Source organism: Hetaerina americana, unplaced genomic scaffold (genome assembly GCF_022747635.1).
Source record: "Hetaerina americana unplaced genomic scaffold, ioHetAmer1.1.p SCAF_4, whole genome shotgun sequence".
NCBI classification, from domain to species: Eukaryota; Metazoa; Arthropoda; class Insecta; order Odonata; family Calopterygidae; genus Hetaerina; species Hetaerina americana.
Genome location: NW_027286985.1, coordinates 54,749,243 through 54,821,331, shown reverse-complemented (window position 1 = coordinate 54,821,331; position 72,089 = coordinate 54,749,243). Strand labels below are relative to the sequence as shown.

The 72,089-nt window shown below is 36.6% G+C and overlaps 2 protein-coding genes across 3 annotated transcripts; both read left to right on the top strand.

The window, feature by feature from the left end:
- Positions 1-11,541: 11,541 nt before the first annotated feature.
- LOC139692385 (zinc finger protein 341-like) lies at positions 11,542-35,982 on the top strand. The gene is made up of 15 exons (XM_071590549.1): positions 11,542-11,584; positions 12,101-12,208; positions 12,291-12,395; positions 12,476-12,600; positions 17,233-17,319; positions 18,354-18,521; positions 19,314-19,694; positions 22,352-22,507; positions 24,939-25,028; positions 25,111-25,251; positions 25,663-25,931; positions 26,323-26,540; positions 29,134-29,361; positions 30,865-31,022; positions 33,174-35,982. Exons 1-15 carry the CDS (start codon positions 11,554-11,556, stop codon positions 33,750-33,752), a joined length of 2,844 nt encoding a protein of 947 aa, XP_071446650.1. The 5' UTR covers positions 11,542-11,553; the 3' UTR covers positions 33,753-35,982.
- A 6,387-nt stretch (positions 35,983-42,369) lies between these two features.
- Positions 42,370-65,387, top strand: LOC139691904 (uncharacterized). 2 transcript variants are annotated; one of them, XM_071589841.1, is made up of 10 exons: positions 42,370-42,440; positions 42,750-44,045; positions 44,171-44,434; positions 50,788-50,868; positions 52,636-52,751; positions 58,135-58,225; positions 59,098-59,276; positions 62,635-62,745; positions 63,284-63,433; positions 63,714-65,387. In XM_071589841.1, exons 2-10 carry the CDS (start codon positions 42,804-42,806, stop codon positions 64,330-64,332), a joined length of 2,853 nt encoding a protein of 950 aa, XP_071445942.1. In that variant the 5' UTR covers positions 42,370-42,440; positions 42,750-42,803; the 3' UTR covers positions 64,333-65,387. The 2 variants fall into 2 exon arrangements, with proteins under 2 accessions (XP_071445942.1, XP_071445941.1); XM_071589840.1 differs by having other exon boundaries at positions 42,426-42,553.
- Positions 65,388-72,089: the final 6,702 nt, after the last annotated feature.

The following is a 72,089-nucleotide window of genomic DNA, read 5'->3' as shown; positions in this document are numbered from 1 at the left end:
GCAAGGTGAGGCTTCCTTGACCGAAGATAGTTATTCGCGAAATTTTCATTGTGCAAGCATTAACCAATGTAATATTTTTACTGACACTGTAATGCCAGATCCCCGGATACTGACTTTTCAAGAAAACTGCGTAATTAGATTGAGTAAGGAGGATCTCGCAATTCTCCCTTATTAGCTTACTTTGATTCCGAAATACCGCAATATTGCACGAGCTGGATAAACTGGTGTGAATAGGATAGGAATATGGACAGATATCTATGCCATTCCGGAAACAATTTCGCCAGTACTCATCTGGGAGCAATACGTATTCCTTGTCATTTGCAGAGACCCCGAGGTAAGTCGAGTCGGGTCAAAGGATGACCGCTCGCTTATGGTTCGAGTCAACCGAAGGGAAGGCGTGCGCCTTATACACCTGGAAAACCGATCCTCGCCGATATAACGGAAATGCCACCAATAATGTGAGGCTCTTCCCTTGTCTTACGATGCGTGCGTGGGCGGATTTGTAGACCGAGAGAAGGTCGCTCCCGTACTGGGCGAATTCCGTATCTGGCCGCAGCTTAGAGCGAGCATTTCTAATGATCTCTCTGAGTTGGTCAAGGGGTAGGGTGGAAGGAGTCAGTTTATTAAGCTCGGCCAACATTACTGTATTGCGTATGTAATTGAGATCGCTTAAGAGCCCCGATATGTGACGCGAAATAGCCGAAAAAACTAGATGAAGGATATGAAATAAATTATCTTGATAGCGGCTCTCGGAGAGAGAGTGGGTAACCGAAGCGCTTGTTGTGTAAATTTTATTTTGCAGAAGGCGTAGGATTTTCTCAGTTTGGGAAAGCATTTCATCGTGCCTCTTTAGGGTGCTACTTACATTTTCCAAAAAGGTGAATCTAGCATTGTTTAAAATTTGGGTGTTTTCTGCGACTCGAGATATTTGTTTCTGGAGCTCAACTATTTGATCGTCCGTGGCCGTTCCCGCTAAATAGTGCAGACCATATCCCAACAGATTTAGCATGCCTCTTGTCGCTTTTTTTGGAATCCCTATTGGTAGTAAGAGTGTGATAACCGAGTTGAAGCATTCGCTAAGCCAGTGGTCGGACGGGAATCCGGGAGTACCGGATCGGAATCAAATTTCCGCAGCAGCCTTGGGTCAATATTCCGCCCCGGGGTTGGCGGCCGCTCCATCTCCTCGGAGTCGATTTCTCTTGTGTAGATATATGCCTCGTCTTGGCTCCCTCTGCATGGCACTGGTTGAGGTGCACTCCGGAATGTCCCCAGGTCTATCTCGCAGCCCGGAGTGGGTGGTCGTTCGGGAGTCTTGGGGACGTCCCAGTCGAACTTGGAAGTCGGGATAGACGGCCGCTCGGATAGCATTGTGGTCTGGTGACGGTTCAAGTTGCCAGGAGTGGTAAACTGTAGTGGCTCCAGGGACGGTGACTGGTGGTGTGGGTGCCGTCCTCTTGCTGCCATTCTGGAATATTCTTTGGCTATGGTACTCTTCCGGGAAGGGCCCGTAGGTTATAATCATGGGTTTTGGGGATAGGTGGGGGCGGGCTTGCGTTGGAAGGGTTAGAGGGTGGTGTTTCCAGTGAAGGCTCCGTTGGTGTCGTTTTTTCGGCCGGGTTATGTGAACCTCCGGCATCGTTGTTTAGAAGCACTGGGGGTAAGGGGAACTGCTCTTCGCCGACGAAAAAGTCTGGCGGGAAATTAGGTTCGGGGTCGGGTGGCAAGGGTAGTAGGTTCCTGAGATGAGCTGTGACCAGGCGGCTATTTTGGGTATTCTGAAGGTCGAAGGTAACCGGACTTCTAATTTTGATTACTTTATAGGGTCCTATCCAGCGGGACACTAGTTTCCGCGCCTGACCTTGTCGGAGATTCATGTTACGCAGGAGGACTAATTGCCCGGTGGCAATGGTAGGAAGTGTTAAGCCTCGATTGTATTTCATGTGTTCCCTTCTTGTATTCTCTCTGTTAAATTCAGCCGCTTGTGCGTGCGCTAATTGCAATCTATGTTGAATAACATTCTCATAAGGAGGATCTTCGGCATATGATTTTTTAACAGGCGTTAAAATCGAGTCCCATGGCATCTCTAATTCTCGCCCGTGCATGAGGTATGCGGGAGTGAATCCCGTGATTCTATGCTTGCTGTTTCGGTACACAAATAAAGCAAAGCCAAGCTGCTCGTCCCAATCTGAATGGTCCTGTGACACATAATACGAGATAACATTAGCAAATGATTGATGGGCACGTTCCAGGCGTCCGTTGGCCCCAGGATTATGAGGAGAGGTGAAAATAGATTTGATTTGAAGTTTTTTGCATATGTTTTTCATGAGTTCAGATGTAAAGTTAGCTCCCCTGTCCGTTAATATTTGTTTAGGCACTCCATGTCGGCAAATAAACTTTTCTACAAAAATTTCCGCGATCGTCTGAGCCGACTGATTGGGTATCGCGAAAGCTTCACGGTATCGCGTAAAGAAATCTTGACAAGTTAGAATGTATCTGTTGCCTCGAGCTGACGTAGTTAGAGGCCCCACTATGTCCAAGGCAACCTTCTCTAATGGGTAAGAGGCTTCCGTGACTGGTTGAATGGGGATTTTTTGCGGTTGCATCTTTCGTTTTTTACATGCCAGACATTGCTTTATATACTTTACTATATCCGTATAACATCCATCCCAATTGAAGTATCGCTGCACGATTTCTAAGGTTTTATCGATTCCGAGGTGCCCGCCGAGCGGATTGTCGTGGCATTGTTTTAAAATGTAAGCTCGCATGCTCCTGGGGGCACAAATGGTAAATCGGGTTCCCGGTTCCTCCGTGTGAACTTTGTAAAGAACGTCATTCTCATCATAAAACAAATTCGGATAGTGCTTCCTCGCCTGCTCGTGCAAGAGTTTCAGATCTGGGCAAATTAATTGTTCCCTTGAAATTTTATCCTTATCCCACGCGGGTTGATGGGATTCTCCCAACGTATTTACTGTACTGTTACTAGGCGTTAACCTAGACAGGGCATCTACATGGGTTATGCTCTTGCCTGGCTTGTGGATAATTTCAAACGCGTACTCACTCAGTTCCATTATCCATCTTGCCATTCTCGGCTTCGGTTCTGAGAGAGTTAACAGCCATTTTAGAGGCTTATGATCGGTGTGAAGGATGAATTGTCTCCCTAGCAAATAAATGCGAAACTTCTTCACCATCTCTACTACGGCTAAACATTCAAGTTCTGTGGCAGAATAAGATTTTTCGGCTTTATGCAACTGTCTACTTGCACATGCAATAGGATGTTCGCCATCCTCAAAAATTTGGGAGAGTATCCCACCGATGGCTTGTTGGGAAGCGTCCGTCGCAAGGAGGAAAGGTTTGGAAAATTCGGGAAATTTAAGAATAGGTTGGGTCGTAAGACACAACCTCAAGTGTTCGAATGCGTGTTGTTGATCCTCACCCCAGAAAAACACTGCATCTTTTTTCAATAATGGAGTGAGAGCACTGGACTTTTTTGCGAAATTTGGAATGAATTTCCTGTAATATCCGACTAATCCTAGAAAGGATTGTAATTCTGGCACGCTCGTTGGGGGCGAAAAATGCTTTATGACTCCTACTTTGTCTTCATCGGGCTGTAATCCATCTGCGGTAATTAAATGGCCCAAAAATTTGACTTTTTCTTGAAAGAATTGGCATTTCTGGGGTTTGAGTCTTAGGTTTGCTGTCCTTAGCCGACGAAATACTTCCCGAAGACCTGCCACATGTCCTTCAGGAGTGGAATCGTAACGGAGGATATCATCTAGATAGCATACGCAACCACGGTATATCAATCCGTCCAGAATTGTGGTCATTAACCGCATGAAAGTAGACGGAGCGTTCGTCAACCCAAAGCTCATTCTATTACATTCAAAATGTCCATCTGGTGTGCTAAAGGCTGTGTATTCCTTGCTCTTGTCGTCTACCTCGACCTGCCAATAGCCGCTGCAAAGATCCATGGTAGAAAAATATTTCGCGCCCCCTAGCTGGTCAAACGTTTCTTCTATATTTGGCATCGGAAATACTTCCTTTTTTGTGACATTGTTCAATGCGCGGTAATCTATACACGGGCGGTATTGTGTCGGGATTCCGTCTCTACCCTTTATTTTAACCAAAATAATTGGTGCCGACCAGGGGCTCGTCGAAGGTGATATCACTCCTTGCTGTAACATGTCTTTAATTGCATTGTCTAATACGGATCTCTGTGAATGAGGGACACGATATGGTCGCTTATTGATTGGCGTGGAAAGGCCTATGTCTATGGTGTGTTTTACTACGCTGGTGCAGCCCAGGGGAACGCCGCCGTGCACAAAAATATCTCTGAATTCTTCTAATAGGTCACGTAACGGCTCTCGGGCGTCTTCTGGTACGTTATTTAGGCTGAATTGAACCATGAATTCCCCTTTTTCTATATCGTTCGGCCATATTTCTGCCTCCTCTGCGACAATTATTTCGTTCACGTAGGAGGCCTTTTCTACGTGCACCCCGGCTGTCGAAAATTCCAAACCCTTCGGAAAGATTTTCTCGCTTTTGTGCATGTTACCCAGTAATATCGGAAGTGTTCCATCGTCCATTACTTTTGCCACTACCGGAATTACGATTACGTCTGTTATGTCCGGTACTTGAAAATTATCTAAGAAAACCTCCTTTCCGGCTAAATTAGTATTCCTTGCTGTTGTTAGAACGTATGATAACGGAGGAATCTTTAATTTTTCCTCTATACGGACCACTTCTGATCCCCTTTCCTCTTGGGTCAAAAAGTAAACAGGCTCCACAATTAGTGGTACTGTGCAGTCTTTGTCTATCTCCTCATCGCTCGTTCTCCCAAAGCTAATCTCCCTGGAACCAAAATCGGGCGTAGAGTTATTTTTATCATTGAAAGAGACTACGGTCTGCCCCAAGTCATCGTCATTGCCCAAAAATTCAAAACGTTTCGCAATTGACGGCACGGCCCAATCATCGCCTGTCTCTCTCTCGTCGCATTTTCCCTCTAAGCGAGTCTCCTCTGAACCGAATACGGACTTAGAATGTTTTTCTGTAGGAAGAGAGACTACGGTCTGCCCCAAGTCATCGTCATTGCCCAAAAATTCAAAACGTTTCGCAACTGACGGCACGGCCCAATCATCGCCTGTCTCTCTCTCGTCGCATTTTCCCTCTAAGCGAGTCTCCTCTGAACCGAATACGGACTTAGAATGTTTTTCTGTAGGAAGAGAGACTACGGTCTGCCCCAAGTCATCGTCATTGCCCAAAAATTCAAAACGTTTCGCAATTGACGGCACGGCCCAATCATCGCCTGTCTCTCTCTCGTCGCATTTTCCCTCTAAGCGAGTCTCCTCTGAACCGAATACGGACTTAGAATGTTTTTCTGTAGGAAGAGAGACTACGGTCTGCCCCAAGTCATCGTCATTGCCCAAAAATTCAAAACGTTTCGCAACTGACGGCACGGCCCAATCATCGCCTGTCTCTCTCTCGTCGCATTTTCCCTCTAAGCGAGTCTCCTCTGAACCGAATACGGACTTAGAATGTTTTTCTGTAGGAAGAGAGACTACGGTCTGCCCCAAGTCATCGTCATTGCCCAAAAATTCAAAACGTTTCGCAACTGACGGCACGGCCCAATCATCGCCTGTCTCTCTCTCGTCGCATTTTCCCTCTACTCTTCTTGAGGTGTGAGATTCTCCTGAAGAATATGTTGATCTCGTATTTAACTGGTCATTTCCAGGCTCATTGTCACCAAAGGAGATAAGATCTACGTCGGCTGCCGCGGAAGGTCTGGATTCTAATTTTACTTCGTGGTTTTCATTCACCTTCATGGTCTCGTGCGTTAAGGATATGCTACTACCATATTTTTTCATAAAATCTAGCCCGATGATTCCCTCGTACGGAGTTACTCCGAGATCTGCTATTAATGTGTCGTGAGGGTACTGGATTCTGTCCATAACAAATTTTACGCAACTTTGGCCGATTATTGATAGTGCGTGACCGGAAGCACTCCTTACTGGGCGATCGTAGGGTGATATTTCCAACTCGCCAAACGGGAATACCTTCTGATGAATTATTGTGACGGCAGCACCGGTATCCACGAGGAACCAATAGCTTTTGCCCAGTACCTCCACTCGAACCATGATCCCGCTCGCGGGAGAAATGGCCAAAATTACTTCGTCCCCGACCCCTGGGTCGGGGCCGATCCATTTCCCTGACTGGAATTATTGGATTTAGTAGGGCATTCTAGAGGGCGGTGACCCGATTGCTTGCAAAGACCGCAACATAACAGAGGACAATTCCTGGAGGGATGGCCAGTTTCTCCACAGTTGAAGCAATTTCTTTGGTTTGATCTACAATAACGAGCTATGTGGCCCACTCGTCCACAGGAGTAACATTTTCTGTCCGCGTTTGTGACATCGCTACCGCGAGACCATCCTGTGCTGGGAGCGGTGATGGGAGCAGGAGGCTTGCTGGTAGCGGAGCACCGTAGGGAATTGATTTGGTTGGGGCAAGAACAACGACTCGGTTCCCTAAATTCTGTCTGAGATGAATTTTTAATTGTCATCGAAGAGAACCATGGCGGCGCTGCATTATCTTGCGGAATTTGGAGAGAATTGATCATAGATTTACTGGCATAATTCCTAACGTTAGATTCCTCACTTAGTGCAAATTCTTCTGCTTCCAAGATACACTTAGGATTTCGTACCAACACAAAACGTCCTATTTCTTCCCGTAATCCCAGCAAAAATTGCGACAAAAGCCGATTTTCTATCATTGCTCGTGTTCCTTCCAAATTAGGATCCTTGAGTGTTCCCTGCAATTGGCGAGCTATTTTCCTAAGCCTTGTGGCATAGGCCGACACGCCCTCGAGAGGCTGCTGCACGCAGTTGGTGAATGTACGCTCCAATAACAGAGGTGATACCCGAGACGAAAACCTTCGCGTAAGATAAGTTGAGAAATTTTCGAAATTATCAAGGACATGGGGATTGGCGGCAACAAAATCTGCGGCAGATCCATTGAGACGCAAACGAGCGATGCAAAGTGTCTGAGATTCACTCCACGAACAAAGATGACTAGTGAGTTTTACGCATTCTAAAAATTTTTCCACGGAAACATCGTCTTCTCCGCTAAAACAAGGCACGAAGTAAACGTGCGCACCTAAGGCTGGCGGGTGAGGAGTGACTATTGCCTCGTTACAAGAGCCATTTGCGGATGGAGTTATTGTATTTACGCAAGGGTCCATTTCAATTAAAGTTTGATTTACTCGGGGGGACGCTTCCACAGGAGACATAGACGGAAATGGGGGAAACTGCTCAGCCAGGCCATGGCAAGAAATTATATAACGTATAGCACAAAATAAATAATAAAGAGATAACCAATCAAGGCTTCACACAATAGGTTAAGGCAATATATGAATACTTTGAACAAGTGCTATTGACCGCTCTCGATTAAAGGATTTAATGGCTGTTCAAATGAAAAGGTTTCGGAGCTAAACTTACACCGTCAACCCCACACCTGACACCAGTTGATGTCGCAGCGCTCCGAATCCGCGACAACAAGGGTTGAGGGTATTAATTAAATAACAAGAGCGGTCTTCGGTACGGGTATTTTTATGTGCGTAACAGAAGGTTTGACAGTATGGCGGTACACAGCTCATGAGACAATGCCGCGAGAGAGTAGGAAGTGAAGGGAAGACTTGGGTAGGTACTTACAGGAGGACAAGAGGATTGACCGGGCTGAAGGGTGACCAGAGGCGTCGTCGGCGTCGAGTCGTCGGAAGGAACCGGCCGGGGGATGGGATGTAGACCGGTAACTCGAGCGAGCTGGTCTGAAGGTATCGGTGAGGAAGGGACCGAACCCTTACGTAGCGAGGCTGGTCCGGGGAAGCGGGGATAGGGAGCGGGCGTGGACCGAATTCCGAGCGGAGCACGGCTGGTCCGAGGTTATGGGCGATCAGGATCACACTGGCGGGCCACCCGTCTGCCGAGGATGGTCACCCTTTTATCGGAGCTCAGGGTACAAAGGGTAGTCTCTCTTGTGACGCACGGCAGGGCCGGGGGAATCACTCGTGACTCCGCTCCTGACTCACAACGTTCTCCCGGTATCAGTCCCCGGACTGATTAGCCGGTGGTCGCGGCGGTGGTTTCCAAGAGTTTGATTGTGCTGACGCATAACCCTTGCAACAGTATAGTATTCATTTTTAATCAGAGCAGTAGAATTATGTACGATTATCAATATTCAAGTGTTACCTTTGATTTTGGAATGATATTTAACAATAAGTATTTTCCTAATTGCTCAAGGGAAGCATTGGAAGTTATATGCAAGATGAAACAGAAAAAGCTTTTTTGCCCATGCATTTTCTTCCCTCATTTATGATGATATGCTGTTTGGTAGAAAAGCAGTTCTTAATCACCCATTACTGAGGTCAGTTGTCTCTTTGCAATTATAAACTGTGTAGTTCCAGTGAAAGGCTATAATAAAACTGGGTGCTGGGTGACAGATGAGGTGAGAACAGCCAGCAATGAATTTAGGAAATTATGTGCATTTAAAAAAGGGCAAGATAATCCAGGCTTAATACTACTACCAAAGCTATAAAGAATGCTATAAGTCTACTGCTTGATGCAAGGAAATCATATTATGAAAAAGTCATCAGCCAATCTGAGACTATCACTAAAACATCATGGTAAGTAGTCAATGATTTAACCAGGGTAAAGGTACACAAGAAAGGAAATTTAACATTAAGAAATAGGGTGGTGGTCAATCAATCCAATACAAAACAAGTAGAAGAGTTTGCAATTAATTACGTCAATAATGTGCCTCTGAATTATCAAAATGGAATAATGAGTAACCATAGCTTTGATGCACAGTTTTGCCGGCACGTGACATCCTCAATGTTCCTCTTCCTTGCAACAGAGGATGAGGTCTTGAAGTGAATCATGAGCCTTAAAAGTAAACCATCAGTTGGAATCTACGATATCCCAACTAAGATTATAAAAAAAAATGCTCCAAAGCAGTAAGCAAAGCTTTAACATTTATAATAAACGAGTCCTTCCCAAATGGCGAGTTTCCAGACTCTGAAAATTGCAATGATAAAACTACCATAAAAAGGGGGATTAGGATGATATTAACAATTACTGACTAATGTCCTTATTGACTGATTTTTCTATAATCTCTGAGCCCTTAATTAGAGACAGGAATATGATACATCATTAAAAATAAAATTGTAAGTATGGACCAATTTGGATTCCAAGAAGGGAAAAGGTGCCAATGATGCTCATGCAAGTTTTCTAAAAAAGATAATGACTTACTGGGACTTGAAGGAATGCTCTGTAATTGTATTCAATGATCTTTCATATGCATTTGATACTGTGAACCTTGATATTCTAAGTAAATGTGAATGTTATGGAATCACTCATGAATGGCTTAAATCATATTTAAAAAACAGAAAACAAATGGTTGAGGTTTCTAGCATTTGGGTCAACAGCATAATGATAAACCGTTCATCACCCATAGAGACAATAAGTGTTGTGGTACCACATGGGAGTCATTCTTGGGACTTTATTATTTCTACCATGTATAAATGATTTTCCTAGATACATTTAGAATAACAACATAGGTCTGTAGGCTGATGATACAACTCTGGCAATGAGCCACAAGAACCTCAACTTGTGGCAAGCTAAGTTTGATTGCTCTTGAAAAACATTCAACATTAACAAACTACTTGTGAATGTACTAAAACCAATAATATTCAATTTAAAAAAAGAATGGAAATGCCTCAGTTAGACCTCTGCTTAAAAGGCCAACCCAAACAAATGGTACACAGGAGCAAGTTTTTTCTATTGATGAATTCTTTAACTGGTGAATCCATACCAATGGCCTTGGTTCTAATTTGGCAAAAAGTGGATTTATTCTATGAAATCTTGCAAACATTGTAGACTTCAATCTAGTAAAAATGGTTTAATGGAGCAACTTTCAGTCACATACGTATGAGCTACGGCATTAATTTCTGAGGAGCATCACCTGGCTTCCATAGTTTTTATTTCGCAAAAAATTGTATTCAGCAAAAATACCGCCATTGCAAACCTTGTTTTATAAAATTGAAAATTATAACTTTACCTTGCCTACATATTAATTGCTGAAGTATGTACGTTAAGGGTAATATGAAACAATAAATTACAAATGCTCAAGTACACAGGCAAAATACTCGACAATGTTTTGATGCACATTTATTCTGCCACTCCCCTACTATGTTATCAGAATCCCTTTCATGTAGCCACCAAAATTTTCAACTGTCTCCCACCATGCATAAAATCTGCTCCTTCTAGGGGTAAATTTAAGAGACATCTCAAGCATTTTCTGATAGATGAATGCCATTATAGTGTGAAAGTTTCTGGAGTCTTCGGTGCACAGAAAGCGGATTGTTCTCCGACTTGGGCTTTATTTTACTTGGTTAAGTTCAGGGACCAATTTATTTCATTTAGCCATGCCAATAGGGTAACTGATAACCACACCTATTAGAGCCAAGGTTAAGGACTGCTGGGGACAGGCATGACTAATTTTGGGAAGATATGAAACAGGAAAACTTGCCAAGGCGCTTATGAATTTAAATCAGAAATAAACTTGGGAAATTTTTTCCCAGGATTTTAATTACCTGTCGGCATTTGGAAAATGTCACCTCATTAATTATCAACTATTTCATTCACTAAAGTTCCAAACTGGAGTACTGATGCAATGAGTAAATTGTAATACTTTAAAGGAAATTGTTAACAATGTGGCCTAAGCACTTAACCGCATATAAAATCAGTACATTAAGGGTAGGCTTAAGTATCAACAAATTGCAAGAATAATGGTGCAATTTTGGGATAAATTCGTTAATTTGATAACACTAGGTTTAAGACCAGCAATGCCATTAAATATATAAGCATTGATGAAATAAAAGTTTACGTTAACATTTTCAATTGGCCTAAGATTATGTTTCCAAGAAAACATGAAGAAAAATAGGATTTCATTTGAATATTAATTTTGGGATTCTCATACTGCGATTTTAATATATGCATTGAAAGGTTAAGTAAGAAGATCCATGCTATATTTTATCTGAAACAAAAATTAAATCTTTTTTTTTAACGATTAATATATTTAGTACCATAGCTTATCGCCCAATTTAATGTAAAGAAAATCCGTGAAAGCCAAACGTAATCAGTGCATCCTGTAAACTTCCGGTAGCCTGTCACTTCTAAGATCCTCCAAATAATTAGTGAATTGTACCCATTTCGAGACAAGTGGAGAATAAACAGTCAATGCCGTACCGGGATGAATACATTGTAGATGTTTAGCTTGCGAAATCAATGCAGATATGATCAACATTTTCAGCATGAAAATGACATATATAAGAGCTAAGCGCATTACTTTTCTGTAACGAAACAGTTAATCAACACATATTATCAGGATCATTATCTTCTTTGTGCACAACTTGAAGAACGTTCATTTCTGAGCTGTATTGCACATTTGATCTTAGCGCGATCTCACGGTACAACCTGCAACTAAAAAACCCTTCATTTCACCATGGCGAGCTCAATTTTTGATACACTGACAGGTAAATTATGCTTTTACAGCTGACTCTTTGGTGTCTGCAGGCTAAGTTCAATTTCATTGTTTTTCTAATAGCGTAATAGCTTCTATAAATACTACTTGAGCCGTCGCTTTTCCATCTAGTATCTAGAACTTGTTATTTACCATTCGCGATACTATTCCTCCCTTTGATTGAAAGAGATTCTACTCCTTAACGTTCTGATTTAGGATTTACATTACTTTTCATATTACATTCCTATGCTAGAATTCCATGATCGTATGCATTTTACATGATTGGTTAGATTCTGTTGTTAGAGAACTTAAAATACTTGGTGGGGTGAGACAGTGGCTGGAAAAGCCTAGGAGATCCAATGTTGCCATATTATTTAAATTTGTGTTTACCTTCACCCTTTTTCAAAACTTTTGTTTCGTTAATTATTCTTGGCATCAGAGCTGTGTAAATAGTGTTTTTGAGTAAAATGAATCATCGGCGATAGTTATCAATATTCTGTTGTTCGATTGTACTTTTTTTATTTAATAGGGGTGTCCATCGATAGCCAAACTGCATTGACAGTGCAATCATTGCTGGATCAAAATCCAGGTGCAATCGGACTCTCTGCGGATTCTTCCATTGTTACCGAATCAGAAAGTAAGTGTTAGACATTTATTTATGGGAACAAAGTAATGTATGTCAATTTACTTTATAACGCCTCTCTTTTTTCTGTGATCAGCGCCCATAACTTTAGACGAAGAAGATGTTTTTCAATGCGGAAAATGTAAAAAACAGTTCATATCATTGCCTATGTTTCTTTGCCACAAAAAGGAAAGCTCTTGCCGTAAGTACAAATGTTAATGGAAAATTCAAATCGTTTTATTTAGCTCATCGGGCATATTCTAATTTAAATTATTCTTCCAGTGGCCCACAAATCTCTTATTTATCAAAATGGAATGGATGTTATGGATGATTCGGCTATTGTCAGTGTTGCAGGAAATAGCGCGCATTCCCCCACATCTGAAGCATTTGATGTTACCCAACTGGAGGTAAATATGTTTGTATATTTTTTATCGCAAAATATCCGTGAAATATGTTATTGATGCAGTATTTGAAATATCAGGCGAGGCGACAAACTATTTAGTCCCGTTGCCGTTTCTTAATCTAGGTAGAGGCCCTTCATTTAATGCATCAGACTCATTATTTGAGAGCCCCTTCCATATTCTCTGTGTCAATTGCTTCAATAGTGTTTGTGGTTGATGTAAAATCCCTGTCGATACTAGCATAACTTGTGTATGTCATTCATTTGGTAGCCCCTATCCCAAGTAGCAAGATCTCCAACTGGAAAATCAGTTTCAGGAACTAAGGGGATTATTACAAACTAGAGAGTGTAGCACTTTGTCAGGCAGAGTTGAATGATGCCCGACTTTGTAACTCTGCATGCTGTTATTAAGAGTTATGGTGCTGGAGCCTCACCACCGACCTCAGGGGTCAGAGTTTCATCAGTAACCAGAAGCTTATATAAAAATTATTGCATTCATACGGTCCAAAATGATATTAGCACCAGCCAGTGATTAGCCGTTCAATTGGTAGACGAAATGGCACACAAAAACTTTAAGAGAAAGAGGTATATGTATATTCATTAGGTTAAAAATGAATAACGTGGCAACTAATTCCAAATTCACATGTGTGAAATTGTTGATTAACGGACGCGATGGAGAAGAGTAAAATGTGATGACTTCTTAGACGAGAAAATATAGACTAAAATTTATTTTAGACGAAAGGACCAAATAAGATAAATTGAGCTATAATCCTGCTGCATTAATTGTCCCTTATATGGCTCATGATATGAATCCATTCAAACTAAAATTCATGAATTTTGGCCATTACAATAATGGATTTGTGAGCTGGTGCATTGTCTTGATGAAGCAACACTTTCTTCTTAGCCAAATGCGGCTGCTTTTGCTTGATTTCTTCACTCAAACATTGCAATAAGTTTGCATAATACTCGCCATTGATAATTTTTCAAGATAGTCAATGAAAATTATCCCATGTGCATCCCAAAAAAGGGACACCATGACCTTGCCTGCAGATGAAACAGTCTTCACCTTCTTTTGAGTCGGTTCTCCCATTTCAATCCTTTGTTTTGATTGTACTTTGTGTCTGGTGTGAAGTAATGGACCCATTTTTCATCCATAGTTATGAAACTGTGCAAAAATTCTGCTTTGTTGCTGTAAAACTTTGCTAAACACTCAATTGAATCATCTTTGCAACAATGGTTTTGCTCGAGTGTGAGCAATCACGGAACCCATCTTGCATACAGCTTTCTCATGTCCAAATTTTCGGTTAATATGCGATGTACCGCAGTTTTTGGAATGCCTACTATGTCTGCTAGCTCGTGCACTTTCAGTCGACGATCATCCAGTGTCACTGTGTGGATTTTCTTCACTGTTTCTGGAGGTGTCACCTTATTTGGTTGACCAATGCGATGCTCATCTCGACAGCTCATAGCCTCGTATCCCATATTTAACTGTCGTAAACAAAGGAGCTGACTCACCCAGAGTAGAATCCAGTTCAGCTTTTATATTGGTTGGGCTGAGGCTATTCTAATGAAAGTATTGTATCACATGACGGCAGCGAATTTACTCCATTTTCACAAATTCACTGTAAACGTTCACTATTGATGACTGCCAAACAAATACTAAACAGCATGGCATCTTCAAGCTTGAAAAAACACATGCTTTAAAGATTGAACACTTTCTAATATGGTGATATTTTTCAAAAAACTACCACCATCTCTAGGTCTGGCTGGGTACTTTTGGGCCTTCTCATGTAACTCCGACCCTGTAGCGTGGTATCACTGCATCCGAAACTTGTTGTAATCACTTTGGATGGTGTGACTCACTCCCTGAACGATAACACCGACCTACAGTGTCACTCTGCGTTTCGTAATTGCTCCGGGCCGTGAGACTCTTCATACAGTGTCATACCGTGGACAGGTGAACTCTACCAGTAGGGTGCAGTTCATAATAGCCCCCTTAAATGCTCATCCATTTATCTATTTTTGTCGGTCATGTCACTAGTCTTCCTTTTCTAGTTTTGACAGGAATTTGGAGCCACCAAATCTAAGGCCATCACATCGCAAATCCTAAACTATGTATACCAATTGCCTCCAGCAAAGTTGCATCAGACATTATCTCTGTGGTTAGTTTAAAAAAAATACTCTTCATGGGGCAATGTATGAGAAATTAAACTCCTAACTTGGGTCTTCAAAGTACGGAAAGCTTATTGAATGTGGTCACGTCCTATTACTTAGCTGAGTATGTTACTGCAAAATTCAGCAGTATGTGTATGGCTAAGGAGATTGCTTGTTGAAAGTAAGGAATATTGTTGTTTGCTGTGAATTTTCTAAACAAAATGAAGCAATGATCATGGTCTGAACAAGCTCTCATCAGGTGCTATAGTAGGATTTACATTGTACGAGGGTCATCCGGAAAGTAGTACCCGTTCGTGCCGCATGAAGTGCTGACGACGCGAGTAGCCGCTGGACGAGGTCAGATAGCTTCAGTGGCTTGTCTGCCTTCTCTGAGCCAAGTTGCGTGACGCTAGCATTGCCTGTGTTGTTTCTGTGATTGTTTACAATGTTTAAAAAAATTGAGAACGCCGCCAGTTGTGAAGTGAGGGCAGTGATTAAATTCCTCAATGCAAGAAACGTTCGCCCATGTGATATTCATCGCCAATTAAAGGAGGTGTATGGAGACAATGTAATGGACGAGTCGTCTGTTCGGCGCTGGTGTCGCAACTTCAACATGGGGAGGGGGAACACACACGACGATGAGCGTTCGGGGAGACCGTCTGTCATTACAGACCAACTGGTGAGCTCAGTTGACGAATTCGTGAGGAACGATCGGCGCGTCACAATTGATGACATCTGTGAGCATTTTCCCAATGTTTCTCGAACAATTGTTCATGAAATTGTTAAACACCATCTGCATTATGCAAAAATTTGTGCAAGATGGGTCCCTCGCGTATCTCAATGAGCTGGCGGCGAAGGACTATGCAGCAGGAATACAGAAACTTGTCACACGTTATGACAAATGCCTTAATTTGCTTGGAGATTATGTTGAGAAGTAGTTTAAAGTATCCTCTTTCAAATAAAATTTTTTATGTTTGTTAATATTTACTTTTGTGTCTTTATTTCACGAACGGGTACTACTTTCCGGATGACCCTCGTAACTAGGATTATCCAGAACTCTTCCTGGGATTCCTCTCCAATCCCAGTGACCATCCCTTGCCACTTACCGTATCACCTCAGACAGGGTAGTGGAGTGGAATTTATAAGTACCCTAATATGACTCCTCGTGCCTTTAGCAGTTGTAATAAAATGATGGACTGATGCCAAACGAAAAAATGCCTCCTGCATAAATTTGTCACTAACCCATGATATGAAATTGAACTATTATGGGAAACCTAAGTTTTGGGTGAGATTCTTTTTATAAAAATATACTTTTTTTTACTGCCTACATTTTACTTACAACTTGTCTAAGTCTTACAGCTTGTGATTTTACAACCAAAGATAATAATACTCTCATCTAATTGTAGTAAGGTATGACACCAATAGCTCTTATCACCATCAGAGTCATTGGTACCGAGTGATTTTTTTTTAGGTACCAGGCCTTTCAGGGAAACCACTAGAGGCTTTCGGAAAGGAATTTTCCCTCCCTACCCTGATGCGTGAATTTCACATGCCATTGAGCTTTATAGTAGGCTAATTGTCAATTCTAATTTACTCCTGTGGCTCTTTATGTTATATCCCTCTTCAATTGACCTAAATATTCATCCCCTGGTCTTCTTCCTGAGACCTCTTCATCTGTTTTTCCTTCTATTATGTTTGTAATAAATTCCAACATAATGAAAATAGTATCCATCTTTGAATATAAAATAATGTGATTGCATTCCTTCCCTGGATCAGATGTACTCTGCAGTTTGTTTCAGTGAAACGGGTGACCTGCTGGAAGTATGAAATGGGAGTGTTGGCACATTGATCTCTTACAGCTGTCAGATATACATGGAAATGAACATTGTGAATACTGAAGGGTCCTTGTTCATGGCAATTTTTTGTGATTGTGCTGTATCTGTAAGGAAATTGTTTGTGGAACTACATAAAAGATGAGCCGGATAAATGTTTGTCATTATAAATATATTCTCTTATTGTATGAATTTATTGTAACAGTGATGATTTACTTCTTAATATCGAGAGAGTAATGGTGGCTGTAGTGGGTGTGATGAATGGAAGAGTAAGTGCATGCAGGTGCATCAAAGGTGCACTTCTTTCAGTATTATGTTGCTTATTTTCATGATGAAAAATGCCCGAAGGTCTTTGAAAATCTTTTTTATGGATGGTCAGGGTAGGTGGTTTTGTTGTTGCACATTTCCTGCAGTGCTTTCTACACATATATTAGCCTTTGGCATTGAATGTAATAATTCTGAAATGCTAATGAATGGATTTTTAATTTTATGCTTGAACTTCAGTTGATTCTTCAAATGTTATTAAATATGTGTATTTTCAAATAAAATTTCCCAAATTTTGGCATATTTGATTCTATTCATGGGTGTAATCCTGTTTAAAATAATGAGGGAAAGTGAAGTAGTACTAATACCTTATTTTTCATGTTTTGCAGGTTGGGCAGCCAATTATACTTGAAGAAGCAGACATGTTATCCTTCAGCATTGATCAAAACTCTTTACAACTTTCATCTTCATCACAGGTTGGAATTCATTACATTAGACTTAAAAGTTTGATGTCCAGTTTTATCTGTGTTCATTTATAATCCTTTTCCCTTAATTATATGGTTAAAAATTATCTTTTTTGATATTAGTTTGCATGCATGCAAGCCATTTCGAAAGTGGAATTGTTATTAGAATGTGAGTTCAGCATGGTCAGCTTCTTGATTACTGTGAAACATCAGGCATTATTTCATGACATAAATGAATGTTAGATGTGTCTCCCATGGTTCTTGGAATTTTCTCTAATGAAGTTGAATTTTTGAGCTAAAAATACATGACTATATGACCTTTTGTGGAGAAAATGGCTATCCGTTTGTCAAACCTTTTTGGTGGTGAAAGTTTAGGTTTGAATATACTTGACTCTGATGGTGAAGGTTAGGATATCAACTAGAAGATCAACTAATATATAAGAGCCTCAGAGTAAGTACAGTTATTCCTATATGTTTTCAAATAATGGGGAATATTGTTGAGCTTTAGCAAATCTTATGTTCAGGCATGTGTTTAGTAGAAAAATGAATGTATCAGCATTTAACATATTATGTATTGCAATTTAATGAATCATGTTACTTGTATCTTCATTATGCTCACCCGATTGATCCCAGATTATTCTAATTTCTTATCGACTACTTATTTATTGTTTACAAAACCGAAGTTGTTCATAAAGAGAGACTTGTCATCCAAAATATCAGTTCATACTTGATTATTTGGTTGATGAGCTTTGGGTCCTAAGATCAAGTATGGGTGTCGTCTCTCGTCAGTTCTAACTAAATCCAAGCCATATTTTTAGTACCATAACTTTCCATGTGGCAGCTTGTCGCTTATGGCAAAAAAATGCACCCTTTTCTGATTATGAAAATGAAACCTGAAGTAGAATTGAATCAGGTGAACTCTTCCCTGCACCTATCAAACACACATTTGGGTTGAAGACTGTGGCTTGGTTTATTTATTAGTGTTTGTTCAGTAAGAGATGATTGACACAAACACTCATGTTTTTCTCATTAAAATTTACTTTCAGGCACTGCCTTCACTCTCCAGTGCAATGCAGGGGTCTTTCCTAGATACTTCCAGCAGAGAAACAGCTTATGGTGATCTGAAAACTCCAACATGCATTGGTGATGTTAAGAGTCCAAGTAGTGGATTTAATATGAACATAGGTGGACAACCTATTTTTGTAACTACTCAGGTAACCTTCTCTTTATAAATTAGTAATGATTTAATATGTGGGTTATTTTTTAAGGTGTGTTATAAGACTAAAGTGATGATTGCTCAGTTGTGAGGTTGAGAAATCCAATTTTTATGAAAATGGGATTTCTCAACTGCAAAACTGAGAGGTTTCTGCAAATCTTTTTAATATTTATTTCTTCTCATGTTATGTCATATTATAGAATCAACAAAAGAACATTACCAATATTGGATTGTGTGTGATGTACTAAATCTGAGAACCACTGGGACAAATATGTCGTGACAGAGTGAAATGACATAATTGTAAAATGGTTTCGTTGACATGAAAATTTTACATTACCATTTCCTAAAATAGAAGCAATTCCATTGAGTCACTATGCTTTTAAATATCATCAATTTCCAATATATTTTATACAATCGCTTGAAGTGATATCATAGCATATAGAAAAATTATGATAATTTGAAAGCAGAAAAATATTGCATAGAAGAATCTGCCGAAAGAATATTTTTTATCAAGATAAAGGAGGTCTCGCTGATCAAAAGTAAAAATCAATAATCAGTAGGATTCCTGGAACATGTGCTTCCCATGGTCACCACAGGGTTAAAAAAAATGCATTTAAATTTGAGTTTGAATGAAAGAAGAAGTAATTTCACTTTGCCATTAGGGTTTAAACAGATTGACTTAATGGAATGTGTTCTTAATTTAAATTAAACTGTAATATTGCACTTATCCCTTATTGTGTGTGGCACAATTTATTTTACCTTAGTAACATCTTAAGACATTTCTTTTCAGCTTCAAGGAGACATTCCATCCCCAACTGGTGGTTTTGTTGTGACCACCACTGGACCACTTCTCCCTGACACACAAGTGCAAGCAGCTTTACCCACAGACGTGGGGATTGGACCTGCCCTTCCAGGAATAGACTCTATTCCAACTTCGAAAAGACTGGTTTTGTCTGAGGCCAATATTAAGGAAAACGACCTGCTGAATGACACCCTCCAGGCATTGACTGACGAAGGAGGAGGTGGACCGGGTGGTGAGGAGGTGGTGGGGTTGGTGCAAGACAGCACAGAGGTTGTGAGGTTAGGATTTCTCACAGTGGCATCAACTTGTACTGCAGCAACCTGTGGGCCTCCTCTGCCCCCTCCCATACCTCCAGCCAATAAAAAGAAGGTTAGCTGGGAAATAATTGTATAAATCCTTCCCTTTAATACTATATGTAATTGTATAAGTCATGTACCCTGTGTTTGAAGATGATCAAGAGGGATAGGATGATAAAGTCAGAAAAAATCTTTAAAAAGGTAATTAAATAATTCATATCAGATGCCATTACTTGAATTGAAGTAATTTAAAGGTGACTATTTGGAAAATATGAAAATGCTCAATTTTAATAATTTGTTGATGGGGAAATGATTTCATTTCATCAATTTTTCCTACAAATGAGCAAAGCCATGGTGTTCGAGGATTAAGACATAATAAGTTTAATTTGACATGCACCAAAGGAAGTACTGAAAATCACCAATAGAATTTTATTATAAAGTGCCTACAAATAACTAGGTAAAGGTCACAGAGGAAGAGACTAGTGTAGTAATGATAACATTAATAGAAGGGGATAAAGACAATAATCAGTATGTCTTTACGTAATATAGGGATTTTAAGTTGGCATTCAACAGAGTACTGGGGGAAAAACTGATGCTATTGTTGCTGAGTATAGGTGTAGGTTGGAGGGATAGATAAGTTACTCAGAGCATGTTCATCAATCAGATAGCACAAGTATGGTCAGTGATAGGTAAGTGAGAAAGGGTTGACTGTTATCAAAGGGGTTTGGCTGAGAATATAAGTTAGTGGAGAGGTGATTTAAGTAATTTATGTTTGCAGATAATGAAGCAGTTGTTAGTTAGAGAGATAGGCATATGGGGCTGTTATGATGAGTGAACCAAAGTCCTCCCTCTTCTGCCTTCCATCATTAATGCTACACCTCCTACCCTACATTTCCTATGTCAATCCTACAACCCCCTTTCATTGTCCAGTGAGTCATAGATGCCTCAAATACATTGAATGTGATTATGCTTCAAGGTAGTTAACCATGTCATGCGGTGTTTATGAACATTGAAATTCGAGGATACTCCAAAGTTTTTATTTGATTAAGAAGAGCATTAGAGAAGATTTGTAGAAGAAGAAAGATAGTGTCAGACTGCCGAAAGAATGGCAAAAAATGAGAAGAACTGAGGAAGAAAAGGCAGTTGGGCAAACAAGAGAAGGTTCAAATGTTCAGGTGTACTAGTATGAAATGCAAATTTTTTTTTTTTAAATTGGAAGAATGATAAAAAGAGCTTTATTCAAAGTATTCTCCATTGCTAGTTAGACATTTCCCATCTTTCGGACAATTTGTGGATACCTCGTTAGTAAAAATCTTTCTCTTTTACCGCAAATAATTCAGCGAGCCATTTTTTCACATCTTCATATGAAATAAAGCACTGCTTGATGCAAGCAAGTGGTAATCAGATGGAGCCAAGTCTGGTGAGCCTGGGGTAGAACTTCCCAGCTGAGTGCTTCCAATAGACCACATCCTTCTGGTCCCACCAAACACAAAGCATTGTCTTTCTGCCAAAACAATTTGGTTTTGTGGTTAATCCGGATGTGGGTCTACCCATGTTTTTTCGTCTAGGGATCCTCAAAATGAATCCACTTTTCATCCCCAGTAATGATACGATGCAAAAACGATTTCCTATTGTATCATGCGAGCAAAATGTTCTCATGTGTTTTAGCGCCTCTCCATCTGCCTGTCGTTCAACTCATGGTTGTAGTTTTTAGGGGAGGCGACTGACAGCTGAGGTCATTTGCCCGATTAGGGATCGACAGGAAAGGATGAAGGGTGGAGAGAAACCCGGCATCGGCATTAGCCTACTCTAAATGAAAGGCGCCAAGGGGTTCACAGCTTAACGTCCCATCGGATGGATGGCGTACTTACTCCCAAATGCTCTCGACAAAGCACCTCTAGTAGGGATCAGGATACCACTGAAAAATATCTTCTGCTTACAGGATTCAAACCTGGGTTCTCTGGGTGAGGGAAGCCAGTACGTTAGCCACCACACTATCTTGATCCCCTCGTTCAGCTCATTTGGTACCCATCTGCCAGTCTTCTGAATCTTTTCCATCTCTCGTAGGTGATTGGAAAAGCTCGCTGACTAACAGTCAATTGCTCTGCATGTTGTACTTATGTTTGTGAATCATCTTTGTCCAACAATGCTTGCAATTCAGCATTTTCGTACAATTTTTGGCAGTTTTCTCTGTTCCCTGTCGGAAACATCCAAGTCACCATTTTTAAAACGCTGAAACCATCGTTCACAGGAAAAATGCTCACCAGAAGCTTCTCAAAGTAATCGTTATGATTCAGCAGCAGTTTTCTCCAAATGAAAGAAAAAAAGTAATGCTGTCCATTAATGCTCTTACTGTGGTATAAATTTTGACATATTGAACACAGCAGCACAACAAACATTATGCAAACGTTTTTTCAATATATCACTTATTCACGTCTAACACTTGTTGATGGCATAACAAAATGGTAAAGTGTCAAATATTTATACCACAAACTGCATTGGTGTGCCTGACATCTGCATTTCATACTTTTACGCCTGGTATCTGCATAGCAGGGGTTATAGACTGTCAAAAGTCTGCCTATCCAAAATTAGAATTTAATTTCTTTCTTTAAATTAATTGAACAATATCTGTTGTTGCTGGATGTGCTTAATTTTAGTCAGAAAAAAATAGAAAATAGTATTACTGTTAAAAGAGGTAAAATATAATTATCTTACTTATATTTTTCACAGCACAAGTGTGATGTGTGTGGGAAGACCTTTGCCAAAAATTTTGATTTCCAGCAGCATATGCGCAGCCATACAGGTGAACGTCCATTCCAATGTGTTGTTTGTGGCAGAGCTTTTTCTCAAAAGTCAAACGTGAAGAAGCACATGCTAACTCACAGGGTAAGGAATCAATCCTTTCATGTTTTTTATTAAGTGATTCTGGGAGTTTTTGTTTCAAGTATGTGGAGATTTTAACTGAGCTGTCTTTTATTTTATTGCCACCAAAATAGTTAAATAGCAGAACCTCCTATGGCCTGGAGGGTAGATCATAAAAAGACAAGACATTATGCAATTTGATATCCAAGCTGTTGTTGAGTGAATGGAATGAATAAGCTTATGTTTTGTCTTAAATTAGTATATATCTACTGTGTTATAACATTTAGATTATTTTAACGCCACTGAATTTCATTTCTACCATTTTAATTGTAGGTTTGTGTGCCCGCATTGGCAAAATAAATATTAACCCTTCTAATATTAATGAGAGGATAAAAAATCTGTGGAAATCATATCTATAATTACTCAATTCTTAAATGCATTAATATTATTTGGTAAGCTACCATTTAAGATAGGTTTTTTTGTGAACACTAAACATCAAAACATTTATTAGCCTCTCATAACAAAAAGTAAGACAGCTGACACAATTTTAAAGCCTTCTTCGATTACGCATACTCATTCAATCCATTTATTCCATCCAAAATATGTATGCATTTCCTTCCAGGGCTCTAACCTAACATTCTCCCTTGTAACATAGTCTTCAAAATCCCATTGCCAATAAAAATGATCTGCATCCACATTTTTTGCCTCATTTGGATTCCTCCTGGCAATTCCCTCTCCTTCCCTACCATACCCAGAACTCCTTCCTTTTGTATTTTCCTTTCCGTCCAGTTTACTTCCTCCATCCTTTTCTACGCCTATATCTGGAAAGCCTCCGATATATACCTATTATCTTTCGTCAATGGTCAAGTTTTCATGACTTACAAAACCACATATCATATCATAGAACTGTGCACCATATCCAGATTGTCTCTAATTTTTTTAACATTCTTATTCAGCATCCCGCTCATGAAGTGTCTTCTTGTGATGAGCTTCTTTGCCTTATTCAATTCTTCTGATGTGCCTACTACTTTGACCATCTTGTTCCAAAGCACTTCCAAAATATGTAAACTTTGACCTGTTCTAGTTTTTTTCTTCCTATTTTAATATTTGACATAGCATTCTTGCTTCTTCCAAACCTCATAAAATTTGTTTTGTGTGCATCAATTCTCATCCCACACCATCACACTGATTGTTAAATACACTTGGCAGTGGTTGCAACCTCTTTGCTGATGGGCAAACTGAAGCTTGATCATCTGCAAATGACACTGATTTTATGCACATCCCCTCCTCTTTTCATGCCTACCTCCATCCTTCCCAGGTGCCCCTCACCATTACCTCTGCATATTTATTGAAATTAACAGGTGATGATGGAATTTCCTCTGTTACCCCTCTTCATAGCACTACCCATCCAGACACACACACACATTTTTCACATGCATCTGAGCAGTCGGAGTACAGGTTTCAGATTAGGCACCTATCCTTCCAATCTAATCCTATATTCCTTGATACATTCTTTGTCTTCTCAAATACTCCTATCAAGCTCCTTCTGCAATTCCATGGAATAAACAAATATGTTCTGATTGCATTCTATGTTCATCTCTATGACTTTATTACTGCTATTTCACCTGCCTCTCGTCTTTGTGAACCCAAACTGATTATACTCAGTTATCACTTGCCATCCTCTTCATCCTTTTGTTGAAGTACCATCTTTGCTGTGTGAAATCATTCATATTGTTGAATTGTCCTCATGCATAAAGCAGCCTTTTCCATTTTGGAAAATTATCTGACCTGAAAATGATCGGGCTAGTCTTCTGCCGAAATTTCTCCCTCATAAATGTTACCAATTAATTCATAAAAACTATACCTTTCATATTCTTTGCAGAGATGTTATCTATCCCCATAGCCTTATGTATTTCAGTTGCATTTATGCCCTTTCTATCTTGCAATCAAGTATGTGCTTAGTAGGAGCTCAACTTCCCTCGTCTAAGTCATTTTATTTCTGTCTAATCTTCCTGGCCCAAAATCCTTATCACACAGATCATCTGCATGTTCTTTTTATCTCTGTGGAATCTTTCCAGGGTCTAATAATAATTTAATAGAGATTTCACAAATGTATACTACATTTTAATGAGTCCAATAGTTAAATATTGGTGATAAGAATGGTTTGGAGTATGAATTCGTAAAGCAGTGGCAGACGAGACTTTTACATTAGTGATATCTCTGTGGATAGTAGGAAGTATTGTTGAGGAGATTATGATGTCATCCACTAAATTTATTATTCTTTTGTGTTGTTTTCGTGGTCATTTAAGTTTTCATTTGCATGACTTGACTTTTTTTGTATTTTGCATCAGGTTGATTATTTATTGGTGAAAAATATCCAGTGCTATATAGTGAAGATTTACTCAGGGTTGAATTATATTTCAAGGAATGACCTTGACCCTTAATGTATTTACAGGTTTGGCCAAGTGGGTTAACAAATACCCTACCTAGTGAGCCCATCCAAGTTATATCATTGGAAAGTAGTGAAGAAGATAAAAAAGAACTGGTATGTGTTCTATTAAATCATTGATCTCACATCATCATTGCAGTATGTTACATATTTTATTTAGATTTTTTTTTACTTCTAGGTGCTTGATCGAAATCAGAGCAAAGATGGTGATAATGTTCAAGTTGTAATTGATAGTTCCTATGTGTGCCAATATTGCAACCGTGCCTTCCGATCGTATCTCGAGCTCAAGTCCCACATGAAGGATCATTCAAACGAGAAGGTATGATTGTATTACAATTTCTTATCCTTTTACAGAGTGATTTATGTTATTTGATTCTGAATTTTCTTGTGCATTGTTTATCTCATGACTAACAAGTGCTCATTCAGTGTACATACTATTTAGTTAACGTGAATGTCAAATTTCTTATTGTCATCAAAATATTTGCAATATCATTTTACAAATGTAAGTTCTTCTATGTTACTCATTTCAATGGGCCATAATAAATTGATGCCACTAATGCCTTCTTTTATTTCATATTTCTGAAAATCAGTAGGTCTACTGATTATGTATAAATAAAATTATGTGGTCTGTTAAAAATCAATTTCTTATTTTGGCTAAAATATACTCGGTCTGAAAGTTATAATTTTATATTTCGCTTGTAAAGTTGACTAAAAAGGGATATTTTTTCAGATGTTCAAATGTATACAACGCAAATGTGGCAAGACTTTTGCTGACTTAGATGAATTCCTTCTTCACACCAAAAGCCATAGTTCAGAAGAAGTAAGGTACAGGTGCCATGTTTGCTGTCGAATATTTAAATCTCTTAGTGAACTCGGCACACACCAGTATTCACACTTTCCATCAAACAACCCCGATTCATCACCTGATTCAAATGCCGCATTGTGCAGTGGAAATGATGCCGGGAATAATGTGATATCCAGCTCAAAAGGAAATTTAAGGTAGTGAATAGTTGCAGAATTAGAAAATATTTCATGGACTGTATTTTACATGTGCAATAATTTGGTAAAGAATTAAAAATTCTCAGAAATCATATTATTCATTTCCGCGGTTCAACCATTTCTGAGATTTCAAAAAGTCTATCAAGTGTATTACTCCATTTGTGTTAAAATTTCATGACTGTTGAAAAATTTCATTTTTTGGCATTTGTTATTCATATTGGAAATCCTAGATCCTTGGGATATTAGGGCTTGTTGGGCGTGTTAAAAAATTAGTGATCCCTGGATTCAGTATTTGAACATATATTCATCTTTTAAGATTTTCTTCATATATAAACATTAATTTGAACATGAGTTAATAGGGAAAATCCTTAAATCAACAATATTCCTGCAGGCAATACAGATGTGGAAAGTGCAGAAGCTATTTTGCTACTCCTGAGGCACTGGAACATCATAATGAAGTAGCCACCCATCACCATCCCTGTCCTCACTGCAAACGTATTTTTCATTGTGAGAGGTATTTAAGACGTCATCTAGTTACTCATGGTACTGCAAGGATCCTTGCCCCATCCGTAAACGATCCAGATTCCAGCTGTCCTCCACTTATTTTAGGTGAGTTGTGAAAATGTTTAAGTAGCACATTAATCCTTTTGGGCTCATCACCCCTGTGTTGTTAATATAAATAATTAATGTAATATGAAAACCTCAAGTTCATATTGAGCAAATTGGTGATTTTTCTGTTTGTATTCATTTGAATCATTGTCGTCAATGTCTCCAATTTTTATTCTTGAACCTGGAGTTCAAGAAAATCAATCACAAGTGAAGGTTATGATCCCTGTTTTGTGATGGTTTTCTTATGCAGTGGAACCTCATGCGCCTTGCATTGCAAGTATTTTGCATAACAAGCAAAAATATTTTGATTCACCCAATGAGTTAATTTTTGCATGATGAGTGACTAGGAGAGGAGAATTCTCAGAATGATTGCATACTTGCCACTTCAGTTTGTGTTTAGCACTCGTCTTTAGCATCTTAGTGTTGCTTGGTAGCATATTTATAAATTTGTGTTCAGATGTATTATTTGCGATTATTTTTACGAGCAAAGTTTCATAATATTTTGTGCTTAGTTTGAAAAATGTCCTTGAATAAAAGGTCCCAAAAAGACAGCTTTTAGAGAATAAAAATAACTATAAATGAAAATTAAAATCATTGAAAAGCAAGAAAAAAGTGTGAGTATCCTCAAGAACAAGATTAATGAAATAGATACTTCAAAAGAATAGCTATGCAAAGACTACATATTCTAAATGATGTTGAAAGGTTGCTTCTCATATGGATAAAGGAGAGAAATCGCAATGCGACACTATTAAGGAGAAAATCGTTGGCAAGGAGACAAAAGCAATTTTTGCCAACCATGTTAAGAAGATGCCAGGATGATCAATGCCCTTAGTATTTAAGGAAGGCTGTGCATGGTCAAGAAGTGGAAGAGAGTAGTAGTATTTAGGGGAGGCGACCGACAGCTGAGGTCATTTCCGCCATAGGGGATGGATAGGAAAGGATGAAAGGTGAAGAGAAACCTGGTGTCGGCATTAGCCTACTCTTTACGAAAGGTGCCAAGGGGTCTGCAGTTTAACATCCCATCCGACGGATGTCATACTTACACGAAGTGCCTCCACAAAGCACCTTAAGTAGGGATCGAGATACCTCTGAAAAATATTCAACACCACTGGGATTTGAACCCAGGCCCTCTGGGTGAGTTGAAGAGAAGAACCGGCATCCACTACATTGTGAAGCATGGTGAAGCAGCAAGCTATGACTCAAAGGCAGTGGAGAACTTCATCAATGAATGCAAGAAGCTCATAGATTCTTAGGGTTACCTGCCATAGCAGCTTTTTGATTGTGACGTGATATCTCTTCTGGCAGAAGATGCTAAATCCACCCATATACATGTAACAGCAGAAGAGAATGCATTACTTGGCCACAAGCCAATGGAAAGCCATCTCATGCTGCTATTTTGTGCCTATGCAAGTGGTGTTTTAAAGATTAAACCCCTGCTTGTTTACCATTCAGGAACTCCACGAGCACAAAGAAGTGTGAAGTCCAGAAGAGTAAGCTAAAGGTGAAGTGGAAGTCATGGGAAACTGTTGCATCATACTGTGCATGCAAAGTATTACTCTAATAACGCAGGCTCTGCACACTAGAAATTTATTTTATGATAATGTTGAGTAACATTTTCGCAACATTTTGAAGCATAGACAAAAGCAATTCCCCTAGAAAGCTGTCTAGTAAAAAGAATTGGGCATTTATCATGAATAACAAACTAATTACTTTGAATCGTTTTTGTATTAACAAATGGAATTCACATTCCAGGTTAATTCATTCCACATTAGAAGAAAAGGTAATGATAATTCACAGTCCTATACAATGTAGATATAATTTTCCTTGAATAAACCTTGTATATATTTTATTTTTCTGCATGGAATGCATCATACTTTACATTAAATGGTATGAGAAAAATTATTTTGCTTAACATGCATTTTGGGTTACAAGAAAGTTTCCGAAACAAATGATGCTTGTTGCGAGGTTCCTATGAAGTTTCCTTCATTCTCGCGAGTTTTATGGTTATAAATTTTGATGTATTCCATACTCTGATATAATGCTAAAAATAAATTGTTTATTAAAATTAATGTTAATGAGGAGAATTTTTTTTTGTTGCTGGTAGAAGGGTATTCTAAAATTATGTACCAGTCTATGTAGAAATCTTATATTAATTAAGGTTTCACCTTCAATATTGAGTGCAATTACATTGAAAATGTTGAAAAAACTAGGAAGGAATTGACTGAAACTTTAAATTATATTATAATTAGACACAAACTAGGAAGTTCAGTGGAGTATAGAAAGAAAATTCAATGTAAGATCAATCTTTGATTCAAGTTTGTTGCACCAGCTTTAGTGAGCCAACTATGCAATGATGAGTGAACAAAAATTGTTAGTGTTCAGTTTTTCAAATTACCTCTTTTTGAACTTCTCATTAATAGTAACATCATAAGTTTTCACTATGTGTTAATTTCCAAACCTGACACTCAAGCAGGTGATGTTCATTAACTTCATCATCAGTTAATCTTAAAATCCTTAGAGATGAAATAAATTGATTTTTTGTGATATGAGTTCATTATTTGTTCCACAGATAACTTCTTTGTTTTATTTCCAGGGCCATATGAGTGTGACATATGCTCCAAAACATTCCGAACTGAGCGATATCTTGCCAACCATAGACTGATCCACTATGAGAATAGACCTCATTCATGTCCTCAGTGTTCAGCTTCATTTAATAGGAGAGACAAATTAATGAGACATCAGCTTATTCATGAACCTGTAAAACGCTACAAATGTCCATTCCGTCATTTATTGGATTGCAAAAAGGAATTTAACAGGCAAGGTGAGAATTTAAACTATGATTGGCATGCAAAATGTTTTTATTAGTCAGTTTAGGATAAATATATTTCTTTATTCTGTCCATATTGGTACATAGAGGAACATGTCATTCAACCAAAGGTTTAAATAAATTATACTCACCAAGTTATTATTTGAATTGCTTGACTTTACTATACCAAAAAATTATAAATGATAAAATTCTTCCCTAATTGACTGACAAAATATACCTATGCTTATTTGGTACGGGAAGCCATCTAGGTTGGTTTTATAATTGGAATCATTCAGCACTCTGTTACTCCTGATGCTCTTTTTATATAATATGGATGTGCTACTTGCAGTGATCTTGGGTTCTTTTTCACTCTGGAGATATTTTTGCATATTCAAAGAAGAGGTGACTGATTGCAAAGAAAGATTTTTTTCCTTCCTTTTTATATAGTTTAAAAGGATAGAAATACTTCCATGTAACTAAATACTTCTGAATTGAACAAGTGTTTAAAATTAAATAAACCATACTCTTGTTAGCAGCCTAGGGACCCAGCAATCTGAATGTACTAACCAGAGAAACATGCAAACCAGGGTTGACCTATGTAACTAGTTGCAATTGTATTGTGGGTAGTATAATTTATGGGTAGTCATTTGTGACTTAAAAATGCATTAGTTCATTGCTTAAACTATGCAAACTTCAATGGCAAAACATTATTTCATTTAGTTAATGTTATGAAATATATATAATGCCTCTTGAATAAAGACTTCGTCAATTCTTACATTACTGTTACTTTACGAATTAATACGTTTATAACTTGAGATAATGTACAGTTCGTGGCAAAAATTATGGAAGTAAAGTTCAAATTATGGCAACATCCAACATATTTACCAGATTTGACCCCCAGTGGCTTTTTTTATTTCCAAACTTGAAAAAAAATAGCTCAGAGGAAAGCAGTTCATGTCAAACAAGTAATCATTGCCTACACAAATGCCAGTTTTGAGGGCCTTCTGAAATTCTACCTTTTGGATGGCTTAAAAAAGTTGGAGAATGCTGGGGAAAGTGTATTGAACTAAAAGAAGATATTGTTGAAAAGTAAATTATATCTACTCAAAACAATGTTATTCTATTTTTTCCCAAGGACTAATTGAGTGACTCACCCAGTTATTGTTTAGAATGTTTTGGGGTTGGATCAAATCCTAACCTTTGTTAAATCACAATCCCATTTTCATTGTATCCCAAGCTCTCCTTTTTCATTGGTAAACCAATACTGATCCCTTTTTATGCAATTAATGTTATAACTTTAACAAAATGTTGACTCCATAATTAGTTTTTTAACACAAAATTTATTTGTAAGTAATAAAATAAAAATGGAAGTGGTCACCTTTAATTCAGTTTTAATCAATTTTGTTAACTTTTAGATTCTTTGTTTTAGTATGTTATTGTGTGCTTCTCTTCACTGCTTTCTTTTTCCTGTTTGCAAGAAGTTCAATTTTGGAGTACGAATGTTTTCTTTTTTTTCAGACAAGCTCAAACTGCACATTTCCACTCACAATTCAGTGAAAAAATTTAGCTGTACAAATTGCTCCAAAACATTCCAAAAGCAAAATCTTTTTGATAACCATAAAAAATCCTGTGTAATCAAGACAGAAGAAAGTCAGCCAGCCTGTAATGATGCAGAAGTAAGTTCATATTTGTAATCTAGTGTCACGTAAGGATTTTAATGTTTTTATCAAATGATTGACTAAATACTTCCTGTCAACAAAAGGCTTTTGCCTCTGCTATTACTTGAACATTATCTCAATTGATTACTTAGGTATCTGGGTGATGGTAGTAAACCGGGGAAACAATATTCTACAAATAAATAACACAGTTTCAAGCTAACATGGTTGAAATTCTTCATGATGAAGGAAGACACTTTACTTTTCCACCTCATCTGGTCATGATGACCAAATGAGGTGGAAATGGTATACTATAATGAAATTAAGGTAGTAATAATAATACTTTGTGGGAAAGCAAAGTGTCTTCTTTCATTATATTTAACGAGTTAAGATATTGCCAAAATTCACATTTACTGACCCTGAGTCTACATAAATATTTTCGATTCAGACAACTCTCCATAAAAATTAATGCTATCAAAACCTCAATTTTTCATTCCTGAAACCAGGCAGTTATGTAAAATCTTACAGCCCCACGTAGTTGTCAGGTCAATTTTATTGCAATATTCCTCATGTTTTCTTTCATGGCTATTAATTTCATTCCACTTAGTTTATGTATGCAGTCATTTTTATTAGTGTTTTCCTAAGAAATTGATTTTAAAAGAGTCTGTCGATCGATTTTTAAAAAAATTATCATCAGACTAGTCATCTGGCTGTCTTGTGACCTGAACTGCAGAAGAACAATGTGCTTTTGTTTTATTGTGGGATCTGTTTTTTGTACATGCTACCAAAAGCACCACCACTGTTTGTTAACCTTATTACATGTTATATTATTTTATCATTGATTACTGTTGCTTTAAAATGGTTGCTATAAAAAAAATATTGAATATCAACCCCTAGTCGGGAGTTTTGCAAGAAGTATATAGTATTTTTGTTGGAAACATTATGTAAGAAGAGTAACTGAAGCTGCATTAAGAATGCTTGTGGTTACAGTCACAATGTTTTTTCATTACCTAGATATAATGAGTTTTTCACAGTTTAGATCAATACTCCATTGAATAGATTCTCTGATGATAATGTGTAAAGGATGCCTGACTAATCGTTTTGTTGGTAAAAATTACATTTAATGAATAAGTATTAATAATATAAAAGTAAAAGTTTAGTTTTCACTGAAACCATGAGAAAATAAAATAGAAATTGGCTTATTTCCCAGGGATAGTTTGATGTTACATACAATGAGTTCTTGAATATAAATTTTGGTCTTTCATTGATTGATTAATATTTTGGTCAATTTACCATCGAAAAAAAATTATATTTATATATTTGAAGAAAATACAAAATTAGTGCATGGAAATTGAAAGTGTCACCATATATATGATATATGGTAAACTAAAAAAGTGTTTAAATTGGGATGTAATATTGCATGCTAGTTATCACCAAAAATATAGATGTGAGTATCATTATGCATTCCTAATACAAATTATACAAGCATTATAGATTGGAAAGGATTTGTTTTTTAAATTTTTTGCATCCACTAAGGTTCCATCAAAAAGTTGTATAACTGCCCTAAAAATTAAAATTCATTATTCTTGGCTTTATTGCAGGATACTAATAATAAAAAATGGTCAGGACAGACTTTTTTCATGAAAATGTTCATTGAAGTTAGTCAATGCATGCTCTTCGAACAAGTATCAGCTTTACCACCTACACAAAGGGAGATTATGCAACAGTACAGGAATAAATGTTATTTTTGAAAATTTTCTTTATTAATTGTGATTTTTTTCAAAACAGCATATTCATTTGATATTATTTAATCCAAATTGGTGTTGCCTATATAGGTGATGATTTATTGCTATCAATTGTCATTCACAGAATAGATGTCACATATTTCCAAAAAATCAAGACCCGCGAAAAAGTGTTTCCTTGTGTTTTTATCTTGAAGCTTTTTTTATTCCTTTGATCATCAGAATCCTTTAAAGACATTAAATCCAAGCCTAAGATGTTGTATGTCCACCATTTGCTTTTAACACATGACCCATTATTGCCTTAAATCATACCCTTCCCAAAAGACTCAAAGCCTGAAAAAATATACTAGTTTGACTAATGTGAGATTGTTAAGCACGTAATGTGTTTTCATGCTTTTTTCTTATGCTGTTCTCCTTTTGTTTAATCCAGCTAATTTTCATGAGTGAGTCATCTGGGGTCATGAAACGTGAGATTGAAGTCAAACCAGAATTGGAATCCCTGGGTTTAAATTATGAAGATGGCTCTCAGAAGAAAGTAGAAATTATCAGTGGAAAAGGTAGGGGAAGAAGGAAGAGGACTGCTCTGTCACGTTCTGGAGCTTTGTATCCACCAAGGAAGAAAGCTAAGGGTGGAAAGCGTGAAATGATTTCAGAGAGTGGAATGTCAAAATTGTTTGGTAGTGGCAGTGAAGGGCAAGACCCGTTAGATAATACTGAGGACATGATTGAAGAGGATGGTGTTCCAACTCTTGAGATCATAGTTGTTCCTGTGCCATCAGATGAAGGGACTGTTGGAGTGGTGGGTCCTTACAAAATAGATTTCCCAAGTGGCAGTGAGTATTCGGAGGATAAAACTGACCAAATTACTCTGTGGCCAGATACTGAAGATCCCTTGCCCCACTCACCAAGCCCTCCACCTTCCAAAAAGAATGCATTTTCCAATCAAAATAAATCCTTGACCGTATTTAAGGTTGTCAATTCCTCTTCTTACTTGCCTTTAGGCAGCTGAGACATAAGAAATACCTCTCACAACCTGGAAATGTACTCCAAAGATTTATTTAGAATGCTGCATGAAGTGGAAGAAAACCAGTGAAAAATATATTTAACCTTCCCTATGAGCATGAAGGGACTCAAGTGCTTGGTGCTAATCAAATTCAAAGCTCCACAGAAGATGGGACACTTAATTTTTACGATAAACTTGCAGACATCTCTTCCTATAAGTTGTTAGTGTGCACAGAAAAGTGTGAAAGAGGATAAATGTTTGTGATTGACTGCCATGCAAGATTGTAATTTAATTTTTTTATAATGTATGTGGTTGATAACTGGAATCTTAATTTTATACTGTTGATTTTTGATAGACTTTTTAATGTTATTGTCTTTTTACCAAATGTGCCATATTAGTCTGAACATGAATTTGCTTATAAAGCTCTGTAGATTATTCTAAATGCTATAAATGAAAATGCATTGGCTTCATATGAGTCATTTTTACATTTCCTATCATTAATGAAATCCAGTGCATTTCAGCACTGCAGTTTTACCAAAACTAATATTCTCCAATTAAAAAGTTACTGCTGTGATTGGTATTCTCTCCTCAAAAAATCAGATTTTCCTGCTTCATATTAGTCATATTTAATTAACTCAAGTTTCTTTCTGCCTATTAAGAAGGTTCTTGGGCACTGACTGAAAATAATGTCACCTTTTTTGTATTTGCAGCATTAATACATTAAATAAATATTCCATTACTTCTCATTGGTGGTTAGTGTCTTCTCCTAAGTGCTGAGACAATAACCTTTTCCACTCATAGTAATTTTAAAAAGTTGGTTTCAGAAAAAACAGAACAGTTTTCAGAAAAGAGTTCATTAAAAATTTGCAACATGTAGCAAGAAAACCTGGAGACCTATTTTATTGGCAATTAATTACTATTGTTTTCTTTTGTGTAAGATGTATGTTGTGTGATTTTTTCTTTGGAAATACAAGAAAGATATTTCAGGTTACTCCTATTGGTTTATGTCATTGTTAATACATTCATTGTATTTTCAAATTTTAATTCATAACATTTAAAGTAACGGAAGTGCTTTGTATTTTTTACTTCTATTCTTTCAAAGGGTTGTTGTGTATAATTTCTCAACATATCACCAAAAGTACCATATTTTGAAGTGTTTTATTTATAACAAAAGTATTAGTTGTTATGTTATAGTTGAATGGCACTTTTTGAAGGTAGATAATTCTAATATCTAATGTGGCCAAATTTTAATATTTTTGTAATCAGAAGAAACAATATCTTGTAATCACATATTACAGTAGTGTCTTCATTATTAAGAAGGAATGATATTTAGTCATAAAGTATACCATCACACCGACTTGAAGATCACCAATTTGAACTCCACCAATCCTAAATTTATTCATCACATTCGATAAACCTACATGTAAAATATGTAATATTATGCATAGGAAGTGACTAAAATGAAATTCATGCAAATGTGAAACTTCTCATCAGAATTATTTATTGGCAAATAAGTTGATGACCTACAGGTATAAAGGGGTAGCCAGAATTGACTGATTTTGTTATTTATGGTACAAATATAGTGGAATTCCAAATAAAAATCCCACAGGAAAATTTTTCGAAATATAAAAAAGGGAGGTAATTTGTCAAACATGTCGAAGGTTGGAAAAAAAAACTGAAAACATAGGAAATTTCATAGAGATTTTTGTAATTGGGGTTCCACTGTAGTTGACATTGGAGAATGTTATAAATTAATTGTATATTGATTTTAAAAGACATTTATTACACTGATATTGATATTTCAGTAACACATGTTTGTGCCTAAAAAATTCGAATGGCTGAGAGCTTTAATTTTACCATTTTAAAATATTAGTTCAGTGGTAAAAATTAGTTACTGCTATTTTTTCCATAATGTTCTGTTTCTCCTACTTGAGCTGTACCATATAACTGTTTCTATATAATTGTGCATAGCATAAATTAAAATACGACTTTCCTATTATGTATTATTGGAATTGATATTGTTGTTAGTGTCATTTCTGAAGTGGAAGGTTCACTTTGTTGTCAAATTATTTTTGGATGGCATGTGCATCTGTCTGTTGAAATGATGTTTTATCTACTTAGTGCTTTAGAAATAAGCTTTACACTCGGATGTCGAAACATTTTGTTGTTTGAGAATGCTGTTCAGAAATTCTGAAAAATGCAGCTAGTTTAAAAACAATGTTTTAACCACTTGTGATTTTACAAATGTGATATCATTCTTTTTTTTAATTAAATAATTGTGAATGTTGCTGTATGTACACAAATAAAATTTTCATTATTACAGCAGTTACTACACTCAATTTCTTCTATAGCACAAAATAATTGGAGAGGTTCTTGTGAAGGGATTTGTCATGCATGTGACCTGCAATAACAAATTCTAGCTTTGAAATGATATGTGTTTTAGATTAAAGTTTTTTAATTGATCAATCCTCTTGGTCTCACAAACCTTCAGCTTCAACTATTATCAGTAAGAAACTGTTATCAAGATAATTCTGAAAGATTTACCTGAGCAAGCCACCGTAATCAATCCTAAGGTGTTATACAGACTAGGGCAGAAGTCCCAAAATTTCACACTGCTAAGGAGAGGATTCCCTGAGGAAGTTAGGTATTGCCCAAAGTTGAACCCAGAGCAGTGTATAATAGCCCACTGGTTTACCACGCACCAAATGAAAATATGCATTATTTTGGCTCTAACATTAATGAGGCATGAAATTGGAAAGTATATGCATGCAGAAAGTTGGAGCATTAAGTATTCATATCGAAACTCAAAGGTTGCAGTAGAATGGAGATGGGTTGGGCAAGGATAAGGAAGGGTGTCGATTTTTTTTACATGAAATGAATGGTAATGTTAAAGGGGAAAGGTATGAAAACCTAAGAAGGTAATTATTTAAGGTGCCTATCAGAATGTTTTTCATTATTTTTAATGATTACGAATCTAAGACCTGATGTTATCAATGCATCTGATTATAGTGTTTCTATTTTGTTTTTTATTTGTACGAATGAGAGTAGATGGCAAACAAAGCCCCTGTATGCTCTGGTTCTTCTATAATGCACTATTTTGGTCAATAGTTTCATGGTAAAAGGACCCTTTAAAATGCAAAAGTATCACTTGGCCCAGAATGATGACGTCGCTGAGGTAAGTTTTAATTTTGTTCATAGACTCATAAAAAGTGCATATGTTCTTTTGTTCCTAATTTTTATAAAAAGAAAATTTGCACATAAATGGCACCAATACAGATCCGAAGACTGGATTTTGAGAAGTTGCATAGCTACAATGGCTACTAAATCTGAAAGTTGACCATGACAAACTGAAAGCTTTGGAGTTTTGCAACTTGTTAATACAAATGTACAAAACAACTGGCACTCTGATCTGATGAAGAGAAACCCAACAGAGCTCGCACCCTCAGAAATTTGCAGATCTCCAATCACAGTATAAGTGTATCCACATGCATGCATGCAGCTGCAAGATGGCCAAGGACCCATGATTAGCAAAAGTAAATAGGGGTGTGGACTGCTATATTGTCTTGCTTGACACGGTCCTGAATGAGTGGCAGGATAAGCATCTAAGTATGCATGAGTATGTGACTTTAGTGTTAAATACTGCCCAGATGCACCAGAACATAATTGATGGGATTGGAATAGCAGTGGCTAACATACTGGCTTCCTACCCTGAGGGCCTGGGTTTGAATCCTGGGGGTGACATATTTTTCAGTGGTATACCAATCCCTACTTGAGGTGCTTTGTGGAGAGCACTTTGAGTACGTGCCATCCATCGCATGCGAAGTTAAGCTGCGGGCCCCTTGGTGCCTTTCGTTAAGAGTAGGCTAATGCTTCTCTCCACCTTTCATCCTTTCCTGTCCATCCCTAATTGTGCCTCAGCACCATTGCTAATGACCTCAGCTGTTGGTTGCCTCCCCTGAAATCTACTACTGCATAGACGGCAATGATTTGAGAGCTGTTGCCATGCTTTAAGGATTACCAGCAGAATAAAAACCAATGAGAAGGCCATTAGTACACTTGGGTGCTCATATAACCTATTCGTGAACTAAGTAACTTCAGGAAGGCTAAAAATCAGAATTGACTTTTAGCCAATCAGCCTTATTAGCCTTTGGAAGAATATCTCAGGTGTATGCATCAGAGAAGATGATAGACAAACCTCAGCACAACATCTCAGGTAACAAAAGAAGAAAAATCTTTGTTGTTTTGGACACATACAGCAGGGACATATTAAGCTTGAAGTTAGAGTTAAGTTTCTGATTTATTTAATAGAAGTTAATCACAGAAAACCAATAAAAGTTGCTACCCAAGCCCCTTCATTGATCCTAAACTACGAAGTTTGTAGAGCTGCAATTGTCTCGTCACTTACAAACATGTTTTTATAAAATTGAGATGTGTACATTCTTATAAAATATAAGCACCGGTAATCTGGAATGTTTTTCAAAATAGTTTATTTACAATGTTAAAAGTTAACTTACTGATACTATCCATGAATCATATTGAAACATCACATGGCAAAGAACCTAATACAAAAGAACATCATGGTCAGTAGATAATTGGTAACAATATCTTCAGCATGCCGAAGTGTCTATCCAAGAAAAAAGACGCATGGGACTCGAAACCTGACTTGAAACATGAATAACTTTTACACATTAAACGCAAAACATTAGCTCACAATTATAAAATACGTGCATGGGTGCAAATTACATTAAGCTTACACTCATAGTTGAGAATCAATGAATAATTTGGAAATTTAAATTAAGAGAAGAATTGTTATTTGCAATGCATCTGAGTTTTCAAATGGTACAAGGAAGACGGGTATCAAAGGATTTTAGCTTTAAACGTACTGTGCGCCATCCTTGAATAGACTTGACCCATAAACATGCCTGCGCCTGTGTGGTGAACTGAAGCTCTCCAATAAAATTGAAAGACGCTATTTTTCCAGTAGAAGGACCAGGCCCATTCGTCAGGGATATGGCAATGGTTGATTTTTGCGACATTTCCTATAATTGTAAACTAGAACTAATTTGAAACGCTTCCGGTCAGTTTCCCGCCTTCGTCACTTTATTTTCAAGCAGACCCGACGAGACGGTTTACTACTTCCTTATTCCCTCAATTACTTTTCTCTGTAATTGAGCGCATTCATCGTCCATTTGCATGTAGTAGCAGTTTTCTTTAGCCGTACACAAAATACATTTGCATTGATTATTATGAGGGAAACACAAAAAAGGTACCCTACGGAGAATAGCACTATTAAAAAATGTATGAAGTACAACATGCAAAATAAATTAAATGCAATATGTTAATTTTAATACAAAAACGACGTTAAGGTTATATTACATATATTCCTTAATATTACAGAACAATTTTTTTGCATAATATCTTACACACATTGTTTGAATTTTCAGTGCTCCAGGCATTTACTTGCAGAAGGTAATTTGTTGTAGATGTTGTATTATCGGTGTTTGATGTTATTGAGTATCCATGACGTTCTATAGATTTTCAAATGAATAAGTTTATTTGGTTTTGTGTTGTAATTATGGAAGTTTGGTTTTTTCTTAAGGAATGTGCATTGTTAAAGTGATTGTTAACCAGACTTGATCATTGCCACCAGGACAATCGCCTAATTGCAACGGAATTGTTATAATAATACTAATTATGATATTTGTGCATGAAAGTCAATTTTTCCATTATATAAATATGAGGGACTGGAAAAATGTTGACTTTGGCATATATTTGGTGAACATTGTTAATGGAACCAGTTTTATTGTTTTTGTAATTCTTTTCTGTCTGAAATATTTTTCCATCTAATACTAGGATCCCCAAAGTGAAATTCCGAAGGTTATATAAATTAGTGGATATACTCATAATAGGCATCCTGGAAAACAGCTACGGATATAGATTTAGCCAAAACATGCATTGCATGTTTCGAATTATTTACCTAATACTGAGGTTAGGTGGTCTTGGCTCATCCCTTGATCCACCTGCTTAATTACTCAAGGCCTAAATTCTCCATTCTACCATTGATGGTTGCATTCTATGCAATGATATCCTTCCCTAGCTCTCTTTCCATAATCCTGCTGTCACTATCCCTAATAGTGATCCTGTGGAACTAACTTTATCTTTCTCAGCGATCCTTTTTCTAATTACTCCCAGAAGTATTTGACTCACTCTCTATCTCCAATCCTTTCAAATCAAAACTTTCATCTCCTAACACACATTCACTAATCATTTAAGAAAATTCATGGACTCTAGTGCTGCAAATTCCCATCTCAGTGTTAGATATTTATGCGATTAAAACTTTACATGACTAAATTAGTCATATGGTATTATATAGTGTTTAATCCTTCAGTTATTCTATCCTAATTTATGCTTGGAAAATTATTTATGTGTTTTTTATTCATAACAGGATCATATTTTAATTTAATAGTTAATAAAAATTGATTTCTATGAGAAAATGATGATAAATAATGTTTTTACCATAGTAATGAAAGTATCACTTGCATCTTACTTTTTTTCTTTTGCATCAAAAATTATATTAATATTTGATACAATTTTCTCTTATAATGGATGCAATTTTTAAGGACTTTGCTGGCCACATCAATGAAGAATCATAATTAAAATAAATAATCTCCATAAAAATATGTTTATTTACCTCTACTGTGATTGCATTGACTGTGCAAGCAGAATATGGTATGTAAGTAATAGGGATCAAGCACCTACTGCTGATCTTGTTGTGGCACTGCCATTGGCAAGAATTGAAAACTGGTGTATGTACACAAAAAAGCTACAAACCTATGTCTACTTCATATGCATGAAATGTTGTATTTTAAAAGCTTAGAGTACAAATAATATCATGGGGGCATACATTTTTTATTCATACTGTACTTAATGGCCTAACAGGCAGGAAAAGTTGAGGGAAGAACACAATTATTATTCTTCGGTAGCCTACCATTTAAAGTATGTTTATTAAAATACCACAGACTAAATGCTGATGCATTTCTTAGCCTTTCAAATACAAAGCGCAAATTGACACTATAACTAATCCTTCTTTTTCACACACTTTCTACCACCCTTCGTTTTGTCCAACATACATATGCTTTTCCTCCACCTACCTTGCTTACCTAATAAACTTCCCAATATCTTGACTGTAACATTACAATGCTCTGCATCCTCAATACCATCATAAAATTGTGGAAAAAATACCTGTGGTGGTTTCCTAAAGCCTTCCTTGAAAGTATTTCCACTGGGATACCATCCTTAAATGGTTGCACCACTGGAATCCAATACCTTTGCAGCTGCCTCAAAGAGGAAAAAACAATAGATGGATTACGTTTTACCTGACTGCCTACACTTTGACCTTGGTTGCATGGATGACCCAACCAGGAGCAATTAACATTGCTCCCATCAGCACAGCTCTAGGAGTCACCATAATGCACAAGCCTTTTCACCACGTCAAGTCCATTGGGAGGGAATTCCATACTTGCTTCAAATATTCAGGAATAAATGGAATTAAGACTTAATTTAATCAAGTTTGAAATGTAACATTCAAAGCAGATTATCTTATGTGGATTTTCTTTTTAGTTGAAAGATAAAGTAATGTTTGCTGTAGGAAATTTTGAACGAAGATATACAATTCTCCACATTAGGTAACTAAACATTCCATACCCACAATCCGGAAAGTAAAATCTCGAAAAATTACGTTTTATTTTTGAGATACTTTCATGTTTTTAACACTAGTGTCCCAAATATGTTTCATAGTTTATACTAAATTTCACTATATTATGTCTATTAAGCTTATACAATAATACTTCAACTCATATTTGTCTCCCGTATTTAAAAAATGTTTTTATCTGTAATTATCACCATTTTTACCCCTTTATACACCCTTTGCAATCACAATGAATACCCTTTTCAATAATATTGTGAGTGTTGATATTATTTAATTGCATTGTTGCTATGTGTTCTGTTGTAACTCACACTAACACATTTTTTCAAATTTTTATTTTTAATAATGAATGCTGATGCGAATGCTCAGAAACAGTTAAATGTTATAAAACACACGTAATTTTGCATTTTCCATGTTTTATCATATATATTGTTATATCATGACTATTTCCGATTAAAATGCTTTCTCTTCCTCTCAGACAATTAACCAATGGAATTTTTTGTAATGTTGGTGATATGTGCCACCTATATAAGGAAAAATTAGTCGCCTAGTGCCATTTGTGGTTGTTCCAATTAGTATCATTGTAAGCTTCCGTAGAATTTACCTGTGTGGATTGAGTAAAACGAATGAGCACACAATAACAATAAGTAAGATTACATGAAATTACATATGAATAGTAACTTCATAACATAGATTTTCTTCAGAGCATTGCTGTGCCAGTAACTTCTAATTTAAAAGAGAAACAGAAACTTGCGTGATTTATAAGTATTTGAATTAAACCAATTACGAAAACCACAGTTATCTCATAAAGGGCAGACGTTAGCGTCATCTCTGTGGACAAACGCTGTATTATCTAGCCAAGCTTGCGGCTATTAGTGCCTCTACAATTGAAAACGTTGAAGTAGCACAGGAAAAAGGTGAATCGTAGAGAGTCGAACAGTTATCAAATCATTTGTGAATGGTTGTGAGCAAATTTCAATGTTACTGAGGTTAGAGTTTATTAAATAATTTTCATTTGAAGATTCTCCTTTACTTTAGAAGTAGAAAAGAGAGTATCAATCAACTTTAATGTTATCTTAAAAGTGAAATGTAGCAGTGTCAGGTAAACTCTTTGCGTATTGCTGAACATGTATCGAGTCACATTGCTTGTCAATGCCGTATAAGTTTTGATTGTAGCGTAATATTAAAGAACCCCTATATTTGTTATTTAGTTAATGGTGTCATACGTAATAGTTTGGATATTATGTGTTTCGCTGAACGTATGGGAAATAAATGCTAGCATCATTCTCATATTTCAGGATATAATTCAAAAACCATTTCGTAATTTTGAATCCCTTGGATATACTCCATTTATGATGGCAGAATCTCCAAAGGATTGGACGCGATTAATCGATGAAGTAGGTGAAGTTAAAGCTATACTTATGAGTAGAGGAGTAACGAAGGCTGTTGACGCGGATGGAATCCTTAATAGACTCGAAAAAGTTAGAAAGGAAAGTGGAAGGGTCAATGTTGTCGTGAGTGAAATTATTTCAGAATTGAGTTCTGATGAACCAGAGATAGTTGTGGTCGATGACGGTGAAGATAGCCCCGAAGTAGAGTTATTATATCAGAATGATAATAATGCCAATAATTCGGCCCGTCAGCGGGTTAAGCGGCACAAATCCCCTCGAGGAGTAAAGAGGCATGTAGCAAATGTTCCTTACTTAGCTCCTGAGGATCCTAAACGTGCGTTTACATCAAACTTGGGAAATGAAGGCGGGAGTGAGACACGACCAAATATTATTGAAAATCCAGTCATGGATGAAATCATTGTGGTTCCAACCGAAAATGCAGCGCTGCCAGAGGAAATGGACATTCATGCAAAGCAGCGGGATCAGTTAAACTACTTAAGAGATCTGTTTCCTCATATCGAATCTGAGTACTTAAAAATTATTGTCGAAAAGTATAGGGGGGATGAATTTAAGCTTAATGCATTTGTAATGGATGCTCTGGAGAACAAGTTTTACCCATCAATAGTGCAAAGTGTTAACGAGCCTAAAAGTAAAGTGCCCGATGAAACCTTGCCTAGTTGCTCAAAGTCAGTGGTTACATCGAAACCAGTCAAAGTGAAAAACTCTCCAAATATTCATAAAACTTCAACTCCTCTGGTGATATTAGAGGCTGATTCAACAACCACCTCCCTGCAAGCTGAAGGAGCAGTAGGTGGTGTTTCCAGGTTAAATGGAAGTGCACTCGTTGGAGACGGAGAGGAAATTTCAGGTGCTTCAGGGTATGAGAATGATTTGAATGAAGAAACATCTGCGAGTCAAAATGAAAGTGAAGAGAAAGATGATTTGGAAAAGTCCATACTTTACTCAGAACAACTGGAATACCTGATTGGGGTACTTCCTGATGCGGATCCTTCATTCTTAGAAGACAAAATATCAGAATTTGAAGGAGACGCTGAAAAACTGAAAGAATTTGTTACAGCCGCCTTGGAATGCCATGGAGGACGAAGAATTTATTTAACTCGTGGGGAAATCCAACAGAAGCAGGAGCATGATGCACAAGTCATGAAATTTACAAAGAACTTCTCTGTAGAAGATTTTTTGGAGGTAAATATTTTATTACAGGGAATTCCTTTTTGGACTATTGACTAATAATTTTACTGGGCTTAATATAAAACCTCTGCCTGCCCACCTTGATTGTTTCTACATAATTGCTCCTTGATTTTTTTTAGGTTTTCCCAGACCCTGCTGCTCATTTTGAGAATTCTAAAAGGGTTCCTGATCCAAAAGTTAGAAATCATTGCATAGCATACCTCAAAGCAAGATACAAGTCCTTATATGTTAACACCGTATGCCATGTATTCAGGAAGCAGAATTCCAATCTTTCTTTAACTGTAAAGGAGCTTGACAAAGATAAATATCCTAAACGAAAAACTAAGAGATCTTCAAACGACTGTAAATTGCCACAAAACCAATGCATTTCATTCCTTCAAGAGGTAGGTATCTATGGAGGTATGAATGGGTCTTCAATTCATTTACCATTGTACTCTGTTAATAGAATTAGTGTGAGTTAGATTACCTTATTAAATGAGCTTTTAATTTTACACAACTTTATTTTAAGAGATAACACACATCACCTACTTGTGGCATTATCAGGTGCATGCTACTCATTAAGCAGTTGAATATATGTCTTTTGGACAGGGGGGGGGGTTGGCTATGTAAAATGAAGGGAGAGGGTGGAAAGTTGTGTGGGGGGTCAGGGTTTTTCAGGATGTCAAAGTTGGTGGTTGGGGTTTTTCTGGTAAAGGGAAGGAGAAGCGGTGGTGCCTTGGTAAGTAAGCTTCGGGTCTGCATCTCTCCCCTTCCCCACCAATGCCCTAGACCAGACCCCATGACTAGTCATAACCAAGGTGCCACTGCCTCTCCTTCCCTCAACCGAAAAAACCCCAACCACCGACTTTGACATCCCAAAAACCCTGACCCCTCCACTTTCAACTTTCCACTCTCCCTCCAACATAGCCCCTCCCTCCTCTGCCCGAAGGGTATATATTCAATAGCTGTTAGTGTAATTTGTACCTGATGATGCCCCAAGCCGGTGAAACACATTGTACCTGAAAGTAAAGTTTGTGGAATATTACAAACTCATTTAATATGGACATTAAAATAATTCCACCAAGTGAAGCCTGAAAGTGTAAAGTATATATGAGTTAGATTAGCCTGGTTGGTGTTTGAACGAACTTACAATTGAGGGGAGGGCTAATTTCGCTACACTTTAGCATTATCTGGCCTGGTAACAATAAGTTTACACTCATTTATATATTGTCAATGGGTGGGGTCGAGGGGGGATGGTGGGAGGGGAAGGGAGAAGGAAACTGGGATGGGTGTGATGTGAGCAGCACAGATGGGCATCCAAGAACAATTGACAATTCTGATCAGTGTACGGAGAAAGGAAAACATCACCAACAACCACCTTTTCCATTTTCACCACCTAGACATTCTGTAACAACTTCATAAGAACATCTAATGACCTCAACCCCCCTCCCGTAACTCAGTGACTAACCACCATACACCAAACCCTTCCCCTCCCCCCCAATCCCGGTCGCCCTCGCTCCACTCATATCACACCCAACCCACCCCGGTTTCCTCCTCCTTTTCCCTCCCTGCCATCCCCTACCCAACCCCACCCATTCATGATACATTATCATTATTAAGTAGTCTACCGGTTATGGTAGGTTTTGCATGGGCACAACTACCAAATAAATATTTTGTGACTACCAGCAAAACTCAATCCAGCAACCTACTCAACATGAGTCCTCCTTAACCTCTGGGTACTTGCTTCCTCCCTTAATCCTGTCCAAAATACCTATCCTTTTCCTACTCTTTCCACGTTTGCCTAACATTCTCCCCTCTATTACAGTCTACAACATCCCACTGACGATTATTATTCCCTTTGTCCATTTTTTCTGCCTCCTTACAATTTCTCCTAACAAACCCCTCACCTTGCCCACCATGCTTAGTGCTTCCTCATTTGTTTTCCTTTCTGACCATTTCACCTCCTCCATCCTTCTCGACTCCCACATTTCAAAAGCCTCCTATCTACGTCCATCCTCCTACGTCCATCCTCCTGCTTCTGTGACCACGTTTCCATGCTGTACATAACTACGCTCCATATCAAAGTTTTCACAACCCTTTTCTTAACATCCATACTCAACGTCCCTGTCATCTACTCCCTCCTCCTTGTGAAAGCCTCTTTGCCTAGCACAATTCTTCTCCTTACGTCCTTCCCACCCCTTCCTAACACTGCCCATCCGGACTCCCCGTTTCCCTCCCGCAGCTGAGCAGTCTGAGACATGTAGAGGTTGTGGATTAGCCTCCTGTTCCTCAAATTTATTCCTATTTTCTGCAATATACTCATTAGTTTTTCCCAATTTACTCTATCAAATGCCTTTTCAAAATCAACGAAACAGGGAAATATGTTTTGATTGTATTCTATATTTCTCTCAATTAGTGATTTCATTACTGCAATGGCATTGCACATGTCTCTTCCCTTCCTAAACCCAAACTGGTCATCCCCTAAGTAATCATTTGCCCTACTCTCTATTCTTTTGTTGATGATCCTGAGAACCACTTCTGCTGCATAGGAAATCAAACTAATTGTTCTGTAGTCCTCACACGATGTAGCCTTTATCTTTTTTGGAATAGGAACTAAAACTGATCTCTCTAAGTTTTCCAGCCAGATTCCTTTATCATAGATGCTACGAATCAGTCCATATATTCTCTTCCTACCACATTTTCCTAAACCTTGTAGTAGTTCCACAGGATTGTTTTCTACCCCCACGGCCTTATTTGATTTCATCTCCCTTAATGCCCTTTCTATCTCATCGTCGAGTATGCCTGGACCTAAGCTGTCTTCCTCTACATCATGTTCTCTTTCTATGTCTAACCTTGTTGGCCTAAGTTCTTTACCGTTAAGTTCTTCTATATATAACTTCTCTCTCTCTTGGATCTTTTCTGTGTACTATTATCTTACCCAACATATCTATCTCTTACTGTTAGCACAGGTCTTCCCTTCTTACTTCCGAATAGTGATTTATCCTTGCTGTATAGCACACCAATTTCACCCTTCCTCTACAACTTTCCATATCCTTGCACTGTGTCTTCAACCATGCTTCTTTTGCTTTATTTGTAGCCCATCTCAAATTATCATTTAACTCTTTGTACTTCCTTCTGCCTGACTGTGTTTACAATCTTCCATTTCCTTCTCTCATTCATCTCTCTAATCATTTCATCTGTGATTCATGGTTCCCTTGTACTTTTCCCTTATACGGTTCCTATAGTTTCTTTTGTGTCTTTTGATATCCCTTTTTTGATGTATTCCCATGTTTATTCTATAGTACTCAGCTCTTTACCATGATCCATGATTATCTTTACAGCCTGCTGATAGTCCTTCCTTGTCAATCCATTTAATGCTTATATGAGTGTAAACATTTTGTAACCAGTGCAGATGATGCTACAGTGTAGCAAAACTAGTCGACACAATAAATTATTTCCTGTAAAAAGCTGTCTTTGATTTGTTCATTGTGCTTTATTTCACATGCAAATTAAGCCCCATGATTATTGAATTTGCAGCTCTAGGTTCCCAAGAACTGTTGTCATATGATTTCTGCTGAAGTTTATGGTTAATTATGGTGATGAGGAGAACAAAAGTGCTCTCATTTTCCAAAAAAATAATGTTTGCCCATATTGGAGTGAAACATTAAATCATATTTTTTCTCCAAAGCTTCAGGAAAGGAGTGTATATATTGCTGAACAATAACTATGTAGGGCTTTATTAAATGAGTAACTTGGATAATTTAATGCATTTATTGAGTAAAAAATTGCTTTAGATAACAATTAAGGATCAATAGCAATAAAATACATGAGATTAATTGGTGGGCCTGGAAAGAATGTGGAGATATTGCCCTGATTGATGAACCCGACAAGCATGAAAGAAGTATTCTATGGTGGTTCATTCATGCTTGATTGATTGGAAGAGAGAGTGTTGAATTACCAAGTAAACATATATAAGAAGGCAAATAAATGTTTTGAGGAAAAGGAATGAGCTGAGAAAGTCTTGGATGCATACAGTCGACCTGACTCTTTAAGATGAGGAATATTGTACGTTACAGAATGCAAAACAATACATGAATATGGCAGAGGAAAATGAAGGATGCAGAATGGAGCATTATGAGGGAAATCAATATGAAAAGTTTTTCTTTTGTTACCTAAAACAAGTATTTTTCTGGTAGTGCCATCCTGAAATGAATGGGTGGACATCCAAGGTCTATTCATGTAAAAAAAAAACATTTGGGCTGAACTTTGTGAAAAAATAGTAAATTGAAAGATGGCTCTTTGAAATGAAAAGTTACCATGTTAAATTTGAACCAACTCTATAACTTTCCTCTCTACAATTCCATAATTTTTCTCGCTACAAATTTTATAAGACCCCCGCATGGTTTTTAAAGATGACCCATTGTGATACAATATCTAGATATACCTCAGAATGTGGGGAAGATCCATAGGGAGGAAAGACAGCTATATATGTTCAGGTTATGTAGGGAATGAGGGTGGAAGGCTGTGGAAAAATGCCTCATGAAGAAGAAGACATGTTTCAAAAATTGTTTCTTTAAGGTTTTTAACTATTACAACACTTAAGTATGAGTTACGCTGAAAGTAATTAAGAGTGGGTTGAGATGATTTGGTTTCTGTTCTCCAAACGCAGTCCTTTGCACTAATTTCTCCCTACCTGAAGCACTTCATCACCCCGTAGTCAAGGGGTTGTTCAATGGTGATGCAGTATGGGTGATAAGGGACCTTCTCAACATAAATGAGAATTATTCTTGAGAAACTGGTACCGGAATGATTTTCATGCCATCTAAACAGCCCATTTCTGACTGAATTAGAATATTAGTATATTAAGAAAGTCCCAAGTCCTGTATTTAGTGAGCCCCTAGTAGGAACAAAACTAACATTAACCATAACAAAGTTTTTCCAAGATATTGAAAAGTTGAATGGAATGAGAATTGTTTTTTAAGTGAAGGTAAATTTGAAGGACTTGCTAATGCAGCTTCTGTGATTTTTCACATTTGTCCCCTGTGAGTCTAAAAAGAACACATTTATGCTCAAAAATATGCTTTTTCAAAGTATCCCATCTTAAGGAATTTTTGGTAAAAAAATTTTACAATATCCATTCCCTTTATTTCACTTCATGCATTGAAAGTGCATAATTGCACAAATAAAAAGTTACTCAAATTCCTTCTTGGTGAATTTTATGCCTGAATTTACAAAAAAAGTTCTTAAAGGTTAATTTGAATGGTTTAAAATCTACCTTAAAATTAAAAACGTAACTTAACTCTTTAAGCTTCATGAGGTGCATTTTTTTACCGTTTTACCAAGTATAATGAAACTACTTAGATAATATTACATGTAGAATAATTCAATTTGTGGAATTAAGATGTATGCAGTAATAAAATAAAAATACTTGGTAATTTTGCACGCCTACTTGAATATCCCTTGACCAGGTTCAATGCTTCTGAATCATTATCAAAAGGCCTACAATTTGTAGGCCTTTTGACAAAAAAAATACATACAGGAGTGGTGAATTTCATATTTGTATTTTGAAGGGGAGAGGCTGGTTAGGTGAAGAGGGCACAGAAAAAAACAAGGGAGATTAAAATGCAGAAGATTCTGGTGATATCATGTTGAATCCAAACATTTGTGTTTGATTAAATTCAACTGCATAACGGCTCCACTATGTAATAGTGGATCTTACCTTAAATCATGGCAAATTGGAGTTAAAGTCATTTAGGTTACCAAGTGAGAGAAGGATTACAATTCATGAAGGGGAAGGTAACAACACTTAAGTCAGATGAAACCAAGACTAGGATAAGTGTTTGGGGAGGGGGTGGGATAAACACGGATAAAAGAGATGACTGAATCATTGGTCAACTTCCTAAAACAATTTTGAGCCATGCAATTTAGAAAAGATAAAAATTTCAACTTGTATACACCCTCGCTTTGCCTGATTTTGTCTTCAAGACTGACATAATTGTTTTGAATTGGTTATTTTTGAAGGGATTCAATCAGCAATGCTTTTTTATGTAATTTATTGGGATTTTGGATTGGATGTTTTTGTTACTTCTTATTTTGGTTCATAATTGATTTTGATAAGTGAACTGAATATTTGTTGGTGACTAAGTGTAAGGTGGTGATCTTATGTAGCAGTCACAGTGAGAGTGAAAAGGATCAGTACAGATGGCATTACCCCCTGTATATCAAACAACCTCAAATTTCTGACTCAAATGATTGAAGTCAAGTTTATTGTGGTGTTGTCGCCCCAGGAAATTCATCAATATTCCAATGTATTGCTTTAGTATGTATACCATTTAAGTCTTTTCAATACTTAAAAATTTAATTATTTGACAACATAATTGGGGCAAGATTGATACTTTATATTCCCTTCTTCCACATAATCCCTAAACATTACATATCCATTGAAGACAATTACTAACACCTAAGGTTTAGATGGGAATCAAACCTGTGACCTCTTGACTTTGCAGGTGAGGGCATTACCGGGCCCAACAAAAAACCTATTTCATGAGCTACTGGCTTCATTTGGTACCGTTAGGATTAACTGTTAACTGTGGAAATTTTTGTTGTTACAGGATATCATGTACATTTTTGCTCTTTTGAAATTATCGTGATGTGCTTGTTTAACATTTCAAAAACTTCATACTATTTAATTTATTTAATGTAATGAAGTGGTTGTTTGCAGTAATATTTATTTTGCTTGATTAAATTTTTTTTACAGATTGCTTTTATTGAAAATAAAAAAGTTATTGCTGATTTCATTGAAAACAAGAAGAAGAGAAGGCAACAAAAATTTGATGAGGTAATATACTTAAGAATTTATATCCCTGTACGTTCTGGTTTCCTATGGTATCAGAAAATGTCGAATTAACGTAAAGAGTCAACTAAGGGGTTGAAGTAAAATTTAATATTTTCTAGCCCTAATAACTGTAGTTTGACCATTTTCCTAGTGATATGTCCTTGTGTATGCGTGTGATTGGGAGTTTTTTTGGCTAAATTATTTTTAAAAACTATTTCATTGGTGGAATTGTATGAATTTCTCATGTTTTTATTCATAGTAGAAGAACCTATTCTGTTAAACCCAGTCATTACACCAGAATTAGCACTTACTTGGTGGTCATTTGACTATTTTTTTGATTTTTTTTAAAGTAAAAGCTGGCACTAACCTTAAATTTCAAAATGTTAGCAATTTCATATTACTCATTTTTCTCTGAAATGGTTTAAGAAATATTTTGATCAATTTTACTTCATGTCAAGTATACCCTTTAGTTAGATCATAGATGTTTGAAATAGTATTATCATGTAAAAGAAAATGCTTGGACTTCTGTTTTGGACAAATATAAGTATAACTCGCAAATTGAAGGTATTTCAATTGATCAAGTCAACTTGTACATAATATATGTACCACATAATTGGTTAATTAATATATATAATATAATTAATTATATGTACCACATAATTGTTTAATTCTCAAAATATTAGTTGATGGAAACTAGCTAATTGAAGAATTATTCTAGACCATATGAGCAAAACTTTTAAAAGTATTGGTGAAAATTTTATTAATTACTATGCTACAAATATATTAATATTAATCACTATTTCCACTCTAGGGATTTGTAAAGAATCATATGATTTCCTTTTCTATGTAGCTATGTAGTATTTGTTTATAGTTAAAACAGATGAACATCAATATTAGGTATTATGATCACGAGAAAAATTATGTTCTAAATGTAGGGCCATATTTTCATTGGTTATTCTCCCATTCTTCACTTACCAAAGTAACTGGAATATGGAAATTGAAATATTTTTGGCAATTATGTGTTACTCTTTGTACATGCAGCGCAGAGAGACCAAGCATGTGGTAGAGTAATTTCATGAGCCATTTCTTAACCTAGCTCATTGGGTCGAACAATATATATTGGCCACTTACTGATGCATTGTATTTTAAGATAAATTTAGACTTTTTCATGAACTGACCTGGTCAGAAGTGACCCTTTGTTATCTCTTGCTGTTTCTAATGTGTTACATTAACGATTTAGTTTTTCAGAAACCTTGTTGGTCATTTGTGAAAAATGCACCAATGTGAAGTCAGTATGGCATGCTGCTGTTGTTCATGACATTTCCAAAGGGAATTTGTGATTCCATTATCTTTGCCCATATTCTCGACCTGACCACTTCAAATTACTTATGATGTACATGGGTATCATTAAAATTTACCAAGAGATATGACTTGTATACTTGAGTAGTAGCCACCAGTAAGACAATTTCTGAGTGATGCATGTGAAATATTTGTTGGCTCTGTGCATCTCACCCTTGTGACACAAATCCTCAGAAGCTCAAAAAGATTAATTTAAATGAACGTTTGTAATCCCAGAACTTTCCTTTTATCGTTTGGATTTTGTGACACTTGACTGTTATTCAATTAAAGCTTCAATTCTTTAGTACAGTTTTTATTTATGTTGTAGTCCTCACAGGGTCATTGCTAAAATTTAATTAGGCTAAATTTATTTTGTTTGAAGCAATGTCATTTTTAGAGCACTATGAAAACATTTATCCAAATCTTTTACAGGCAAAAGCCAAAAATGAACTGTTGACTTGTAATTGCTGTTTTGATGATGAGTTGTTGACCGAGGATATGTCCTCATGCTCTGATGGCCATCTGTTCTGTATTCAGTGCGTGAAAAAGTAAGTGTCCTTTTTATAGTCTTGGCATTTGATTTAATTTGTCATCAGATGATTTGGTTTCAAATTATTGCTCCGCAAATTTAATTCCTCTGTGTATCTTCCTTCAATATGTGTTAAGGCATGTCCCAGGATTAAATCTCATATTTATGTTTTTGAGGCATCCGGAGTAAATGTTTAAAATCAAGATTGGAGGGAAAATAAAGCATGGCTGTGTATTTTGATGATTTATAAATTAAACATCGCCCAAGATGATTTTTATTGGTATACCACCATTTATAATGGTTGAGAATAGACACAGATGGAACAACATTAAATTTCTTTGCCTCTCCTAACAAAATGTAACCTGCCATCCAGCATTGCAGTAAACTCGTGTTCAATTCTGTATACTTCCTTTCTTCATTCTGTCTAGCATGCGTATACTCTTCCACCTTATATCAAGCTTACCTAACACACTCCCCAGTATCAAGGTCTTTAACAATCCTTTGCAAACAAAATTCTCTAAATCCACCTTTCTCTTTTCACCATCCTCTTTCACCATCCACCATCCTCTTTTGAATTTTCCCATCAATTCTCTTTCCTTCCATATCATGCCTAGCTCTTCCTCTTTGTTTTCCTTTCAATCTATGTCACCTTTTCCTCCCAATCCAAACTCATATTTCAAAAGCCTCCAGTCTACACTTATCACCCTGACTCAATGATGTTTTGGTGCTGAATAAAACCACACTTAACATAAAATTTTTAATGAATCTCAGCATTGTTGCTCAACAATACTGCCATCAAGTCCTTCCTTCTGGTGAAAGCTTCTTTCCTAAAGCCTAATTCAATTCTTCCTCTTGTCTCTCTCTACCTCTTTGATTATCTTGGTCCAAAACGCTTCCAAGATGGAAAATTGTTCCACCTGCTCTAGTTTATGAACTCCTTATTCAATGTTTAAAGTAGTTTTCCTCTTTGTCAAAAAAGTTACATAGACCTATTACCCGTGCCAAAAATTGCAGAATTCCAAAGCGTAAAAATTATTTGCCCTGACCAGAATTTGAACCTGTATCCCTCACTGTCTGGCTGAGTGCTTTGGCCAGTTAAGCTACCAAGGCATCCTCTTACTCCAAAATTTTAGAGGCTTTAAAGGAACAAGATTTTATGATAAAACACCATACATACTCTGTCACCGGTATTTGCAGTCTTGCCAATGGCAACTAAGTCCATGAGGTTAAAGCCAACTTTTAAGCACATAGGTGTGCACCTTAGACAACTTCAAAGAACTGCATGAGATATTATAACAGTAAATTTTAACTGAGTCATCTGCTGATATGTTGACATTGTTGCATTTTAATGCATATTAGCAGATAGCTCTTAAAAGCTACTGTCATGTCATCTCCTGCAGTTATTTGTATTTCTACTACCTGCCGAGATTTATTGGGTCCTGGGGAAGATGGCCTTCTACTGTGAAGACTGGGCTTTGGTTTCTATATGATAACCATAAGCCCAGATTTCGTTGCCTGTGATGTTTTTATAAAGAAGTTTCGGTCATTGTTTGAACAATCAAGCAGTCACAGTCACAAGACGTTTTTGCCTTTGTTCATCTGTTAACACTGGTGGCAAAAATGTGGACGCGATCATCGCATATCAAAAATGTCTGTTGAACTGGTGAAACATGATCCTACACTAATGTCAACTTCATTGGCAATCTCCGTGACAGTTAACTTATGGGTTAGATGCCCTAAATCATTCACACTGTTGATGTGGGTATCATTTGTAGACGTTGATGGTCGCCTACTTTTCGGTTCTTCATCTGTCAAGGTTTGTCCAGACTGGAAGTTGTTTTACCAAAGAAAATACTGTGCCCAACTTATTACGTTCATTACTGAATGCCTCTCGAAGATCGCTGACGTGTGGAGACAAGTCAAGATAGGGCCACAAGCAAGGTGATGATTTACTCCTCACAGATGCCTCTATAAGGCGAAACCTCACTGATTGTGATCCGCCCAGCAGTTCGTGCATATAAAGACCAGTTTCATCTTTTTTGTACAGACCTTGTGCATGGCAGATTTAGTAAATCGAAGACCATGACCCATTGCTAGAATATTGTTGCCTTTAAGAAAGTTAATGTGATTGTGAAAAGTTCTGAAAAATCTTTGCGTATTGGTTAGTTAGGGTGATTAGTCAGTAGTGATGGAATAATGCCTTGCCTCTGAAATAGACATAACTTTGAAAATCCTAAGACGAGATAAAATTATGCCTATTTAAGAGATTTTTAAAGTAAATGTAGCAGTCAATCATTGATTAGATCATATGAAATTAGAATTATACTACACCCAATATCATTAAGACGAGACACATCTTTATGAGAACATTTTTTAATTATAAAAATAAACTCATTTTCTAAACGTGGCTCATGAAATATCTATGTATTTGGGTAATTTGAAAAGTTCTCAGAATGGAATAGAAATAATTTACTTGCCCTGTCGAAACTTTTTTATTGTTCAATGTACACCAATGCACTTGGTCCAGCAATGTTCCAAAGTCTTGATCCTATCTCAAAAATTACATTCATTCAGGCCTGCTAAATACCTCTCTACTTTGGCTGTTAGTTCTTTGTTTGAAGAGAATCCCCATCCATCGAGGAAAATTTTCAGCTTGGAGAAGTGATAGAAATCTGATGGAACCAAATCAGGAGAACAAGGGGGGTGTGGCCATAATTCGTATCTTAGTTGACGTATTTGTACCATGGCAACGATATGTGTGTGGGCGTGCATTGTCTTGATGAAAGATTACTTTCTTCCCTGCCAAACCTGGCCTTTTTTCATTTTTCTCTTGCTGTAGTTGGTCTTGGAGGTTAGCATAGTATTGTCTAGTAATTTTTTGACCGATGAGAAGATAATCTATTGACATAATCCTGTCAGCATCCCAGAAAACTGAAGCCATCACCTTGCCGGCTGACCATATCGTCTTTGCTTTCTTCGGTAGTGGTGGATCAACTTATTTCTACTGCTTTGACTGGTGTTTTGTCACTTGGGTGTAATAGTAGACCCAAGTTTCATCTGTGGTCACAAGCTGGTGCAGAAAATCTTATTGGTTGCTCTTAAAATGGATCAAAGATTATTAGGAAATTTCTATTCTGATGCATTTGTGATCCTCCATGAAGAGTCCCAGCACCCGTCTGGTAGATAATTCTCTCATATCCAATTCCGCTATTAAAATGTGATATGCCCGTTCAGATGACATCCCTACAGCTTCAGCTATTTGTTGCGCTATCAGTCAGCAATCCTCCATGACTAATTTATGCACTTTGTGCAATAATTTCTGGGGTAGTGACAAATTTTGGCCGACCACTACACGGTTCATCATTTAAGTTGTCCCCAACAAATTTAAACTCCTTTGTCCACTTGGCAACAGTTGAATATGTAGGAGCACAGTCCCCCAGAGGTTTCTGAAAGTCAGCAAGAATTTCCTTTGATTTCATACCTTTCTTTACCTTTTTCATAATTACCCATGATTTTTAATGTTTTTTGGTGGAAATGGTAAAAGAGGAATGTAAAATACTGGAGATAGATGTAAAAACTGATAGGAAATTCATAAAATCAGTTGGGTTTTTGGATAACCAAGGTTTTGTAACCAGTCAGCCTGGGGCTTGCAAACATTGCTGAATGCATTGGAAAGCTAGTGCAATAGTTATGGGATGTGAATAAATGTAAACAAAAAAAAAGGTACATGGCTTTTCAGGAAGAGGAAAGCTAAGTTTAACTTTAAAATTATAATGGTTAGCAGGTGGAACTGTTCGCATATCTTGGAAGTCTTTTTATTTTGACTAATATGGTCATAGTAGTAGCAGAGGGAGATGGAAGAACAATTGTGTTGGGCAAAGAAGCTTTTTCAAGGAGGGAATTGATGATAGGGACATTAATTAAGTGGATTAAGAAACTGCTAGTCAAAAATTTGATATAGAGTGTGGTTTTGTATGGCACAAAAACATGGCCATTGGGGAAAGATAGTTGGTGTAAATTGGAGGTTTTTGAAAGATGGTGTGTTGAAGAATAGAAAAGATGAAATTGACTGAAAGGATAATAAACGAGGAAGTGCTTGGCTTGGTGGGGAAGAAGAGAGGATTGTTGGGAAACCCTAAGGATGCAGAGAATTTTCAATGGCAATGGGATGTTGAAGACTGTGATAGAAGAGAGATTGTTTGGAAAACAAAGAAGGGCTAGTAATAGGATATGCATGTTCGATGGAATAAGAGGAGGAAGGAATAGTGGGGAATAGAAAAGGGACCTATCTAGTGGTGGATTTCAGGTTGTTTTTTGTTAGGAGAAGCAGTTAATTTATCATTTTGCAGTTATTCAAGGTCTGTCCTAAAAGTAGCATGACTTATTTTTTCCTGGATAGACGGATTGTCGGACTGCGGTTTCTCTGTTTGGGTGCGAGGGAGGGGAGTCTCAGGAGGTCAAGGCTGGAGGCCAGGGGCAGTTGACTCCTAGCCTTTGCGGAGTCAGATCGTTTGTTTGCAAAACCTCTATAATGTGACCTCGTTACGCTCCATTATGAATCTGTTATTGGAACAGTGCTACACCATCAAATTTTGTGTAAAACTGGGAAAGAGACTCATGACATGCTCAAGGCAGCTTATGGTGATAACTCGATGGGTAGATCAGGTGTTTTCGAGTGGTACAAGTTATTTTGGGAGGATAGGGAAGAAGTTGAAGATGCAGAATGTTCAGGATTCCCTTCAACCTCAAAAAGTGACGAAAACCTTGCAAGAGTGAAGGCTTAGTTGGACAGGGATTGCAGATTGTGGTCGCATGATTTCTAAAGAACTTGGCATCCCTAAAAGTGATCTGTATCGACTTGTGATGGGAAAATACGGATGTGAGAAAGGTGTGTTTAAAAGTTCCTGCTGCAAGTGCTCCTTGACAATGAAAAGGAACCTCGCATGCAGATATGCCAAGAGCTTCTCGACCATGTGATTGAGGATTCTAAGTTTTTAGACAATGCCCCACCAGGCTCTTTCCTCTTTCCCTGCCTCAAATCCATGCTGATAGGATGTCACCATGGCCTGGTGGAAGCAATACAACAGGCCGTGAAGAGGGAGCTTGGCAGCATTCTGGGCGCCGCCTTCCAGAAGGCATACGAGGCATAGAAAACCTGCTGGCAGCAGTGTGTGGATGCACATGAGTGCTACTTCAGACTTATGAGTGAATGTACCAATTCTGGCAAATAAATTTATTTAATTCACTCCAACCTTCTCCATTTGCCATATGTGCACTGTAACTTTCTAAAACCTACCTTAACGAGTAGAAATCCAGCAATAATTGTTGAATTTTCATTGAATGATTATCTTCAGATAAATGAAAAAATGTTAATAATGGCATTTACAATTTTTTCATTTCAGGGGAGCAGAAGTTTTAATTGGCGATGGGAAGGTGACATTCCCATGCATGCAAGAAGATTGTAAAGCTGTGTTTTCCCTTCCAACTTTGCAGGTGAGAACTACTAAATTTGGTGTTTATTAATAAACTGCCTGCAAATAAAGTGTCATTTAAAAATGAAAATATACCTGGAAAAGGCTAGGCATATTTTATCACAAAATTATGTATCTGAAAATGTTTCAATACAATTAATATTGATTGCAGAGATTTGAAATTTTAATATTTATATCATTTCAGCATCCCAAAAATCTACTTTTAGGTTGGGTGTCCATTGTGTTTCTGAAGTGTTTCCTGTTCATTCTATGTCCTTAAGTCATCCAATTTGTTTTGTATGGGATGCTTTATAAGTATTTTTGATATAAATAGAAGAGTTTAAAGTGATGAATGAGTGAGTTATGGAAGAATGTGAATTGTCCTGGAATTCAAATACCCTGGTTACTAACTAGTAGTCAAAAAGTGTGCTTTGCTGGTTCAGTCGTATTAAGAGTGGGTGAGGGTGGGTTCATCAAACAATTCAATGAGTTGCAGTGAGAAAATTGCTTTTGTGGCAGAAGAGAGATAGAATTTTTTGTGCGGGAAGGATTTTTACTGGTACAGCCATAGCATAGAATGGAATGCCTTTCTGCTCCACTTTGATGAGATACAGTTTAAGCCACTTAAATGGCCTTGTCTAGTAAATGCTGGTGACTTCTTAGTTTTCATGATGGCTATGTGAGAATAAGTGTAGATGTCCTTGCCTCAGAACTTAAATTTTACCCTAATTGATTTTTATTGTAAAATTTTTACTTTTCAACTGATTATGGAATAATTTCAAAGTATTTTTCTTGCCAATGACAATGGCTTTATGTCTGACTCAGTAAATGTAATTGAATCATGGCATAATAATTATCCTCTATGGCTAAACTTATAAGGCACTATTTTTGCAGGGAATTCTTGCCCCATCCATCTTTGGAAAATTGGTAATGCGCTTACAAGCTGAAGAAGTGAATGCTGCTGGTATTGAAGGGCTTGAGACTTGTCCATCGTGCCCATATTCAACCATACCTGCCCCGGAGGATAAAGTCTTTAAATGTCTCAACCCAGAATGCATGAAAGAAACATGCAGGTTAGTCATAAAGTTGTAGCAATTTCATGTGTGGTAGGAATCTGTTCATGTAATTTCTGAGATGGTTATAAAATACAAAAATGTTGAGTTTGAGACATTGCTATTTTTAAATTATGTGTAATGCATATTAACCCTCTTAGTGCGGCGGGCTGATATATCAGCTTTCGTATCCCTGGCAAAAAGTGTGGTGGGCCGATATATATCGGCTCTAGCGTAGGCTATTGTTTAAATCGTTGTAACTTATGGTTTTTTCTTTAATAATTTCTGGTTATTGTGCTTTCGATAGGTTGAATTCCATAGAATTACACAACTAATTTTTTATTAGCAATTTTAAATGCTTTTCAAAAAGTATAATTCTTACTATAATTTTTCGTTCAGTTAAGTACATGTCGGGAAGCTCAGCCTAATTTTTGCTCGTTTTTTTTTCTGAGTGGTCTTTCCACTATGAAAAGCCACTGAAAGGCTACTAATCTGTTTTCATATGTAATCTCTTGAATGTGTTATGGTGTGGTAGTGTTAATATATAGCTGCTTATTCAGACTTTGTTGAGACGATGAAAGCACTGCTTTTTAATCATTTTGGTTTCTCTTGCCATCCATCCTATCTAATCAATTGCACCCTGTGTATTGGATTACATTGTCAGCAGTTCTCTGTGAGTTAGAACTTGGTTTTTTTCTGCCTTTAGATTGTAAGCACATTGCCGCAGTCTCAAGGAAAGGGGAAAAGTCCCAATTTGACTCAGTGAGATCAGCTTTTTCAACAAAATCGAACTATGCAGAGGCTGACAAAAAAATTTGCAATTCACTGGTTTTTCTTTATTTATTTATAATTTTTTCTACATGTCTTTTTGATTCTTTATTATATTTAAATATCGTAGTTTTATTGAAAAATGTTTTTAAAAAAATATTAGCATTGTGTCTAAAAATCGAAATATTATTGCTAAAAAAATATTCTTCAAATTTATAATACTGTAATAATAACATTTATTTTTCGGGTGATGTAAATGTATTACATCATTATTAACTACAATATTTTATTTTAAAATAAAAAAACTGCATATGGATATCTAAACAAATAACTTCATAATGTTTTTTTTTCCTAAGGTGATTCATTTTCTTAAATTACCCTTCGCACTTCTCACTAGTACCCCTGGAATCCCCGCCGAACTAAGAGGGTTAAGTTTGTAAGATGTCCTCAAATACTGTGCTGGGAGGGTTATTTCCTAATGATGGCACCCATCACTCTTTCCTTAAGGATACCTTAATGGCATCGGTTACGTGAAATGGAATCAGTAGCTATTGTGTAAAAGTTGCAGATGCTATCTGAGTGTCAGGCTACTGAGCCCATGGTAATGACATCGATGTCTCTGGTCAGCATTTGTCATTATCATCATACAACACTTACTCTAAACACGAATATGCACTAGAATTCGGGGAGTTTAAATGACTGAATTTTATCCACCTGATACAGGCTATAAAATCATAAGTTAAGTAAAATAATAATTTTAAAGAGAAGACTATGGGATTGTTCAAACCATTTTTTGATTTGTAATGAAGATTTTTGTTTGAAGTTATGAATTCTCTATAAACATTACTATGTTGAAGACTTTGACAAAGGGGAGAATGTTAGGCAAGCAAGGAAGGGGTTGGAATAGGGTTGGTATGTTGAATGAAATGATAGGAGGAAGGAAGTATGCGGAAATGAAGGAGGACTTAGGTTACTGACCGATGTCAGGTTGTGTTTTCTTAGGAGAGAACAGTAAATGTATCGTTGTACCATTGTATAGGCTATGTCCATCCAAAACTTGCCTTGACCATAAGTTTACCAGTAATGATAACAAGTGTTGCACTGTATAACTGTATTCTTACATCAAGAATTTAAGACATACCTTAGGTTTCATCAGTCCATAACTTTTAAGTCATAATTGTGCCAAGATTATAAATATATTCCATATCACATGATAATGTGGAACAATATCACTGCATAAGATTATTATTTGACAAATTGAGGGAAATTTGTTTTTAATATTCAACAAAATATAGCTCCGTAAGATAATCAGTTCATTATAATTTTTGGGAATAGATTTTGCATTTTGTTATTGTTGCTTTTCAGTTGTTTCAGACTAATTTCAACCATTGGCATTAATTGACAGAAAATATTTTTGTTTTTTCAACTTTCCTTCACCTTGAAACATCATGCATAAGGTATTAACTTGTCTATTCCTTAAAAGTACTATAGTGGAAATCACAATTGGTAATTATCATTTCTATCCAAAATCCTCATCTATGTCACATTCTCTCTATATGTCTAATCTTGCTGACCTGAAATCCCTGTTCCCTGCTGGGTCAGTTCTCTATCCTCACTTATATAATTTTTCTAAAGCCGGCCAATACTCTTCTCCTGCTGTTCCTGTTAATGCTTCTAAATTCCATTTTACAAGCTGTCTTCCCTGTTTTATCTTTTTGAATCGTACACTACGCTTCATTATTTCTAAATTATGGTCTGAGTCTGCATCTGCTCTTGGGAAATTGTGTGAATTAATCATACTGTTCCTAAATCTGTGCCTAACCATAATATAATTTAACTGTGATCTTCCTGAATCGCCATAATTTTCCATGTGTACCAACACATTTTGTGGTGTCTAAACCATGTATTTGTTATGATTTACTCGGCTTCTGCAGAACTTAATTGCTTTCTCCTATGATCATTTCTTGTTCCTGAACCATAGTCCCCTACCTAACCACCATCTATTCCTTTGCATACTGTGACATTCCGATCCCCCATCACTATTAAATATTTTCCTCCTGGAACACCCATGATTATGTCCTCAAGTTGATCGTATACCCTATCGTCTTTGTCCTCCCTAGGATTACTTGGTGGCATGTGTACCTGAGCAATGACCAAGGTCATTGGTGCAGCTTTATCATCCTACCTGTGGTAAGATGATAAAGACAATCAAATTGAATGCACTGGATACTTAACACTACATATCATGAGCTTGGAAGTAATTTAAGGATTCTACAATATATAACTGCTTTAGGAAGGCAGGATTTTATGTTGAATGTGATGAAAAAATTCTAGTGGAAATCATTGGTGATGATTATGGTACTATAGACAATGACTTCAGTAGTCAAGCATGTAAAAGTGAAAATCCTCCTTTTCCTGCTATTTAGATTTTCTCACATTTTTACACTTTTATGGGGCCCATAATAAAGTGCAAATAAAGTGTTTTACTGTATTTACATCCATTGTGCCATTAAAGGCAACTCATTTTGGATTAAATAAGTTATTTAGGAGTAATAAATTATTTTTAAACCAAATTGCTTTTTTTGAACTCCCTTTGTGAACTTTTTTCTAGGAGCTGCAAAGAACCTAGCCATATACCACTCAAATGTGAAGAAGTAGAGAAAAATGAGGAAGTTCAGGCACGCACATATATTGAAAACAAAATGACTGAAGCTTTAATAAGGTAAAGTATGTCCATGGTTGTTCATAATTGATGAGATCTTTGTGTGTATCCTCATAATTTCTTGAATAAGCCATTATTGAAATAATTGTCTATTAATTGTTTATAAGATAATGAATCCCAGAGGACCCAGGTTTGAATCCTTGATCCTTGTGTGTATACTCATAATTTCTTGAATAAGTCATTATTGGAATAAATGTCTATTAATGGTTTATAAGATAATACATCCGAGAGGACCAAGGTTCAAATCCTGGAGGCAGCAGATATTTTTCATTGGTATCCTGATCCCTACTTGAGGTGCTTTGTGGAGAGCACTTTGAGTGAGCACCCTGTCTGTTGGATGGGACATAAAGCTGCAGACCCCTTGGTGTCCTTTGTTAAGAGTAGACTAATGTTGATCCCAGGTTTCTCATCACCCTCTATCCTTTCCTGTCCATCACTAATGGTGTAAATGACCTTAGTTATGGATTGCCTCCACTGTAACTATAGTACTGTACTACTAATATAGTAATAAAATAAATCTGGCCCAACTTCTTTGAAGGACCTGTTGGAAGTGCAGTCGAAAATTTATTAAAGAGAGTGGATGCAATAAAATGACATGTACATGTGGGGCTCTCATGTGTTACATTTGCCGGAAGCCTGTAACAGGTTATCAGCATTTCAATCCATACAAGGATCGGCCCAGCAATTTGTAAGTTGATTGTTATTTTGAAATTTTTTCCTTGACAGTTACAGCTTTCTGCATTCTTATGTGCTGTCAACGAGAATATTGTGTAAATGTTAAACTTTAATTATAAAGTATGATTAATTCACACATCCAATTACATTTGTTAATTGCATTATTTACAATAGTGGACTGTTTTGTGTTCACAATGCTGTAAATATTTCTAGGTTGAATTGATGTATTTTATCAATCAGATTAATTGAGCAGTTGCAGTCAATTAGATATGCACTTTATTTTCTGTTTTCAGGTGCCCTTTATATAGTGATGATGTTGAACTTCATGTTCGGTCTGTGCAGACAGAGGCAGAGAAGGCCAAGGAAGACATCATGCGCCAAAATCCAAATGTTAACTTGAAACATGATCCAACCCTTAAGCTTCCTGAAAAGCCATCCTCATCCAAGGGACCAAAACATCCAATGATGAATCCATTTCTTATTGATGATCATGATAATCCTATGGATTTCTTTTTATTTAATGTGCGTGACTACTTTCATGGAAGATTTCATGATCATAGACATGATTTTAGAGGGCATCAGTATCCACCAAATGTCAATGTCATGAATGAATTTGATATTTTACCTGGGATCAGGGATTATAGATACAACATTCCTCCAGTATATGATGTTCCTCCAGTGTTACAGGTTGCACCAATGCCACGAAATTATGTTCACGTTCCTCCACCTCCTCAATATCACCAGGTTAGGCCATATGCCCCTCAAAATGTTCTTCCGTATCAAATGGTAGTTAATGCACCTATGGTAGATGGTGTCCATATGCCAGTTCAAGAGAGGGTTGAACCAGTGCGACATCATGTGTATCCTCCACCTCCTGAGAGGCATGCTTCTAAACGCAGCTCCAAGCGTTGAGCTTTCCCTGACTAATCTTTTTTTCCATTTCTCGTTGAAATTTGACCAAAGAAATTCATCCTAAAGAAAAGATTATTCTGAACTGATGATTGAAAACTATGAATCAGGTAAACATCTGAGACCTGCAAAAAGATATGCAGTTTATGGAGTGGCTGTAACATTAATGGCTGTGAATACTTAAGATTGTAACTTTTTCAAAATGTAATTTGCCTCTGCTTTAGAATTGATGGACAGTTCTTATTTGATCTTATCAGTTTCTTGCTCAATTGAAATATTTGTTAATTTAAAAGTTTTTGTATTCTGTTAATCAGTGGAAGAAATTAAGGTGACAGTTCAGCCTCAAATTTACATTTTGAGGGGTCATTGAAAATATATATGTAAAATCAAGATGTATCTAGGGTTGATATTAGGAGGAAAAATATTTTCAAAGTGTATTTTCACATTTTGCAAATTAAATGTCGCGCAGAATTATGATGGAGAATAGCACCAACAAATTGTTTGTGCATACTGGTGCATCGTAATTGATGTATTGATGTTTTCACAGTGGAAAAAAAATGAAGTACAACTTATATAACCATTAGAGATCTGTATAAAGTTAAGGTGCCATTTGTTAAGTGTTGAGTGTTTTTTTTTTCATTCTTCAGTGAATATTATTCATTGATATATTTCTATCATGTGTTACATTTTCATTATCATTTTCAGTTTTACATATCATGCGGACTATATTTTTTATTTTTTTGATGAGTTGCTCCTTTCAAAGTCTGAGGAAATCACAATGGAAACTTGGAATGCAATGTTTTTAGTAATTACTTGGAGCTTCATATTGTGCTCTGACTTGAAATGTGAATACTCAACTTCATAGCAAGAAATGTTCCTATGTTCATGTTTACTTCTTGCAGAATTTCTTGCTTCTGCTTGATTTTAGTATTTATGTTGTTTCATATCCTTTTTAATACTGTACAAACCAACATTAAAGTGAAATAATATGCCAATTAAGGTCAATTATTATTTTAGGCCATTTAAAGAAACTGCTTCTGCCAGAAAAACAGCAAGGGTGATTCATGCTGTTCAGGTTTTTACTCTGATGATCATTTACAATATTGATATATGTATCCTTAATAACCAATTTTTTATAAAAACTAATTTTATTGAATCATCACAAACAACTTCAAGATAAAAACTCATTAATAAATAGTCATCAAATCCACGAGACTCATGAGATATGATGTGAATTCCAGAATCAGAAGTTTATATTTGGTCTTTCTGCAATGATTTGCATAGAGGCTAGTCCAGACAATTTCACAATTAGGTAACTCACTAGGGATTAGAAAAACACTTAAATTTTACCAAACTATTGTAGTATGACCGGTTTCATCACATATGTGACATCAAGTATTTTTCTTGATATGACTGAGTATGTATGAGTCCATATGCACACATATATGTACACATAGATGGGTCACGGTAGTCGACAGGTAGAGCATTGGACTACTGACTGGAGGGCCCAGGTTCAATTCCTTGGCAAGTCCCTTTGGGCATCCTCAGCTTTACCCAAGCTATGTGATTTTTTGGGTACCATATCTTCCTGGGAAACCATACCCGGCACATGGAAAGGAACTGGCCCCCTTACCCTGATAAGTGAATTTCACGTCTCATGTCATTGGGCTTCATACTGGGTGAACTCCACCATCACCGACCAAACCAACCTTCAGGTTAATTACTGTCTTTATCATATGTGTACATGGTTGGAGATGAGATGAGGACAATAGCATCTCCTCACCCTTCAGTCCGTCACCCTCCTCCTTCCTCTGTTCTTCCTGACAGGGGTTCAAGATCCCAGCATGCATAACATCCCGTGGATTGTACTATGCTCACATATTAGTTCCAACCTCTGCCACTCGCCTAACTTTTCCTATATATGTCATTTCCTTTCTCTTGCTTCCCATCTATCTTACTATGACTGACAGTATCCGAAAATGTCACATAAATATAATAAAACCAGTCATGCTGCAATAAATTTTGGTGAAATACTGTTTTATTTCTGTTTTCCAAAGATGTGATTTCACCCAGGTTAAACCTGATACCATTAGATTAAGGTAAATTAGGAGTAAGTAAATTCAAGGCATAACACTGCTTATTTCATATGCTATACATTCCTTGGAGGGCAAAGGGTAATTAAAAAAGGATGCCATTAATTTTCATAAAAAATTTTATTTTTTATGATATTTGCAAATTTAGATCTAAAATAGGTCTTTCATTCTTAATTCACAATTTTCAGAGGACTCCATCTTTTTTAGAAGTTCTGAGTTTTTCTGCAGGTACTTGTAAATGTCTAATTGTGAAAAGTCTGAAATTTTACTGTGCCAGTAAAATGCCCTTGATGGATTTTACTACAAAATGTCATTTAACTGGCCATTGTGTATGTATCATGGAAACTGTTTAGAAGTTGACATTAGGTCTATTGTGTTAAAGAAAAACGTTACCCAAACTACCCCAGAAGAATGTGATGCAGAGAATGATAAGAAAGATTAATTCATTGATGATTTTGTCACCAACAATGGGATGTTGTCATAATACAGAGATATGTGTGTCATTACACAGGTATCAAAATAAAAGGCTGTGTATTCTGAATTTTCACAGGCACATTTGAATTATAAAGCTGCCTTTTTGCAGCTGTTAAATTTATTTCAACAGTTGATCTCAATGTGTTCATACTAGCCATGTTTGTAGATTTATCGACATTTCTATTTTAGACAGCTGGCCATTTTTTTACCACCATTAATGATTTTGAAAATATGAATTTTTGATTTTATAGATGTCACTGGTTTTTCTTGTCTGACTCTTTGTGTTTGCTTTTGACAGACAGCTGTGACTTTTGGATTCCACCCAATTTTTTTGCTTTCATTAATATTTTTTGAGCATCTGCCCGAGGATATCTGTGCCATCTGACACTAAAAGTATCTTTTTGTACGAATGGTTTCATAAGATCAGACCATGCAATGTTGGTACGCTACTTAATAACATGAGGTACAGAACACAGCAGTAACCCGTGTGAGCACATACCAATGATAAAGAGGTATGTTTCCTGTGATACATAACCCAAACCAATGATGAAGAAATCCCGTAGTCTAATCAGACCACCTCATCATGATACAGAAATTTCTGTCTCTCTGAATTCATGGGGGACAGCATGTTAATTTATTGAATTCAGTATAATTGTTGTTTGTTTCTATATATTTCCTAAAAGGTTCTAACTGATCAGAAAATTTAATGTATCTATTTCACTGTGTTAGAGTTTAGTGTTGAAGTCCATCCATTTGAAATAAACTGCAAATTGTGATGTTCGTTTTTGTAAATAATGAGCTTTGTCTAAATAATTGACTACCCTGTTACAACCATGTATTCCTTCCTTTTCTAAAATTTGTTACAATTAATTCCTTAAGAAAGATCAACCACTACATTTTTCATAATTTCACATACATTTTTGATAATATCGAGAAATTCAGGAATAAATCATTTGTCCCTTTCTACTTTCCAGAATTGTGTTTGCAAACTTCAAGAAGAGAATGCAGTTGAAACATACCGGCTTCACCTGACTTGTTTACAGAAATGCAATGATAACTCTGATAAAAGGATGTTGTTGCCACACCCTGTATAAATGTGAATTTCCCAGGGTGATTTAAGTTATCATAAATGGAGCCATCTTTTTTCTATGGTAGGGTGCCTAATTTTTTTATGGTAGAATCCACCAATTTACAATATTTCTTTAGTTCATCAGTAATGAACAAATAAATTAAAAAATTGTTGTGCTAGTTCCAATGCATTTGGTCTATTTCAATTGACAGCTACCACCTCCATACTAAAAGGACGAATGAAAGTTGTCTCGAGAGCCTCTCCCCAGCAAATTTTCAGAAACCACGCCAATTCTGTTGAAACCCTCAATTCCCTCAAATTAATATTCCATTGAAACTCTCAATCATGAAAACCATTACATGTGGAGTAATAAAATTATTTGTGCTGTACTGTCCAAACATTTTCTAGTGATTATACCTGGGTATATTTTGTCTAGGATATTTGGAAATTACTCTATATTAACTATTGTGACCAAGTCTGATTTCAATCTTTGCCCTGAGCATTTCAAAATTAACATTTACACCTTAGAATCTTATGTATGAATGATTAAAAGAGGGTTAATAAGCTATTAAATTGCACTGTTTTTAACAGCTTAATTATTTGGCACTCAGCTGTACAAACAGGTGTCCCCTTCCTCTTTAATTCTCTTTCATCTGATGTCGATGTTTGCTTGGCTGTTTCTTTAGACATATTTTCTCTAAAGCAGTCTCATAGTAGTGCCTTTGCATCATTTGTGTATTTTTTAAACATATTGCCAAATTCAATATTTTACTTCAAGCCAGGGCAAACATCTTACTCCTCCATTGTTGTGTGACCAGTCATGATATGTACCTGAAATTCTGAAATGCTTGAAGTCATGATAATTGTTATGCAAGGTAATGCATCACCTAGAGGATTCTGAAGAATATAGTCGGCAGAGGACTTGTTACTTTACTTTTTTACTTAGGCCAAGACAGATGTAGAAAAGTAGGACGTATGACCAACTTTTAAGAATTCTTTCAGGTCACCACACAAAGGGTTAATAAAATAGGACATGCATAAGTAAAAGAGGATGTCTGGTAATCCAGTGAACCCAGTTCATTTTATCAAAATATTTTTATTTCAAACCCCATTTTCACCATTGATAGATTTCTTATAAGCCAATTATAATTTGATTTAAAGTTTGCTTATTGAATCTTGCTTTGGATAATTTTTTTGGAAATGTCAAATGTGTAAAACTAAGATTTTATGAATTTAATCATAATCTGATAATGCTGACTTCCATTTTTTCATTCAATTACAGTTTGTCAACTTTTCAAATCCAAAAACAAAACATTTTATTCCCTAAGGAAAGCCATAATCCAATTCCATTGAAGAATCAGATTTGCCAGGAAAGGAAGCAGTTGCTGATGCTTCAACATAACATTTTTTAAATATCTCAAAAACCAGGATATGACCAACTTTTTCGTGCACTAAGTGTCACAAAAGCATCAATCTCTTAATGAGGTTAGCTGGCAGATAAGTGTGGTCAGTGCATTTGAGGCTGTTATGAGTGAATTCTGCAAATCAACTGGTAGAAAGCAATTAAAGGTAAAACTCTAATAAATCTTAAAAACTTCTTAAGGATTCATCTTCTGGGAGAGTGATACTTCATGGTGCTAGATCAGCAAAATGAAGGATTAACATCAGACACTTGAGAACTTTCAAGTTGAGTTAAACTATCATCTATGGCATTGCTTTTTTGTCTCATTGTTATTTATTAAGGCTTCAGATTACACATATATTTCTGAGTAAAGGTTATACAAGGTGTATGTTTTTGAGTCAAATTGCAATTGTCTGCATTAAAATTCTTTTTACAAAGGTAATTCCTTTAAAAACATAATCGCTTAATACAGCTAGAATAATCTAAATTAATTTCATAAAACATTGAGACTATTTATTTAAATTTTTGTATTCATGTTTATCATTGTTCATAGCATATATATATATAATATAAGAACACTTGCATGTTATTTCTTGATAATTTCGATGGAATTTAGATCCATCTTCATTGGGAGAAACAGAAGTACTAATATATAAAAAAATATATAAACTAATACAAAAAATACTAAACTACTACTATCAAGAAGTAACGTGTGAGTGTTCTTTTTATGTGTTCTTATATTGTTTGTTGTACTCCAAGTTTTTTATCTAACACTTCTGTGTTACTTTGACGAAATCATCTATATATATTTATGTGTATATATATACAAACACACATATATATATTATATATGTGTATGTATGTATATAAATATATATATATATATATATATGTATGTGTGTGTGTGTGTATATATATATATATATATATGTGTGTGTGTGTGTGTGTGTATATATATATATGCATATATACATTCATGCATTCAATTTTTCATTAAATTAATTCAGAGTAATTAAGTATCTAGTTGGCATGTCCATATGGCTTTTGAAGTAATTCTACTGTTAATTTATTTGAGTATTTTAATATTATTAGCATGGCTACAAAATCTTACAGTTGAATCAGTTTCAATGGCTAAGTTAAATTGGAACGGTGAAAACTTGTTTTAGGTATTTTATCTTTTAGTTAAATATGCCTGTCAAGTGATATACGGTGAAAATGTGCTAGTATCTTCTGATTGATTGGCTGTTTGCAACATTTTGGTGAAATGGGACATTTTCCTTTGGTTACTTCTGTTGTGATTTCAATTCCTTGGTGAAAATACCGCATATGTGAAATTCAAGTGAAACATAACTCAGGATTCAAAGAAACTGCAGGAGATACTGCTACAGTAACTTTCAATGAAGTCATCTGCTAAGTGTGCATTGCAATGCAATAATTTCTGACTGTAAAAATCATTCTCCTTGATCGGGTTTCGAACCCGGATCCTAATCAAGGCAAATAATTTTTTTCTCTGAAATTGTTACATTGTAACAATTTCAGAGAAAAATTAGGATAATCAATCAATCAATTTCAGAGAATAAATAGGATATTTATGTGTTCAGGAAACATCCAGACTGCTAGTTTTGGGAAATTTGCATATTAGTGGCTGGGGTTTAACACTCCATTCATATATTCCTGGAGACTCTCAATTTTTGCAGGATTCATCTCGCAAAATGAGAGAAGGCCAGTTACTAGTTCTATTGATTTGTTCAAGAACAGTTTAGATCTATGCAAATTGAAAAACTATAATATGGTCCATCAAATTACATGGATTTATTAAAAGAGATCAAAAAGCCTTCATGTATTAGAGGAATCCGCCCATTAATGATCGTTTTGTATCCTGAGACAACTGCATCAACTATCATCAGGAATAGAATCGTCACGCAGGCTATGGGTACAGACCATTATGAGTCCAATAATTTTGAGGTTCAACTGGATTAAACATGACTAATTGGTGGATATTTGAGAAAAAATCTCTTAAAATATGCTCACTTGTCATTACTTTTATTTGAGGAAAATATGGCCACTTAACTATGCATTTAATTATTTTTCCCCTGTAAACAACCCTTTGCCTAGGAAAGTCCCTGATACCCATGCACCTGTGGCCCCTGGGTTGGCAGAATACCCAGCTGTTTGACAATATTCAAGGGCAGGATGAATGTTATTTACAATTTCCTTAAGAAACTTTTAATGCCTTATTTATTTCCTGAAGGGACTAAGAAATTTTCTCATTCTTTATTGCAAAAAAATTATATGCATAAATTTTGGCAAACAATTTGCTTGTCGGTTCATGTCCTGTCATGCTGAGCTATCAAGAAATATACAGTAAAGTGATCAACATGTTTTTTTAATGATATGAATGCTATATTACATTTGAGATATAAAATTGTGATCTTTATAACAAAAATGTTGGGGGTTGATTTTGAATCCCTTGCCTCAGCTTTGACAGTTTTAGAAAAAAATAGGCTTGGCAGTATGTGATCTTCTTATGTAAGTTCATGATAATATGAGAGGCTCAGAAGATAATCTATTCAATTTTAACCTGTACCTTATACACTGGGAGAAGCATTCTCTTGCACTTAATGGCCCTCTTTGTACTTAAAAAACTTTCAAGTTGTGCAGGATCTGTGTTAACTTAATTGCTCATCTCAAGCACAGGTTATTGATAATACATAAATATTTC

Coding starts and splice junctions, on each gene's coding strand:
- LOC139692385 (XM_071590549.1), top strand. CDS start 11,554: ATGGCGAGCTCAATTTTTGATACACTGACAG. Junction 18,522..19,313: donor CTATTTTTGTAACTACTCAG/GTAACCTTCTCT, acceptor ATTTCTTTTCAG/CTTCAAGGAGACATTCCATC. Junction 25,029..25,110: donor AAGAAGATAAAAAAGAACTG/GTATGTGTTCTA, acceptor TTTTACTTCTAG/GTGCTTGATCGAAATCAGAG.
- LOC139691904 (XM_071589841.1), top strand. CDS start 42,804: ATGATGGCAGAATCTCCAAAGGATTGGACGCGATTAATCGATGAAGTA. Junction 59,277..62,634: donor TGCATGAAAGAAACATGCAG/GTTAGTCATAAA, acceptor ACTTTTTTCTAG/GAGCTGCAAAGAACCTAGCC. Junction 63,434..63,713: donor AAGGATCGGCCCAGCAATTT/GTAAGTTGATTG, acceptor TTCTGTTTTCAG/GTGCCCTTTATATAGTGATG.